Source organism: Bos indicus x Bos taurus, chromosome 7 (assembly GCF_003369695.1).
Source record: "Bos indicus x Bos taurus breed Angus x Brahman F1 hybrid chromosome 7, Bos_hybrid_MaternalHap_v2.0, whole genome shotgun sequence".
NCBI lineage: Eukaryota > Metazoa > Chordata > Mammalia > Artiodactyla > Bovidae > Bos > Bos indicus x Bos taurus.
Genome location: NC_040082.1, coordinates 51,254,469 through 51,326,557, shown reverse-complemented (window position 1 = coordinate 51,326,557; position 72,089 = coordinate 51,254,469). Strand labels below are relative to the sequence as shown.

The window sequence follows — 72,089 nt, the reverse complement described above, 5'->3', positions numbered from 1 at the left end:
TCCTTCAGAAAAAAATCATCGAACCTTAGAATTCATAAACATATGTTATTGGTGAACTAAACAACTCTTGAAGTAGGGGAGTATCTTTGGCCACATTAATGAGCAGCAGTCATATATTCTACCAATTCTGATTATTCAAAGGACAACTGTACTTCAGTCTGATGCCTTTCATCATACCATCATCCATGTGAATGAACAAGGCCACTGCATCTATTTTTTTCTTTCTTTATTATTCTACTCTGTGCCTTTGTAGTGGACAAAATACACACTAGAGTCTCTGGACACAAAACCTAGGTTCATCACATCCACCACTAGCCTGTGTCAACTAAAGAAATAGGTCAGTTCTCTGAGAGAGTCTTTCATTCTTAGAATGCTGGACTTGAGACTGAGTCCTAGGAATCTGCAGATCTGGTGTATCAATTTTCTGTGATAAAAGTAGTTGAATTTGGCTGCTATCAGAGACTGTAGATGCCCAAATGTGTAAAAACAACAGTTTTTCAATGAAATTGAGCAGATGAAGAAGTCATTGTTCACAGGGAGCTGATAATATTTTCATAAGCAAATATATTCAGAATCATAAAAAAAATGAATAAAGGGTTTCTGTAATATTATGAAGTAATTCTGACTAGTAAAGCCAAGTAACTCAAGTAAGTGGATCAGTCGAGTGCTGAAATGGTGTACAAACAGATTTGACTATATTAAAATCTACTTGCAAAGACTGTCTAAATAATTAATAACTTATTTTTTCTTTTTACAAAGGCTAATTGGATCTGGGTGACTAATACAAACAAATACTAATACCAGAACAAGGTCCCTGATAGGCATGATGACATTTGGGAAGGCACAGTGCCCAGGAGCCTTAATGTTGAGACCAAGAGGAATGAATTTCAGTCCTGGTATTTCCATTTTGTAGCTGTGTGACCTTTCTGAGTCTCATTTTCCTCATCTGTAAAATGTGGATATAAAAGGACTAGCCCTGGGGAGTTAAATGAGAAAATGTACATAAAACGTTTAACATAATGGAACATAGTAAGTGTTTGAAAAATGTCTATTAATACTGCCATCACTAAATTTTAAAAATAAAAGTACTAGTTTGGCTCAGTCAGACTTAGCAGCAGCAGCAGCAGCAGCAACTTCCACTTTGACATTTCCTACATGTAAGACGGTGATTTGTACAGTGGAAAAATGGCTGAAAATTTTAACAGTGAGCCCTCCCTGGTCAAAACAATTATTTGGGAGTAGTTAACAAAAACTATAGACTTCCAGACCCTATTTGGTCTCATATAATGGAATTTTTCAAGCGGTTGTCCTGGGAGTCTATATATTTAATAATCAGTCATATCATTTCAACGTGGTTGGTAATCACTACAGTAGTTCATCACTAACTTTCTTTCAAATTTAAAAGCTTTATTCTCTCCTTATCCCCATTAACAGAGAATGTACTTTGAGGTATTTCCAGTTGTCTTCCCATAAATACTGGCCACCCTTCCTGCCTTTGAGGTGGCTGTGGACTTATATGTAAGGGGGTACTGCTAGTATTAGGAGTTCTACAGAAAAGGCCAGAGACCAAAATTCAGCAGCTCATACCAGGACTGAACCTAAGACTTTTATTATTATAGCATTTTTAAACCACTGTGCTAATTAGTCACAACCTAAAATCACATATTTAATCATAAAGATGGAAGGAAAGAGAGAGAAGCAAGATTGTATTTTTGAAATACGATCTTTCAGGAATATAGAGAGATGTAGCAGGAAAAATGAGTCATAGAAAATAAGTTTGTTCTTGCCAGTCTAAATTTGAGCTGAGGTTTTAAAGCTGAACACAGAAGGCATAAGAACAATTTCAGGCTCAAAGAACAGACAGCAAATCCAATCCCTACCCTCAATTTCCCGAGACAAATGCTTTGGGGAGGGACCAGAAGCAATAAACTTGGGAATGGCAGAGTTAGAGTCAACTTTCCAACCCAACTTCTCCAAAGTGAGGCCAGAGATGATAAATCATTTCCACAGTAAATGAGTGATGGAGCCAAGACAGTAAGATGAATCTCCAGATGCTTAAACTATTTTTCTCACTCCACCCCAACCTCCCAGAAATATTACACCATCATGGTCCATATCCACACATCACTTTCCAAGTTTCTACTGTTCCCTAAGAGGACAACAGGTATAAAAATGTAAAGTAACCAAGCCATGACTTATTGAGATAACCAAGAACCCAGTACAAGTATCATTTTAGGCTTTGGGATTACCTAATATTATAAATCCCACTTTTTTGCACATTCAAAAATTACAGTGTTTGGATTTCATGCTTTTTTTCTTTTTTTTCCCCAGGTGTCTTCGGTCAAGGAGCTCAGGTCAGTGTATATAATTTTATTTATTCTTCTGACCTGGGTGGGTGGCTCTTAGCTGGTACTCCCTGACCAATGAGGTCTGTCTATGGGTAAAAGATCAAAGAAATGGACAAGCAGGACAGATGCAGAAAACAACAGAAGTTCTTAGTTTTCTAACTATAATCTCTTTATGAGAATACTGGTTTCAGTTTAAAAGGGCCTAGACACCCACTCTCAGATTTTGTTAAAATTAAATGAATATAAATAAAAAGAGAATGAATTTGTGGTAACACTCATGCTCTTCCACTGATTCCATTGTGTAATCTTGGGCAAGTTACTCAGCTTTTCTGAGCTACAATTTCCACACCTACTGAAAAGGGATATTACCATTTACCTCACAGAATCAGATTTAAATTACATAAACTATGTGGGATCATGTGGTAAACTATGTGTAGTTACATAAACTATGAAAGGATTAGTTATTGATTAATAACGATCTTCTGAAAGAGAAGAGAGATTATTATTTTCTTTTTAGAAGGCAACCAAAAGTAGACAATTTGTGTAGTGTTCTGCATTGAGTAGACACAGACTGGTTCAATCAAATTTAAATACAATTTGGGTTAAAAAGTGGAAAGGGCACAAATTATCTTTATTGTTTGGACTGGTACGTTCCAAATTAATCCACCAACTTTTTACTAGTTTTTTGTCCTAGCTATGAAATAGACAACACAAACAAGAGGTATGTGCCCTGCCAATCACACCCGTATGTCCATACTGAACAGTAATGTCCATACTGAACAAGAATACTTGATCTTGGCACTGGTTGTTGTTTGCCTTGCTGTGCCCAAGAACCCTGGGCATCAAGTTTCCAGACACTACTGCCAACTAATCAGGAGTTGGCAAAGAAGCTGAAAAACATTTTCCAACCTTAATATATCTACTACATCGCGTAAGACATTTTCCTCCCAAATTTTAGTATCTCAGACATTGGGATGTATCTTGCAATGAATGACACCTTACAACTGCCTGCCTGTGTGTGTGTGTGTGTGTGTGTGTGTGTGTGTGCGCGTGCACACTTGTGTGTGCATATGTGTGTTTATACTGATATACATAATTGTACATCTTAAAGTTGACTTCTTCTTATATTTAAATAGTTATGTTAGTACAGTCTATATTATATATCAAAAGAAGCAAATAAGAATAAGACATAAGATCCAGCCAATATATTTTATACCTTATTAGGTAGGTATATGATTAAGACCATTACACATAGGTTTTTACAATATAGACTTTAATCCTGGTTTTCTCATTAACACAAAAGTTACTTCCCTTCTTTGGGCTCTTATTTCCCAGATCTTTAATGTTTCACAGATTTTTAGTGGTTTCTAATGTTCATTTAAAATATTCTACTGATTCTATTCCTTTAGATGAGCCTACGTCTTATATTCTGCTTGCTTTAGGATCCCTGGGGATGCTCACTCAACATGTAGATCCTCAGAGACTAGGCCAGACTTACTGAATAATAATCCCAGATAGGAGGCTTTGGATCTATATTCTAGAAATGCAGCACTGGAATGCACTGATTTTGGAGTGCTCCAGTATGTTGGAGACAATACAGATGAGTCCCAGTTTGAATATTTACTGCCTGTGTAATTTGAAGGATGTCTGTTTCCCTTCTCATTGCCTTTGTTTCCACATCTCTAAAATGAAGACTTGGATTCAGTGATCGCTAAAGCCTTTCTGGCCTGAGGTATCTGAATCAGTGTGAACTAAACATGCCTTACCAAGACTGCTGTCTCTCTTCCATTCAAATATAAATGGCAAAGAAGTTGTCACCTTTTGGATGACATCAAGGCTACACTCTCTTCTGCAAGTCTGGAAAGGGGGGTGACAGTCCCAAAGCCAGGCAGAAGAAGTTGACACTAACCTTAGGAAGTTGTCTGCCTAACTTTGATCCAGCCAAGACAAAGGAAGAACAGTTTTTTTCTGACACCCAAGTCATTCTTTCCTTGCGAAGAAGTCTTTCATTATGAAGCATCTTATGGAAGATTATAGCTAGCAGTCTTAATTATAGATCTGTAAAAGTTTCTCATTCTTTCAAAAATATTATTTGGGCTAAACAAAAAGTATGTTCTAAGACTTTTGGAATTCATGGTCCTGTAAAAATTTCCCCATAAATGTAAATGACTAATATGCTACCAAATCTTTAATTTCCCAAGTAAGAACATTAAAAAACATAAACAGTAAAATAAAAATAACAAAGATAAAGCTATTATTTATCATCACCACCCTTCATTTCAGAAATTGTAGTATAATATTAATAACAAATGCTTGAAAGTCATAATCGCAGAATACAGATAGTCCATTTAACCTGGATAAATTTTTATTAGAATCACTTCCTACACTATCTTTAATTTTTCTTATTTTCTCTATCAGGCTGTGTATTTGGGAACCATATACTTAAAGACATGTTTAAATGAATATTTATGACTGGGATTAACAAATCCCTCAAAAACAATGATAGGCAAATGTTTTCTTTTATGATAGTCTTAGGAATACCTAAATTTAGTTTTGTTGTAGTTTAAGATAAACACATGGCAAATTTTAATACAGTTAGTAAAACAATGCTCTTGACTAGAAAATGGTATTGTTCATGCTTCCTAACAACCTTGAAATCACTTATAACTATTATACTGACAGAATACTTAAACATTAATACAATTTGGAGATGTTAGTCAGCCTCAACAACTTAGCTACAGAGGAAAACCAAGGCCTCAGAAAGAGGACCTCACTGAGTCAAGTTTACCAATTGCAGTAAAGCTGTGTGGTCATCATTTCAGGATATTTCCATAGCGCCATGCTACCTCTAACCAGCAACAGAAAGCAATTATGCACTTTATGGGAAAGTGCTTTGAGCAGTGTAATTATCGAACAAATACAGAATAGTGTTCACCAGCCTTATATCCTAAAGAAGTAATGGAAAGAGTAGTTTCAAGTAAGACAACTTGTCTCTGTGTGTTGAAGGGATTTGGAAACTTGAAGGAAATGGAGGCAAAGAGAGCAGAATTCATTATATAAGCTTCAGGTCAGAAATGTTGAGGATGGCTATAGGTAGTAAATCTGAAATTAGTGAAGAGGCTTAAGATAAAGAAATACATGAAAGGGAACACTTGTTCCCTTTCTATCCCTGAGGGATAGAAATGATGATGTTTTAATCTGAGGGTAGGTTGAGGGATTTGAAGAATGGTGCTCTGATGGAGTGGAGAAGGCAATGGTACCCCACTCCAGTACTCTTGCCTGGAAAATCCCATGGACAGAGGAGCCTGGAAGGCTGCAGTCCGTGGGGTTGCTGAGGGTCAGACACAACTGAGCAACTTCACTTTCACTTTTCACTTTCATGCATTGGAAAAGGAAATGGCAACCCACTCCAGTGTTCTTGCCTGGAGAATCCCAGGGACGGGGGAGCCTGGTGGGCTGCTGTCTATGGGGTTACAAAGAGTGGGACACAACTGAAGTGACTAAGCAGCAGCAGCAGCAGTGATGGAGAGTGGAAAAATTAGAATGCAAAACTAGTTTAGAGGGAAAAATAAAGAGTTCTATTTTGGATATAAATGAATATTAAGTATGAATCAAACTGTTGACTAAAGGTATCTTGTATATTTCTGACAAGTAGAAACTAGACATTGAAATTTTGTTGTTTTTTTTTTATAAAATTTTATTTTATTTAACTTTACAATATTGTATTGGTTTTGCCATATATCAAAATGAATCTGCCACAGGTATACATGTGTTCCCCATCCTGAACCCTCCTCCCTCTTCCCTCCCCATACCATCCCTCTGGGTCGTCCCAGTGCACCAGCCCCAAGCATCTAGTATCATGCATCGAACCTGGACTGGTGACTTGTTTCATACATGATATTATACATGTTTCAATGCCATTCTCCCAAATCATCCCACCCTCTCCCTCTCCTACAGAGTCCAAAAGACTGTTCTATACATCAGTGTCTCTTTTGCTGTCTCGTATACAGGGTTATTGTTACCATCTTTCTAAATTCCATATATATGTGTTAGTATACTGTATTGGTGTTTTTCTTTCTGGCTTACTTCATGCTGTATAATAGGCTCCAGTTTCATCCACCTCATTAGAACTGATTCAAATGTATTCTTTTTAATGGCTGAGTAATACTCCATTATGTATATGTACCACTGCTTTCTTATCCATTCATCTGCTGATGGACATCTAGGTTGCTTCCATGTCCTGGCTATTATAAACAGTGCTGTGATGAACATTGGGGTACACGTGTCTCTTTCCCTTCTGGTTTCCTCAGTGTGTATGCCCAGCAGTGGGATTGCTGGATCATAAGGCAGTTCTATTTCCAGTTTTTTAAGGAATCTGCACACTGTTCTCCATAGTGGCTGTACTAGTTTGCATTCCCACCAACAGTGTAAGAGGGTTCTCTTTTCTCCACACCCTCTCCAGCATTTATTGCTTGTAGACTTTTGGATCGCAGCCATTCTGACTGGTGTGAAATGGTACCTCATAGTGGTTTTGATTTGTATTTCTCTGATAATGAGTGATGTTGAGCATCTTTTCATGTGTTTGTTAGCCATCTGTATGTCTTCTTTGGAGAAATGTCTATTTAGTTCTTTGGCCCATTTTTTGATTGGGTCATTTATATTTTTTGGAATTGAGCTGTAGGAGTTGCTTGTATATTTTTGAGATTAGTTGTTTGTCTGTTGCTTCATTTGCTATTATATTCTCCCTAGACATTGAAATTTTGAAGACAAGAAAAAAAGTCTAGGACTCATTAGTATCATCTGGGGAAATACATGTTCTCAGAGAAAATCAAATATATAAAGTTTTCTTGAAAATGTATATAATTAATACCCAGGAGGAAGCTAGAACAGATAATAAAAAAAGAGAATAAATAGCTGGAAAACTGGGGGTACTGACATATATGAATCAGAAAGGAGTTTTGAAAAGGTGGGGGTAGTCAAGAATAGCACATATAAAGAAATCATGAGCATTTTATAAATATCCAATGGATCCTGAAAGATGTCATTTAGAGAGCAGTTTTGTAGGCTACAGTCCATGGGGTCACAAAGAGTCGGACACGACTGAGTGACTTCACTTTCACTTTCACTTTGGTTGTGTGGAAGCACTATTAAAACAGGGGAAGTAGAAGTCAAGTTAGAGAGGTGTTAGGGAAACTGGTATTAAGGGGGCTAGGAAAGAACGGGGTTAATTTACCCACAAAGGTAGTATTTTTCAGTAAAGAGAAGAAATGAAGTCTTACATCCTAAGGGAGTGTGTGTGTCTACCAATTTTCACTGAATTTTTTTTAGAATTAAAATATTGAAACTCAACATTCCAAAAACTAAGATCATGGCATCCAGTCCCATCAACTTCATGGCAAATAGAAGGGAAAAAAGGGGAACAGTGACAGATTTTATTTTCTTAGACTCCAAAATCACTGCAGATGGTGACTACAGCCATGAAATTAAAAGATGCTTGCTCCTTGGAAAGAAAGCTATGACGAACCTAGATACCATGTTAAAAAGCAGAGGCATCACATTGCTGACAAAGGTTGGTATAGTCAAAACTATAAAGAAGGCAGAGTGCTGAAAAACTGACACTTTTGAATTGTGGTGCTGGAGAAGACTCTTCAGAGTCTCTTGGACTGCAAGGAGATCACAACGTCAATTCAAAAGGAAATAAACCCCGAATACTCATTGGAAGAACTGTTGCTGAAGCTCCAATACTGATGCAAAGAACCGACTCACTTGAAAAGACCCTGAAGTTGGGAAAGATTGAAGGAAAAAGGAAAACAGGAAAGCAGAGGATGAGATGGTTAGATAGTATCATTGACTCAATGGAGATGAATTTTAGCCAACTCCAGGAGATAGTGGAAGACAGAGGAGCCTGGCATGCTATAGTCCATGGGGTCGCAGAGTCAGACATGACAGTGACTGAACAATAACAACAATCAGCCTGGCTCTCTGCCTCAGAGCAGGGATTTCTGGCTGGCTCTGTAAAGGCATTCTGCAAAGACCACAATCTGAGCCTTTGGCCACCTGATGTGAACAGCTGGCTCACTGGAAAAGACCCTAATGCTGGGAAAGATTGAAGGCAGGAGGAGAAGGGGACAACAGAGGACGAGATAGTTGGATGGCATCACCGACTCAATGGACATGAATTTGAGCAAGCTCCAGGAGATGGTGAAGGATAGGGAAGCCTGGTGTGTTGCAGTCCATGGGGTCACAAAGAGGCAGACATGACTGAGTGACTGAAAAAAAAAAAACAAATCTCTGGAATTCTCTGAGGGTGGTTCTTTTCTGTCCCTAGTCACCATGCTACAATTTTTCACAAGTGAGTGAAGAGTATCCTTTAGACATGAAGGAGGAAGCATTTGAACAATAGTTGTTACTTCTCCCACCAAACTGCAGAACTAAGGACCTAGCTTTACTAAGCTATTCCACCATAAGAAGTCATAGCTACAATTTGGATTATCAAAGCTGGAGCATCCTTAGGGATTTTCTAGTTTCATGACACTTAGCATTCTTTATGAGTTAGAGCCTTTCGGAATGTGATGAGATACAGTTAGTGCAGGCCTACAATGAGAGGCTTATTTTCTACACTACTCCTCCAGGACTATTTCAAATATTCCACACTGACTTTCTACAACTCTTAAGGTGACTACATTTGATTGTCATAAAAACCCTGGGAATGAGGCATGGCAACTGTATTTTGGGTTTTTATTTGTTTTTAAAATTTTGGTTAAGAAAATTGAGGCACAGATGTTGAGTACTTTGTCCAAGATAACACAACTGCCCAATGGCAAGTGGCAGAAAAAGTTCTATAACTTGACTCCTGAGCTACCTTCAGGGATCACGGGAAGCCACTGCAATTTACAAGTATGTAGATTCGTGTACCTATGTTAATTTAAGGAGGCTTGGTAATATACCAGTTAGTTGATTTGGTTTTATTCACTGAAATCCTTTGCTGTTCCTAGTCCTATTTCCAGGGGTGATGGAAGGGTCAGGTGGGTTTGGGGAGGGAGGAGGGATCTGGAAATTCTCAAAGCAAAGAATCTCCCCAAGTGCCACTTCCATGTTGCTTTCTGAAGGACAAAGGAGGCTGCAACACAAGATCACAGGGTTGGATGCCAAGGAAAGGTGGCTTAAGGAGGCGTCTCTTTCAAGTAAGAGACTTTTTTTTCTTTTCCTTACCTGACCTGAGAGGCCACATCTGGCATCTTCCCCGTATGCCGCTTTGTTGCAAACATCTTTGCCACAGGGGTTTCAGCCCTTGTGTAACTAGTTAGCTGCAAGGCAATTTTGCCATAAAAGATAAACCGGTTGATGGCTTGGGTTGGTATTTCAGCTTTCTCTGGTCGACCGTTTGGTTTCATTTCTCCATTGATACAGTATTCCCATTTTTATATTATATAAATCTTGGCCCTTATAATGGTCTGGATAGTGAGGCGCACCCTGGCAGTTTTAAAATAATGGCTAATAAAAACTTCACATTTGGGCTTGACAGAAAATATGGTGGTAATACTTATTTAGCACTATACCAGGAAAATGGCACCCCACTCCAGTACTCTTGCCTGGAAAATCCCATGGATGGAGAAGCCTGGTAGGCTGCAGTCCATGGGGTCGCTAAGAGTCAGATACGACTGAGCGACTTCACTTTCACTTTCCACTTTCATGCACTGGAGAAAGAAATGGCAACCCACTCAGTGTTCTTGCCTGGAGAATCCCAGGGACCGGGGAGCCTGGTGGGCTGCCTGCCGTCTATGGGGTCTCACAGAGTCGGACAGGACTGAAGCAACTTAGTAGCAGCAGCAGCAGGAACAAACAACAGTGTAAAAGCTTTACAAAGTAAAACAAATAGTTACAAATGTGTATCCTAGTATTTGGAAAACAATACCGCTCTTAATGAAGGCAGAAATTTTAGTAAAAAACTGTGAAGCCAAATGAGGAAACAAAGTAGCAGAAAAAGGTACAATACTATGAACGAAAGATGTTGAAGGCACCTGCTTAGGTACAACCCATAAAATTAAATTAGGTATTTGTGCAATATGGCCATGAATCTGCACACGTTAAATACATTCAAATATGCTATATTTTGCAATAAAGTTTTTTTAATTTTGCTATGAAAAATAAATTTCATTATATTCTCATTAATGTCTCTCTTTTATTTTTGGTAATTTTATCTTTTATGGAAAAATTGCTTTATAGTCAATTAGCTATCCATGAAAGTGTCTGTGGCAAAGATGTTTACAGCAAAGAAGTTGACCATGAAAACACTTAGAACCTGTAGGGAGACACCTATCTCTGACTGAGATGCCCTTTTTCTCAGTTTCCACATTGCCTGTATTTGTCCCATTGTGGCCTTTATGACACACAGTGCTGTAATTACCTGCCCTTCTCTGATTCCCTAATGCAGATAAGATGGTGAGCTTACTGATATATTTATAACTGCTTCCTTCTTATATCACCAGCACCAAGCCCTGTGTTCTCTAAATACTAGTTACCCATTAGCTCTATGTGAAATAAAAGAAAACATGATGATTCTGTGGTTTAAAGAATTTTCTTGACTCACGCACATAACTGCAAATGTGTACTTTAGTGACATAAATACAAAATACATTGGTTTTTTGTTGTTGTTGTTGTTTTTAACATTCTATGGTTTCCCTGGTGGCTCAGACAGTAAAGAATCAGCCTGCAATGCGGCAGGTTCGATCCCTGGGTCAGGAAGTTCCCCTGGAGAAGGAAATGGCAATCCACTCCAGTATTCTTGCTTGGAAAACCCAATGGACAGAGAAGCCTAGAGGGCTACAGTCCACGTAGTCGCAGAGAGTCAGACATGACTGAGTGAGTAACACACACACATTCTGTGGTTTATAATATCCTAAAGATTTTCCAGCTTTTATTTTCTATTTGGAGACCTAAAGAAAAGATTACTGTCCTGAAAGTGGTATGAGAAGATGGAGTTATCTGTAAGAGCAGAGGAGAAAGTGGGCCTACATGTAGGACAATAAGAAGCCTGGGTATCTTCTATCTGACCCAGCCCTAAGAAAATCACTGGTTAGGATCATACTACCCAATCTTAATAGTACAAGATGCCAAATTTCAACAAAAAGTTATATTCAAGAGTTGGATACCTTAAACCTGATATATGTAATAATATTTTTACAACTCAGTTGTATGGCTTTTTTGCTGGGCACCTCCTCATGCAAAGTTTCAGGGGGCTTTGTCAGTATATAATGGTTTGCTAATACTTTAAACAAATGATTCATCTTACCTGTGCCCATACAGTCCACTAAGAAGTTACTCTAATAAAGTCTACATGGCCTGACTATAAGCAAGGTCAAGGTATATCATGACAGTTGGTCTTTATTTCTCTCAATGAAGATTTGTTGGAAATCAACAACTGTATATTGCCAGAAATTCTGAGTCAGCCATGAAAAGTATGTTCAAGCATTGGTCTCAGTGCTTCTGGTTGTATGGCACTGGTAAGCCACTTAATTTCCTAAGGATCAATATTCATGTCTGTAAATTGGCTAATACATTTTATATTGTTTAATGTGAATCTCTGCGTTACTGTGAGATGATGGAGTTGATCCATGTGGGAACAGTTTGGAGATTATGAAGCAACTGATAAACATAAGATAGTATTATCTTAATAAAACTATGATGGGGTAAAGTATGGTCCCTCTATTCGTGTTTAAATGTCACTTCATTCCACACAGCTGCCATCTGAAGGAGTTCAGTTTTACCTACTGCATATTGCCTGTTCTCTGGAATAAAATGGCTCAAATGTTATCTGCACACCAAATACTGACTCAATTGAGAGTGAATTGAAAAGAATCTTAAAACTCCAGACTAATTCCAAGATATCACTATAACTAAGGAGATACCTTAGTAGCATAATCATTCTGTCTCTAGAGCCCATGATGATAATCATTAATTGGTCACAGTGTGTTTTCTCACCAAGGCTAGATGCAACCTCAGAATCCTTCAAAACAGAACAGTTTAGGGCAGTCATTACTCAGTTATTGTAGTAGGCACAAAAGTTCAAATTCTACAGATTCTGGGACAGAGTAAGTTAATGTAAAGATATTAGAATTTTGTTTTCAAGAGATAATAAACTGATATAGCAGCCAGGGAAAACTGACCAGTTATCAAATAACACCTGGGAGCGTCTTGCAGTGACCATTCATATCTTTAAAGCAATTCAGGAGGAATGCTTTTGTAGTTACACTAATACAAATTTTCTTGTTTTTTCGTCTGCAGCATACAGCATGTAATATCTTAGTTCCCAGACCAGGAATCGAACCTGTGTCTGCTGCAGGGGAAATATAGAGCCCTAACCACTGGACAACCAGGGAATCCCAATACAGTTTTTTTCCCCCCATTTAAAGACCCAAAACTACTCTCAATTGGTACAAATTAGCATTGGAGGATAAAACCATACCCATAGCATTTGTCTCACTCCTCCTGTAAGAAATAAGCATCTGCCTTATATCATTAACATACCCCTGAATACAGTGACTATAGACATGTGTTCTTTAAAGAAAAAATCTTAATTATGTTTAATACATTCTAGTTAGAAAAAGAAAGTGATTTTTACTTAGAAAACTTTACACCACAACTATGTACAATAATATGTATAATTTTAAGTTTACTGTCCACAACTTCTTATCTGAGGGACAGTCCCTTAGACAGAATGCACTAATATCAATGTCACTGCGTTTACTCTGCCAGGTTGACTGTGCTGAGTTCAAGGACCCCAAGGTCTACTGTACTCGGGAATCTAATCCCCACTGTGGTTCTGATGGCCAGACATATGGCAATAAATGTGCCTTCTGTAAGGCAGTGATGTAAGTATCATATTCATCAAATCTACCTTGCAAACACAAACTTCCAGAATAAGATTATGACACTGTCCTTGAGATATTCTAGAGAGTTCTACTCATACCCATCCATAGAAACTGAAGTAATAAGTTTCAGGCAAATGAGTTGAAAACAAATGAAACAAAAACAAGCCCCCGCCAAAGTTATCTGAAGGTTTCTAAATTATCTAAAAAGATAATCTCAGGTATTTCACTTTGTTAGTATTTTTGACTCAGGTAACTTTAAAAAAAATTTTTATGTCTTTAAGCATTTTGATACATTTTCTTAGTTTTTCATTTATTTCTAATTAAAATTTCAATCATTTTCATACAATTATGTTTGTTGTTATTATAATTTTGGAAAAGATGGAAGAAAGTTTTAGAAGCATAGTCAAGTTAAAAATTTCCTCAAAATCAGAATCATGAAAAACTTAGGAGAAATTTTATCGATAAAAATATTATCCAAATTATTTTCTGATATTTATTTTATAAAAAATAATACATTTTGTAGACAATAAGTTCCATTCATTCTGATGAAAACAGCCTTTCAATAAACAACAGAGAGGATTATCCTTTATTATCCAGACTATACAAATTTTACCAATTATATTAGGAAGATTCTACCAAAGAAAAATATTTATTGAGTTTACATGTTTATAAAAAACAGAACAAGTGCTATAGATTTTAGTCTATATTATTTTAGTTGACTATTAGATTCCCAATGAAATGTAATTTATATTTAATAAATATTTATTCCATCAATTAATCAATCTTTTGATTAATTGACTGCTCTAAAAGCCAGGGGATTTAAGCAAGATAAAAATGATCACACTTTCTAGTGTCTTCTACCACTCTCATCATTTTCTTGTATTAGAGTTTCTTCTATGAATTCCTTAACTTTCCTTAATTAACCCATAAAATTCCTAGGCACAGGGAATATATAAATCCCTATCAATAACAGGGCTAAGCATGTAGAATGATATTAATAAATATTGAATCTATAGATAATACACATGTGCCTATATTTCTATATATCTGACATATCAATATCAACATTTTCCCAGGAGAAGGGCAGTAGGGTAAGGTGAGATTTGATTTAATGGGCCCACATTACTCAGAGGGCCTGAAAACATGTCTGCTAAAAAATGTCAAAGGCCTGAATATTTGGTTCAACCTCTTACATCTTCTATCAGGTTAGAACTATGACAGTATAGTCTCTTTGCAATTATATCTCAATTTTTACATCTGTATACATATTTACTCTCAGATAATGAACAGTTAAAACTGAAAGGTCTAAACCTTAGTAAAACTCTGAAGTTTAAGATTCATACTTTCTGCAATGAGGCGAGATGTTACCTCCAAGTGCATTTAACTAACACCTAATCATAGACATGGATACGTGTGAATCAATTGATTCTATGACAGTTAAACCTTTTTCCAACCTCTGTGATGGATAGTAATGATACTGCACTGAGCATATATTTGTCTTTCTTTTTGTAGGAAAAGTGGTGGGAAAATCAACCTAAAGCACCGTGGAAAATGCTGAATCAGAACCAGAATGCTGAAAATGCTGAATCAGAGAGCTGACTTGCCAGCTCTCTCGTATTTCTTTACTTGCCTCTGCTTTTACTTTACTTTTCTCTAGCGAATCCCTTCAATTTATAAAGACACACCTTCTACTCTACCTTGCACTTAGGGTGTTCCATATATATTTTTCTTGATTCGCTTGTCAATAAAGTAAATTCTGTAAAATCACTGTTTTTTTTTTCTTTTTATAATCTGTCACCAAAAAAACAAAACAAAACCTACAGATACAATATAGAATACTGACCTGGCATAAACTTGGATAAAAAGACCTGTTTTTCTGATGGAAATCAACCATGCAGTGGTCACCATGGGAACCTAGGAAAACCCCCTCCCTCCTCTTTTGTTTTTTCCACTTCATTTTTTAATTGAAGGATAATTGCTTTACAGAATTTTGTTGTTTTCTGTCAAACATCAACAAGAATCAGCCATAGGTACCTCCATGTCCTTCTTTCTCTTTATTCTTGGAATATCAGTGTAAATAATGAAGGAATTTTTACTGAGATGATCATATGTCTATAATTATTTTACAGTATCTATGATTTAAGTCTTAGATCACAAATTACATTTTCTTCCTAATTTCAGGAAAATATTTTATATAAAAATAAAACATTTATCCTCTCTGGACCATAGTTTTCTTATCTCTAGGGAATGATGAATTATATTATTACATAATAGATACTTCATAAAGACCTACTTTATTTGGCTTCCCAGCAACATCAAAGGATCTAGAAGAAAGAAGTGAATATATGTTCAATAAATAATGAATAGATGCAAAGTCTCTAAAACTGTGTAAAGGAATGAAATTAACTGATGTTAATCATGGAATGAGAGAGTTGGATGAAATGTGAGAAATCTAAAGGCCCAGAGAAAGCTTACTTATACTGCCAAAGAAAAAAGCTCCAGTTAGTAGAAAAGCCAAGGTTAAAACATAGCTCTTTTGATAACCAGTTCCGTCTCCACATAGCTGGCTCAATCCCAGGAAGACAAGCTAGATATATAAATATCTCATTCTGAGCCATCCAATTGGAAGTGCTGAAAAACTACCCTTTGAGTACTCTAATTCAATATAGCATGTATTTACAGATAACATCGTCCTGGGTGAACTCACACAGAAGACCAATCTAGATATATTTACTAGATGATCATCCCTCTGCCAGCAAATATTTACTGGGTGCCTACTCTGAAGGAGGCTCTTTCTGGTCTCCATACTTGAAATATAGTTATGGATAAGGATAAGAAAGGAAAAAACATACAGACAAACAAACAAAAAACCCCTATCTTGATGAAGCTTATATCACAGGAAGAGGTAACAGACAAAAAATAATCGTAATAAGTAAATAAATAATATAGTAGTACTTAAGCAGAGACAGTAGCCAATTGCAATACTAAGTCAGATGATTAGAAGAGTTCTAACTAGAAGAAATGGAGATGAGGGAGTTGGCCAAACAAGTATCTTGTGGAACAGCAAAAGGAAAAGCTAGAACACAGTCCTTTAGTCTGAAGGACACCTGATTTGTTCGAGGTTCAGCAAGCAAGCAACAGTGACTGAAGAGGGATGAATATGAGGGCAAATTTCTGGTGATACGGTCAGAGAGGCTAAGCCTAAATCATGACTTTATAGTCAATGTTTTCTCTATGTAGTTTTGTAATCAAGATTTTTTTTTTCCTTTGTCATCCCCATTTATAACTGTATTCCAAGCATGGAGAACAGAGCCTGAGTCACAGTAGGTACTCAGGAAATGTTTTCTGGCAGAGGGATTTTTTTCTTTTATTCTTATGTATAAAAGTATGTTAACTAAAAACATTAAGACCATTTTTTTCTGTTTGTAAAATCTCAATTATATCTTATGCACATAGATGTTACTCTTCATGTATATAATTGAAGAGGGTCTAACCAAAATGGGGGATGCATCTGATGTTTAGGTAAAGAGCCTGGTTGTGGGGGGCGAGGCATGAATTAGGTTGAGGAAAAATTAGGAAAAAGAAACACCTTATACTCTTGTCAAATGTGGGATTTGTACTCTTCCATGAATAAAGATGCTGTGCTGTGTGCTTAGTGGCTCAGTTGTGTCAGATGCTTTGAGACCCCATGGACTGTAGCCCGCCAGACTCCTCTGTCCATGGAATTTTCCAGGCAAGAATACAGGAGTGGGTTTCCATTTCCTACTCCAGGAGATCTTCATCTTCCCAACCCAGGCAGTGACCAAAACCATCCCAAAGAAAAAGAAATGCCAGAAGGCAAAGTGATTGTCTGAGGAGGCTTTACAAATAGCTAAGTAAAGAAAAGAGCAAAAGGCAAGGGAGAAAGGGAAAGATATACTCAACTGAACGCAGAGTTCCAGAGAATAGCAAGAAGAAATAAGAACGCCTTCTTAAATGAACAATGCAAAGAAACAGAGGAAAACAATAGAATAGGAAAGACTACAGATCTCTTCAAGAAAATTGGAGATATCAAGGGAATATGTCATGCAAGGATGGGCTTGATGAAGGACAGAAATGGTAAGGACCTAAAAGAAACAGAAGAGATTAAGAAGAGGTGGCAAGAATACACAGAAGAACTATACAAAATCCAACTAAGGTTGTAAGAACTGCATTACTGGATGCTGCCGGAGTGGCCTCTCTCTTAACAGCAGCAGAAGTTGCCGTCACAGAAATTCCTAAAGAAGAGAAGGATCCTGGAATGGGTGGCATGGGTGGAATGGGAGGTGGCATGGGAGGTGGCATGTTCTAACTCCTAGAATAGTGCTTTGCCATTATTAATGAACTGTGAGAGGAAGCTCAAGGCAGTGTTCCTCACCAATAACTTCAGGAGAGGTCAGTTGAAGGAGCTGACTGAAGAAAAGGCTGGCTGATGTTTAAGAAAATAACTATAACCATTAGTTACTGGTTTCAGTTGACAACATAGAATGGTTTACTGCTGTCATTGTCCATGCCTACAGATAATTTATTTTGTATTTTTAAATAAAGACATTTGTACATTCCTGATAAATGAGCTTAAGAGCCATGTACCAATGTACTGCTTTCAACTTAAATCACTGAGGCATTTTTACTACTATTCTGTTAAAATCAGGATTTTAGTGCTTGCTATCACCAGATGAGAAGTTAAGAAACAGCCTTTCTGTGGAGAGTAAGAACAATTGTGTACAGAGTAGAGAAATATCCAATTATGTGACAACCTTTGTGTAATAAAAATTGTTTAAAGTTAAAAAAAAAAAAAGAAGAGGTGGCAAGAATACACAGAAGAACTATACAAAATAGGTCTTAAAGATCTGGATAACCATGGTGGTATGGTCACTCACCTAGAGCTGGACACCCTGGAGTGTGAGGTCAAGTGGGCCTTAGGAAGCATTACTATGAACAAAGCAAATGGAGAGCTATTTAAAATCCTTAAAAATGATGCTATTAAGTGCTGCACTAAATACGTTAGAAAATTTGGAAAACTCTGCAGTGGCCACAGGAATAGAAAAGGTCAGTTTTCATTCCAATCCCAAAGAAGGGCAATCCCAAAGAATGTTCAAACTACTGTACAATTGTGCTTATCTCCCACATTAGTAAGGTTATGTTCAAAACTTTCAAGTTAGGCTTCAACAGTACATGAACCAAGAACTTTCAGATGTACACACTGGGTTTAGAAGAGCCAGAGGAACCAGAGATCAAATTGCCAACATTCGTTGGATCATGGGAAAAGCAAGGAAATTACAGAAAAAATATCTACTTTTGTTTCACTGACTACAATAAAGCCTTTGACTGTGTGGATCACAACAAACTGTGGAAAATTCTGGAAGATATGGAGTATCAGACCAGCTTACCTGTTTCCTGAGAAACCTGCAAGTGAGTCAAGAAGCAACAATTGAACAACTGACTGGTTCAAAATTGGGAAAGGGGTATGACAAGGCTGTATATTGCCACCCAGCTTATATAACTTCTATGCAGAGTCCATCATGTGAAATACCAGTTTGGATGAATCACAAGCTGGAATCAAGATTGCCAGGAGAAGTATCAACAATCTCAGATGATACTACTCTAATGGCAGGAAGTGAAGAAGATTTAAAGGACCTCTTGATGAGGGTTATAGAGGAAAAAGCTAGCTTGAAACTCAATATTCAAAAAGCTATGGCCAAGGCATCTAGTTCCATCACTTCACAGCAAAGACAAAGGGAAAAAGTGAAAACAATGACAACTTTTATTTTCTTGGGCTCCAAAATCATTGTGAACTATAGCCATGAAAATAAAAGATGTTTGCTCTTTGGAAGAAAAGCTATGACAAACCTAGAGAGCATATTCAAAAGCAGAGACATTACTTTCCTGACAAAGGTTAGTACAACCAAAGCTATGGTTTTTCCAGTAGTTACATATGGATGTGAGAGTTGGACCTTACAGAAGGCTGAGTGCCGAAGAATTGGAGCTTTTGAATTGTGATGCTGGGGAAGATTCTTGAGAGTTGCTGGGACAGAGGAGATCAGTCAATTCTAAAGGAAATCAACACTGAAAATTCACTGGAAAGACAGATGCTGAAGCTCCAATACTTTAGCCAGCTGATGCAATGAGCCAACTCATTAGAAAAGACCCTGATGCTAGGAAAGATTGAAGGCGGGAGAAGGGGATGGCAGAAGATGAGAAGGCATCATCGCCTCAATGGACATGAGTTTGACAAACTCTGGGAGACAGTGGAGGATAGGGGAGGCTGGTGTTCTGCAGTCCAGGGAGTTGCAAAGATTTGGACACAACTTAGGGATTAAACAATAATGGGTAAAGATTATTCCCCTTGCGAAAGGGGAAAAACCCACATAATACAAAATTAGAGTAAGGCCATTGTAAGAGGCGGACTCTTTTAATCATACGGACCACAATATGAGTCATGACTCTGACATAAGCTATGTGCTTTTGAACAAGTCATCTGGCTTATTTGCATTGTGGTTTCAGTTCAGTGCAGTTGCTCAGTCGTGTCCAACCCTTTGTGACCTCATGGACCACAGCACAACAGGCCTCCTTGTCCATCACCAATTCCCAGTGTTTACTCAAACTCATGTCCATTGAGTTGGTGATGCCATCCAACCATCTCATTCTCTGTCATCCCCTTTTCCTCCTGCCTTCAATCTTTCCCAGCATCAGGGTCTTTTCCAATGAGGTTGTGGTTTACTCATCTGTAAAATGATGATACTAGTCCTTACCTCCTAAATGTACTGTGAAGACTGACAGCAGTAGCTTCTACTTTGATGTTCTGTCATCAATTTCAGCATTATACTAACTTTATAAACCATGGTCAGGGCATCTTTGCTCTTTTTCTCAGTATTTACACAGTTTTAAAAATGCCTATAGAGGTTCCCTAAAAAACACTAGGAATAAAACTATCATATGACCCAGCAATCCCACTCCTGGGCATATACTCTGAGGAAACCATAACTGCAAAAGACACCTGCAAATGTACCTCAGGGTTCACTGCTGCAGTATTTACAATAACTAAAACGTGGAAGCAACCTAGATGTCCACTGGCAGATGAATGGATAAAGAAGTTGTGGTATATATCCACAAGTGAATATTACTCAGCTATAAAAAGGAACACATTTGAGGCAGTTCTAATGAGGTGGATGAACCTAGGGCCTATTATACAGAGTGAAGAAAGTCAGAAAGAGAAAGAAAATACCATATATTAACACACATATGGAATCTAGAAAGATGGTACAATGATCCTATGTGCAGGGCCACAAAGGAGACACGGACGTAAAGAACAGACTGGACTCAGTGGAAGGAGAGGGTGGGATGATTTGAGAGAATAGCATTGAAACATATACATTATCATATGTAAAACAGATAAACAGTGCGAGTTTGATGTACAAAGTAGGGCACCCAAAGCCCATGCTCTGTGACAACCTGGAAGGATAGGGTGGGGTGGGAGGTGGGAGGGAGGTTCAGGATGCAGGGGACACATGAATTCCTGTGGCGGATTCATATTGATGTAAGGCAAAACCCATCACAATAAAGTAATTATCCTCCAATTAAAATAAATAAATTTTTAAAAATGCCTATCTTCAATTCATTTACCATCTTTGAAAATACACACGGTTTTCTTTTCTGTCACTTTTATCCATATACTAAATTCCCTGCTCATTACAGAAATTAAGCCCTCTTTGGTTTCTAATCCCTGAAGTTATTTAGCTATTCTAATGTCAACATGTAGAGTGCTATCTGTATTTTGATAACTGAATCAGTGCACATTTTTGGGAAGTACTACCTTTCCACATAGCTCACTCCTTCTTTCCCCTGTTAGAACCGTTCCCTCCAGCCAGGTGAGACTCCTGTTGGCTGTCCACATAAAAATTACATTTCCACCACTTCACCGTCTCCTGCCTAAAAAGCCTCTTGTGCCTTCTTCTGTCACTCTGCCTGCCCTTTATTCCTCATACAAAATCCTTATCTACATCTTAAGGCTATTATTTATTTCCAGGCTTATTTCCAGTGCCATAAGTGAATAAGTGAGCAAAATACCGTATCTCGTCTAGTTCTGAGCTATTCTTTGGGTATGAAAGGGAAGCATGTAAAAAGGCAGAACCAATACAATATTGTAAAGTAATTAGCCTCCAATTAAAATAAATAAATTTAGATTAAAAAAATAAAAAGCAAACCAGAGGAGACCAGTCAATAATGTTTCTTAGAAGAAGGAAGTCACATATATAAAAACAAACACTCTATAGGAGTCTGGGTTCGGTGATGCATATATTTTTTAAAGCCTAGTGAATACACACTAAAGATTTATGCATATCACAGTTTGCAAATTGTATATCAAAACAAAAAGTATAAACATGCACTGCAGTCTTAGCTATAATATACATAGTGAAGTTCTTAGAGCAAAGGGTACGGATATCTGCAATTTACTTTGAATTCCATTAAAGGTGGATTAATGAATAAACGGATCCATATAGGATGAAACAAGTGTAGTGAATACTGACGGTTCAATCTAGAAGGTGGGTTCATTGTAAAATTATTTTAATATTGCTGTTATGTTTAAAACTTTTCTGTTTTTTTTTTTTTTTTTTAGTGATCTTTTAAAACACAGACATTCTGCCAACAGGAGCAAATACTGATAATAATTCTGTTTATGTTCCTCATTGTTGTGATCCAGGAAAGAACACAATGTTTCAAGTATAGTTTGTACTCTTCAAAGCATAAAAAACCAATTCACTTGATCTGAACAACCATATCTATCATTATACTTTCAAATAAAAATGGAAACTTTGTCAAAACTGGATCATAATAAACATAACCACTAACTGTCCTAAGGCAAGTTTTTTTTTTTCTTTTTCCATGCCAACTGTTGCCAAGTCACGTCCTCAGCTTTTCTCTTGTTACTGGTTTTTTGAAGTGAAATTCCCTGCAAATATGACATTCTTTGTCAACAATTAGGCTTAAGTGAAGGAGGCAGGTATAGGGGCTTTTCTGTGCCAATGTAAAGGTTTCTTGACGTAGACACACAAACTCAGAAACATGAACTCTAAGATAAAAAGAGGAATAAAAGGGAAGAAAAGGCCAGAGAAAAAAGTAACTAAGATAAAGACTGAAATAATTCACCACTAATAAGGGTAATCAACTACTTACTATTAACCATCTTCACTGTGATAAGCACACAATCATTATCACATTTAAAGTTAGTAACAGCTGTGAAGTTATAGTCCCATTTTATAAAAGAGAAGCCTTTAGTAGAGAGAGATGATTAGGCCATGATCCTACAGCCAGTGAGTTTCAAAATCTGGATTTACTCAATATGGTTGTGCCAACCTCATGCTCATAAACTACCCTTCACGTAAGCATAGTAATTTGAGTGACTTGGATATATGTGTTAAATTAGAGGTGTTGTCAAATGTACTTGGAGACATCAAAAATAGAAATATTCATAATTCAAAAGGCTTACGTAAAGAGGGTGACATGCATCTACCATAATTCATAACATGTGAACGTGTCCAACTCTTTGCGACCCCATGGACTGTGGCCCTCCAGTCTCCTCCATCTATGGGATTCTCTAGGCAAGAATACTGGAGTGGGTTGCCATCCTTCTTCAGGGGATCTTCCCAACCCAGGATTGAACCTGGGTCTCCCGCATTGCAGGCAGATTTTTTAACATCTGAGCCAGCAGGGAAGCCCAATATGTGAACAATTATGTTAAATTTGTGATGGTCTACAGCTCTGCCTGAGAAGCCCCAGTTCAAAGAAGCTACTAACCATAAAACAGGCATTTAGTGAAATATTTTCTGTGTCTCTATAACTTTCGTTTTTACTTTCTCAGTGCTGGTATCTGCGACTTTACAGAATTTTTGTTCATTACAGTTTGGCAGTTTGACATAAAGGAAAATAAGCTGAAAAAACTTTTTTCTTTCTTTAGTTTGAAAAGATTGTCACCCTGCTTTTTTAACTTATATGCAGGGTACATCATAAGAAACACTGGGCTGGATGAAGCACAAGCTGGAATCAAGATTGCTGGGAGAAATACCAATAACCTCAGATATGCAGATGATGCCACCCTTATGGCAGAAAGTGAAAAAGAACTAAAGAACCTCTTGATAAAAGTGAAAGAGGAGAGTGAAAATGTTAGCTTAAAGCTCAACATTCAGAAAACTAAGATCATGGCATCCAGTCCCATTACTTCATGGCAAATAGATGGGGAAACAATGGAAACAGTGGCAGACTTTATTTGGGTGGGCTCCAAAATCACTGTAGATGGTGACTACAGCCATGAAATTAAAAGATGCTGACTCCTTGGAAGGAAAGTCATGACCAACCTAGACAGCATATCAAAAAGCAGAGACATTACTTTGCCAACAAAGGTCTGTCTAGTAAAGGCTATGGTTTTTCTAGTAGCCGTGTATGGATGTGAGAGTTGGACTATAAAGAAAGCTGAGCACAGAAGAATTGATGCTTTTGAACTGTGGTGTTGGTGAAGACTCTTGAGAGTCCCTTGGACTGCAAGGAGATCCAACCAGTCCATCCTAAAGGAAATCAGTCCTGAATTTTCATTGGAAGGACTGATATTGAAGCTGAAACTCCAATACTCTGGTCACCTGATGCAAAGAGCTGACTCATTTGAAAAGACCCTGATGCTGGGAAAGATTGAAGGCAGGAGGAGAAGGAGACGACAGAGGATGAGATGGTTGGATGGCATCACCGACTCAATGGAAATGAGTTTGAGTAAGCTCTGGGAGTTGGTGATGGACAGGGAGGCCTGGCATGCTGCAGTCCATGGGTTACAAAGAGTCGGACATGACTGAGTGACTGAACTGAACTGAACAAGAAAAAAGGCAGGTCCAGTTTGTCTCACTACAGCTACACTTTAGATTTGATAAGACATGCATACTAAAGGAATGTACATAATAGATCAACTCTATAAGTTTGGGTATATTGTTTCCGTTTCCATTTGACTCAGGCTTTCCCCCTCTTTTGATCTTTCCTTTGACCCACTGGTTTTGTTTTTAGAAAAGCGTTATTTAACTTCCACATGTTTGTGAATTTTTCAGTCTTTTTCCTACTGATTTCCAGTTCAGTGCTATTGTGATTAGAAACGATGTTTGATATGATTTCAACTTTTATAAGTTTGTTAAGACTTGTCTTGTGGCCTATGATCTAAGCTGGAGAATGTTCTGTGTGTACTTGAGAAGAATTCATATGCTTCTGCTATTGGATGGAACATTCTGTTTCATCCGCTCTATCTCTTAGGTCGATCTGATCTACAGTTTAATTCAAATCAAATGTTTCCTTACTGATTTTCTATCTGGATGACATTTTGCTGAAAAGAGGATAATGAAGTCCTCTCCTATTATTGCACTATTTCTCCTTCCAGTTCTGTTAATATTTGCTTTATATATTTAGATGTTCCCATGTTGAGTGCATATATGTTTAGAATTGCTATATCCTGTTGATGAATCGACACTTTTATCACTGAATAATAACCCTCTTTACCTCTTATTAAAACCTAATGAAAGAAATTGAAGAAGACACAAATAACTGGAAAGATATCCTGTATTCACGGATTGGAAGAATTAATATTGTTAAAAAGTCCATACTACCCAAATTATTCTACAGATTCAATGCAATCTCTATAAAAATTCCAATGACATTTTTTTACAGAAATAGAAAACTCCTTAGATTTATATGGACCCACAAAAGACCCTGAAGGGTTAAATCAATCTTTAGAAAAAATAAAGCTATAGACAACACACTACCTGATTTCAAGTTTTATTAAGCTATAGTAGTCAGACCAACAGAACAGAACTCACATATATACAGTAAACTGACCTTCAACAAAGACACCAAGAATACACAATGATAAAGAATAGTCTCTTCAATAGAAGTTACTGAAAAAACTGTATATACTCATGCAAAAAATGAAATTGGACACCATTCTAATACCATAAACAAAATCAAGCTGACATGAACTAAAGATTTAAAAACAGTACCCAAAGTTTTAAAACTCCTTAAAAAGAAAGAGAGAGAGAGACAAATATCTTTGACACTGGCCTTGACAATGATATTTTGGATATGACACCATAAGCACAAGCAACAAAGGCAAAACTAAACAAGTAGGACTACATCACAGAAAAAAAGAAAAAGGTTAACAAAAATGAAAAAGCAATCTATAGAATGGGAGAAAATATTTGTAAACTTTGCATCTGATATGAGGTTAATATCTAAAATACATAAGGAACTCATATAGCTTAAAACAAATCAGATTAAATAATGGGTAGAGCATATGCAAAATAAAGAGCCAGTGGAAATTTGCTTTAAGATGCAGGACGCTCATCCTGGTGCTGTGTGACAACTTAGAGAGGCAGGAGGGAGGTTTAAGAGGGAAGAGACACATGTATATCTATGATTGATTCATACTGATACATGGCAGAAATCAATACAATATTGTAAAGCAATTAGTCTCCATTTAAAATAAATTTTAAAAATAACGGGTAGAGGAATGAACAGACATTTCACCAAGGAAGACATACAAATGGCCAACAGGTACACAAAAAGGTGCTCAACATTACTATCTTCAAAACGCAAATCAAAACCACAGTAAGCTATCACTTCACATCTTTAGGGTGGCCATTATGAAAAATTCAACAGGGAATAACACTCTTTGACATAAATCACAGCAGTATCTTTTTTGACCCATCTCCTAAAGCAATGGAAATAAAACAAAAATAAGCAAATGGAGTACAGAAGGAAGCAGGGCAAAGGCTAAGAGAGTTTTGCCAAGAGAATGTGCTGGTCATAGCAAACACCCTCTTCCAACAACACAAGAGAAGACTGTACACATGGATATCACCAGATGGCCAACACCGAAATCAGACTGATCATATTCTTTGCAGCCAAAGATGAAGAAACTCTATACAGTCAGCAAAAACAAGACTGGGAGCTGACTGTGGCTCAGATCATGAACTCCTTGTTGCCAAATTCAGACTTAAACTGAAGAAAATAGGGAAAACCACTACACAATTCAGATATGACCTAAATCAAATCCCTTATGATTATACAGTGGAAGTGAGAAATAGATTTAAGGCACTAGATCTGATAGAGTGCCTGATGAACTATGGATGGAGGTTTGTGACACTGTACAGGAGGCAGGGATCAAGACCATCTCCAAGAGAAGAAATGCAAAAAATCAAAATGGCTGTCTGAGGAGGCCTTACAAATAGCTGTGAAAAGAAGAGAAGTGAAAAGCAAAGGAGAAAAGGAAAGATATACCCATTTGAATGCAGAGTTCCAAAGAATAGCAAGGAGAGATAAGAGAGCCTTCCTCAGCAATCAGTGCAAAGCAATAGAGGAAAACAATAGAATGGGAAAGACTAGAGATCTCTTCAAGAATTAGAGATACCAAGGGAACATTTCATGCAAAGATGGGCTCGATAAAGGACAGAAATGGTATGGACCTAACAGAAGCAGAAGATATTAAGAAGAGGTGGCAAGAATACACAGAATAACAGTACAAAAAAGATCTTCACGACCCAGAGAATCATGATGGTGTGATCATTCACCTAGACTCAGACATCCTGGAATGTAAAGTCAAGTGGGCCTTAGGAAGCATCACTGCGAACAAAGCTAGTGGAGGTGATGGAATTCCAGTTGAGCTATTTCAAATCCTGAAAGATGATGCTGTTAAAGTGCTGCACTCAATATGCCAGCCAATTTGGAAAACTCAGCAGTGGCCACAGGACTGGAAAAAGTCAGTTTTAATTCCAATCCCAAGGAAAGGCAATGTCAAAGAATGTTCAAACTACCACACAATTGCACTCATCTCACATGCTAGTAAAGTAATCCTCAAAATTCTCCAAGCCAGGCTTCAGCAATACATGAACCATGAACTTCCAGATGTTCAAGCTCGTTTTAGAAAAGGTAGAGGAACCAGAGATCAAATTGCCAACATCCACTGGATCATCGAAAAAGCAAGAGAGTTCCAGAAAAACATCTATTTCTGCTTTACTGACTATACCAAAGCCTTTGACTGTGCGGATCACAATAAACTGTGGAAAATTCTGAAAGAGATAGGAATACCAGACCACGTTACTTGCCTCTTGAGGAACCTGTATGCAGGTCAGGAAGCAACAGGTAGAACCGGACATGGAACAACAGACTGGTTCCAAATAGGAAAAGGAGTACGTCAAGGCTGTATATTGTCACCCTGCTTATTTAACTTATATGCAGAGTACATCATGAGAAACACTGGGCTGGAGGAAGAACAAGCTGGAATCAAGATTGCCGGAAGAAATATCAATAACCTCAGATACACAGATGACACCACCCTTATGCCAGAAAGTGAAGAGGAACTAAAGAGATTCTTGATGAAAGTGAAAGAGGAGAGTGAAAAAGTTGGCTTAAAGCTCAACATTCAGAAAACTAAGATCATGGCATCTGGTCCCATCACTTCATGACAAATAGATGGGGAAACAGTGGAAACTATTAAAATATAGTGGCTGACTTTGTTTTTTGGGGTTCCAAAATCACTGCAGATGGTGATTGCAGCCATGAAATTAAAAGATGCTTACTCCTTGGAAGAAAAGTTATGAGCAACCTAGACAGCATATTAAAAAGCAGAGACAATTCTTTGCCAACAAAGATCAGTCCTCGGTGTCCACTGGAAGGACTGATGTTGAAGCTGAAACTCCAATACTTAGGCCACCTGATGCGAAGAGCTGACTCATTGGAAAAGACCCTGATGCCGGGAAAGATTGAGGGCAGGAGGAGAAGGGGATGACACAGGATGAGATGGTTGGATGGCATCACCAACTCAGTGGACATTAGTTTGAGTAAACTCTGGGAGTTGGTGTTGGACAAGGAGGCCTGTCGTGCTGTGGTTCATGGGGTCACAAAGAGTTGGAAAGGACTGAGCTACTGAACTGAACTGAAGCAAATGGAACCTAATTAAACTCAGACACTTCTGCACAACAAAGGAAACCATAAACAAAACAAAAATACAACCCACATAATGGGAGTAAATATTAGCAAATGATTCCACCAAAGGGGATTAATCTCCAAAATTTAGAAACAGGTCACATGGCTCAATATTTAAAAAAATAAAATTAAATTAAAAAAAGTGGGCAAAAGACCTAAATCAACATTTCTCCAAAGAAGACATACAGATGGCCATGAAGCACAGGACAACATGTTCAATATTGCGATTATTAGAGAAATGAAAATCACAATAGCCAAAACATAGAAACAACTTAAAGGTCCATCAACAGATGAATGGATAAAGAAGATGTGGTATACATATATACAGTAGAATATTACTCAGCCATTAAAAACAATGAAATAATCCATTTACAGCAACATGGATGGACCTGGAGATTATCATAATTGAAGTAAATTGGAGAGAGTAAGATAAATATCATATAGTATCATTCATATGGGGACTCTAAAGAAAAAAGATAGAAATGAACTTATTTACAAGATAGAAACAGACTCACAGCCTTAGACAAATATATGGTTACCAAAGGGGAAGGGTAGGGGGGAAGCGATAAATTGGGAATTTAGGATTGACACATACATACATAAATATATATACATACATATAGATATATTGAATAAATTGAGATTTGAGGATTGATACATATAAATACATATCTGTATTTAAAATAGATAATCAACAGACCTACTGTATAGCACAGGGAACTATGCTCAATATTCTGTAATAACCTAAATGGGAAAAGAACTTGAAAAAGACCATCTGTATATGTATAACTGAATAACTTTGCTATACACCTGAAACTAACACAAACTGTAAATCAACTATAGTCCAATATAAAGTTAAAAAATTTAATAAAGAAACAAGTACTGGCAAAAATAGAAACTTGCGTACATTGTCAGTGAGATTATAAATTGGTACAACCATTATGGAAAATAGCAAGGAAATTCATCAAAAAATTTAAAATAGAACTACCATGTTGTTCAGCCACCCCACTTCTGTGTATATATTCTAAGGAAATGAATTAGGATCTCAGGAGCTATCTGTATTCCCATGTTCACTGCAGCTTTTCACAATAGCCAAGTTATGGAAGCAATCTAAGTGGCCATAGATAGATGAACGGATAAAGAAATTTTGGTATATAGTGTCAAAAAATAAACTGAGACACATTAAAATCTACAAGAGTTTATTTAGGCAAACATCCATTCAACTCAGCAGATACCAAACTGAAAGTGTTTAGGAGTACTCTGCTGACAAGCTAGGGGAAAGGTAAAGAGATGATGTGGAAGTAAAAACAAAGAAATTATTTGATTAGCCATGGATTAAGTGGTTGTCTTATTTGAGAAAGCCAAGCTGACAGTTAGTGATTAGTTGTTCTTAAGTTTTGTTTTCTTGGATTCGAGTGCATTGATTCTGGCTTAGTTTGGGTTTGCTTACTAGGTAGCTACCAAGGCATTAGAGCCACCTCAGTCTAATGGCTTCCTTGTTTAATTACTCCAACAATATATGCAATTGAATATTATTCATCCAAAAAAATAAAGAAAAAAATTCTGCCATTTGTGACAAGATGAATGAACATTATGCTTAACTATAGTGCATAAATAAATATTGCACAATCTCACTTAAACTCAAGGAATCTAAAAGGTTGATAAATATTGCACAATCTCACTTAAACTCAAGGAATCTAAAAGGTCAAACTCACAGAACCAGAGAGAAGAGTGGTGGTTGCCTAGGGTTGGGTGGGTGGAGAATGGGTACAAGCTTTCAATTATAAGATGAATCAGTGGTGGAGCCCTATTGTACAGCATGGTGACTAAAGTTAATAATACAGTACTGAAAAAGGATGTAAGAAAGAAGTGTGTAAGATGACCTCCTGAGAAAGGAAAGCAGTAGTGGGAGAAGGGAACCATGCCATTGTCAGGTCAGCACAACAATGGCAGTTACCTGTATTATTTTAATTTTCATAAGAATAATTTGACTTAATAAATATCCTTAAGTTCCCATTACACAAAAAACTATTTGCTCATCCAATAAAATCTCACTCATGTTGTGGTAATAATCTTGCTAGATGTGCAATGCTTTGAAAACTGTTTTATAGACAGTGTAAGCAGACATCATTAAATACTTTCTTACTGAGTCTAAAGAGGCACTGAGTCCCTCCTACAGATGTCATAACTATAAGCTAATTTGTGGGACTTCCTGAAAACCATCATACTCTTTTATGTAACTGAAACTGGCACAATTTCATAAACATGTCCCCATGTACCATTTCATCTCCATCGCTCTCAGGAACCCAAGTTTTTTGTTCCCCAAATTATAGAATCTGGGAAGAGATTGTGTCTACCTGCTAATTAGCTCTTTATATACCTGGTATGAAGGAAACTGTAGAACGATGCTGCCTGGGTCAGAAATATCATACTGCAGAGACACACTACAAGGGAAATTCTGTTTGATAGAAATGTGTAAGCCAGAAGACCATGTATTACAAAAAGATGGCAAAAGGGAATAAACATTCTTTTTCATGAATTTCTATCTTTGGTTCTCTAGCTCAAAGGTTATCTCTTCACTGGGGGCCTTGACAACCATAGTCCTCACCATCAACCCTATCTGTATTAGATACAGATATCTGTGATTTTGGTACATACGTGTTTTCATTGGTTTGTCAGTACATTTTCTGGAAAAGTATCAATCATAATAAAGAGATCCAGCAATGACACATATTATATAATTGATAGATGATCATTAAATTAGTTATCCCTTATGTTCAAGAAGGTAGGAGAAAAATAGAGCACATGAAGTAAACAGATGGAAGGTGTATCTGGATATATAAATATATAGATATAAAGAAACAGTGTATTGAAAAAGTGAAATGTTTGAGAAGAAAAATAACACTATATGATATTAACAGCAGGTTAGCTACTGCAGAAGAAATTAGTAAACTGAACTTGATCAGTTCAGTCGCTCAGTTACGTCCAACTCTTTGTGACCCCATGGACCGCAGCACACCACGTCTCCCTGTCCATCACCAACTCCCAGAGCTTACTCAAACTCATGTACACCAAGCCAGTGATGCCATCCAACCATTTCATCCTCTGTCATCCCCTTCTCCTCCTGCCTTCAATCTTTCCCAGCGTCAGGGTCTTTTCCAATGAGTCAGGTCTTCACATCAGGTGGCCAGAGGATTAGAGTTTGAGCTTCAGCATCAATCCTTCCAGTGAATATTCAGGACTGATCTCCTTTAGGATGCACTGGTTGGATCTCCTTGCAGTCCAAGGGACTCTCAAGAGTCTTCACCAACACCACAGTTCAAAAGCATCAATTCTTCTGTGCTCAGCTTTCTTTATAATCCAACTCTCACATCCGTACATGACTACTGGAAAAACCATAGCCTTGACTAAACAGACCTTTGTTGGCAAAGTAATGTCTCTGCTTTTTAATATGCTGTCTAGGTTGGTCATAGCTTTTCCTCCAAGGAGTAAGCGTCTTAATTTCATGGCTGCAGTCACCATTTGCAGTGATTTTGGAGCCCCCCAAAATAAAGTCTCTCACTGCTTCCGTTGTTTCCACATTGGATATAGCACTGGAAATGAACAAAAACAAAATACAGAGGGGAAAAAAAAAGTACTGAAGAGAGGATTAATGAGTTTGGGGACAACTTCAAGAAGCTTGGGAGAAGGGTGATGAGGGAATAAAAATGTGTATTTGAATACATAACTTCTAAATTTGATGACACAAGAAGCTCACAGATCCAGAGAGCTGAAAAGACTCCAAGAAATGTGACAATCCTTAGAATAGTCTGTGTGAAATCTGTTATCTTAAGGCCTGCGTTAAGTCTAACCATTGCTCTCATTTCTAAACATATACCTTAGCTCTTGTTTTCTTTTTTCCATATGATTTCTTATTCTTGAAATAATGACTATCACTTTATGTGTCTCTGATTTTCTAATAACTCTAGGAAGCCTGGTCATGACCACCTCCTCTCTGCCATGCCTTCTTCGCCCTACTCAGAGGAATGTGCTCTCTTCTGAGCTCCCCTCGTATCTGTCTGTAACTTTAGTCAGGTTGCTTTCTTCTTATTTTGGTTGTGAACTTCTATTCAGTTCAGTTCAGTTGCTCATACTCATCTTTAAATTTCTAGGATCAAAGTTCCTGGAACCAGTAGGTTTCACCCAGCAAGTGTTTGAGAAAAGAATGATGAATGTAGCTGTATGACTCTTTGTTGTCACTTCATTTTCAGCATTTAGTAATACTTGCAATAATTGGTGTTCAATTATTATGTTACAGTGAAAGAAGCAATTTTTACTATATAGCATTTCTAAAATCAGCAAGATGTTTATATGCTTCTGTGTAGAAGCCATTGTTCTATGTGTGGAGACACTAGAGAGAAAAAAGATCCATGAGTTTATATCCTAGCATGTGTGTGTATTTGTCAATATGATTGTATATATATGGTAGTTGGGAAATATACAAGTAAATAATTATGTAAGAAAGATAATTTTAGATGTTGAAAAGCATTATGAAAGCAATAAAGCACACTGATCTGAGTTTGGGTGGAGATATTTTGAATTGACAGGGAAATCTTCACTGAGCAGGTAGTATTTGAACTGATATTTCTTAAAAACAAAAAAACAAAGAAACTAGCTATTTAAGGCTCTTGGCCAGGAGTCTTCCATTTGGAGGAAATAATGTGTAATAAGAGCAGGAGCCATAAGGTGAAGAGTACTTGGTGTATTTGAGAGAAGCAAGAGAATTGTGAATGGTATTTATGCTCAATTACTAAAATCCATCTGTGAAATACTTGTTAAAATAAAAATGTTAAGTAAGAATCATCATGTATGTTTTGCCTAAAAGCAAGGGGTTGAAGAAAATAGCCCCTAATTCGCATTCATAGGGAATATCAAGGGTTTTTAAACTCAATGATCATTAGGAGTATGCTCTCCTAATTCAATAAATTCCTTGACCTTAAAATCCCTCACATTAGCATTTTTATTTTCCTAGTAGTTGTGACACCAAGCGTTATTAACGTTGTGCACAAATTACACAGGTTACTGCTTGATGGAAGCTTTCTTGTTCCAAGGATCTGCTGGGAGCAGGTTGAAATATGTAAATTGCTAGAAAATTACTTGATCACAACTATTACTGAATGCTGATGAGAGCAAATTTTGGGTGTAATACATATAATTCATTTTTATTCTGCCTAAACAACATTTCAGACCATTGTTCCTGTCTGAAAAAGGCAGGAAATAAGCTTTGGTTTCTGATGTCTCTAATCACTGGGGACATAGATTATATAATCAGGGTGGAGAATCTGGCTGGCTGCCAAATGTGTAGGTACTCAGAAGCATGCATATGGATCTACTTATAAATACAGCCTGTAGAACATCCACAGCGGTGAACTCTTGTTAACACAGTCCCTGCAGACTTGGCAGATTCATTGATCATGAAGTCATCAGGCACCCTTATGCTTCTGATCAGCGTGGCCTATTTGTTCATCTTGGCAGGTGAGTAATATATATATATATATATTCACACACAAAATGGAATTCTGGTCAATGTTAGCAGTCACGATGTGACGTCATTGTTTATGGTGATGATGATGATGGTGATAAGGATGGTTAATGATGGTGACCGCCCATAATACTATTTAGAGGAAACTTACAAAATTAGCAACTTGAATTATCACTATAATACTATGTAAGAGATAGTGGCATCTACTCGCAAAAACAGTGTTATAATTCATAGGATGAGATGGCCTGTCCTAGACCAAATGCCCCTTAAATGCCTAATCTATAAGTTCCCGTCCAGGAATTCCTGGAAGGCCAGTGGTTAGGGTTCTGTGCTCTCACTGCCAAGGGCCTGGGTGTAATCCCTGGTCAGGGAACTAATATCCCACAAGCCAAGCGGTGAGGTCAAGGGGGAAAAAAAGAAAAAATAGAAGTTACAGGCCAGTTACAAACTGCTGCTGCTAAGTCGCTTCAGTCGTGTCCGACTCTGTGCGACCCCATGGACTGCAGCCCACCAGGCTTCTCCATCCATGGGATTCTCCAGGCAAGAACACTGGAGTGGGTTGCCATTTCCTTCTTCAATGCATGAAAGTGGAAAGTGAAAGTGAAGTCGCTCAGTCATGTCTGACTCTTAGCAACCCCATGGACTGCAGCCTACCAGGCTCCTCCATCCATGGGATTTTCCGGGCAACAGTACTAGAGTGGGATGCCATTGCCTTCTCCGAGTTACAAACTAGCAAATCATAATTAAGAGCATAAGATTATAAATAAGTTTCATTCTTCAATGAAACAGCTTATTTTGAAATTATAATAGAAATTCTCACATAAAGTCACCTTCAAGAAATTCTTACCTAAAGAGCTTCAACTACTGAAATGTTCCTGAGATGCTTCCATCTTACTGAAAACTGAGGCATTCTTAATTAGCCTCCAGGTAAGCAAAGAAAAGAGAGAGGGAATGAGTGGAAGAGCCCAAGTGTAGGATTTTTATATTTGGCCTCTAATCTTCATTGTTCTACTATCTTCTTCTTTAATATTGAGCAACCTACTCCTTTTCTCTGGCTACTGCTCATCATGTGAAAATAGAGTTGTGACCCTTATGTGCTCTAAGACTTGTTTCAATAAAAGGTTGTGGTTATGTACATTGTCTTTAGAATCTAAGACCTGGGCTTGCTTTCTGGCTCTGCCATTTACAAGGTACATGCCCTCAGACGAGTTATTTGCCCCAGGTTTCAATTTCCTTAGATTTAAAACAGAACTATTAGTATGACTTAATATATGTAAGATTTAATACAGTGCTTGAAATATAGAAATCCCTTAGTTCATGGTAGATACTGTAGGGGAAATAGGGGTAAATTATATGATTTTTTTCAATGCTCTCCAAATTATTTTGTATTTTATTGTTATATTAGCTCTTTGTTGGCCAATTATCTTGATTATCCTTTAATGGCTTCTAGATTTTGGAATTTTCAACTTCTTTCTGGTTAAATATATGCCACTTTGACATATATTTTTGCCTTCCTTTCTTAAGTTAAAGCCTGGTTTTAAGGTAGACATTAAAGAAGTGAATATAATCAATAAAAGCCACACAGATCATAAATAGCAAATGTAGCGAAAAGAGCTTTGTATTGGTCGTTTGTAACCTGGCCTCTGGCCTCTAGTTCAGCTGAGTAGTTAAGAAGCTGTGTGTCCTAGAGAAGCTTTCTGCCCTTCTCTGGGCCTTAGTTCTTCATCCTAAATAAGGCAGTTATAATATTAGAAGGTCTCTGAGGATCATTTAACTCTAAGATTCTGATTCTGGAATCTGCCTGTCCTATTGTGACTTATCATTGTTTGTTCTGTCCTTGCAGAGGCTGTGAGCCAAAGAGGCTCCCAGGTATGTATTTCTCACTCTCACTGGCCCTCTACTATCACAAGAGGTTGTCTTACAACAACGGTGATTTGGAGTTGGGAAGTACTGTGACTATTTCATTAAGGTCTTCTGAGTTCATTTGGTTGCTCTGGTGAGAAGGTGGGATGGCATGCATGATATCCTTATTTAGGAAAAAATGTCATTTTTAGTGCAGATGCCTTTTCCTTAACAGTACAAAAGCACTTAAAAATTACTTCCCATTTTCTTTAGATGAGCCAGATGTCACATTTCCAGAGAAAACAGTATGTACACAGTTAAAAGCTCTAAAACAGTACATTGCTTATAAAAATATAGGATGTATAGATCAGTCTTATGGACTCTGTGGGAGAGGGAGAGGGTGGGGAGATTTGGGAGAATAGCATTGAAACATGTATAATATCATGTATGAAACGAGTCGCCAGTCCAGGTTCGATGCACGGTACTGGATGCTTGGGGCTGGTGCACTGGGACGACCCAGAGGGAGGGTAGGGGAGGGAGGTGGGAGGAGGGTTCACGATGGGGAACGTGGGTATACCTGTGGCGGATTCATTTCGATATTTCGCAAAACTAATACAATATTGTAAAATTAAAAATAAAATTAAAAAAATATGGGATGAATATAATTTATTTTCTAAATAAGGATAATTTTGAGAGTGGAAGTAGTATTTACAGTTTTATAGAGAAGACATAAACTGAGACTATTCAGCCAACTCAAAACATACAGTCACTCTAGATCTGAGTACCTTGTTCACAAGTCTCTACGAATGCTTCATAAAATGTATTCCGGTTTCCTACACATACATGTTAGATCTTCTAATTGAACCAGGATGTCTAGGGAGGGATGCTGAGGCCTAGGAATCTACATTTTAAGAAGCCCCTGACATTAAAATTGGAGAATTGCAGCTCTGTATTTTAATAAACACACTTAGGTATAGAGAGAGAGTACATGAGTCTGGCATGTACTCTATATACCTAAGTGTGTTTATTAAAATACACACTTAAAATACATCCTTTGGTATCTGTCATATCCCACTCTTTGCGACCCCATGGACTGTAGCCTGCCAGGCTCCTCCGTCCATGGATTCTCCAGGCAAGAGTACTGGACTGCATTGCCATTTCCTTCTCCATTACCTTCTCTTCTTTGTGGACATATGGACAGGTAGCTTGGTTGGCAACTAGTAATCACAGAATCTATACTACTGAGAGAGTAATTTGTAATAATAGGGTCTATAATCATAATAAAAAAAAGAAATAGTTATATACCTTAAAATTTTTTAAAATGTAGTCAGAGTTTCCTTTCTGAAATATGGGTTTTGAGAAAGAATATTCAGGTTTATAATCAAGCCCTATTACTCAGTAAATGTCTGATTATTGGTAACTTATTTCACCTTTCTGTGCCTCAGTGTCTTTATCTATAAAATTCAGCTAATGAAGTACTCAGTTCAATACTACATGGGCTAATTTATATACAGCCCATAAAACTGTTCAGTGCAGAGTAAATACTAAATAAAAATTAACTATTATTAATTTTTTATTTTAATGATTTAATCCTAATAACTAAGTCACATTTATCCAATTTTAGTTTTCTAATTAAAGAGTAAATGTTTTAAACAAAATATTTATAAAGAGATATAGAGAGAAACAACTCTAGAACTTTAAAAAAAAATTAATTCATTCAACAAATATCCTCCATGCTAATTCCAAAAAATTCTAACATTTTAACTTTATTCACATGGCTCTCTTAATTCAAAGTCATAGATAATTTTCAAATGCCAAGATGATAATATCCAAATTCTTTAGCCTGGCTTTCAAGTCCCTTATCAATCTATTGGCTGTCTCCTTGTTCAGCCTCATTCATTCTCTACCAGCCTGTGACCCAATTCTTCGACCACAGCATACCAAGACCTCTCACATGCCTTGGTTAAGGCTGTTCTTACATTCTGAAAGACAATTACCAGTCACACCATTGTGAAAAGTGTGCTCAGGCTCTCATTTAGAAGGACCTTCATATCCTCCATCATGCAGAAATCTCCTAAGAACAAAATCAATTTTGCTCTATCATCCCTATGAATGATTTACTAAGATCCCATCTCTATTTATCCTGGATTTTACTGATATACTAAATTCAACATTTATCATATTATGCTACCCATCACAGATAGCCTTCTCTCTTATAAAGTAAGCTCCTTAAGGCCAGAGGAAGTGTTTTCTCTCTTGTTCGGATCTTAGGTCTTTAAATGTGGCACAGCTTCAATAAAAATCTTACCTAATAAATGGATAGATGGTTGAATGGATAAATCAATGGATTGATAGCTGAAGAGATGGATTTATGAATGAGTGAAAGATTCAACAAATGTTAGAATGTACAAGATAATATCAGATGTGATATATAGTATTTCTACTTTCTGAAAACTAGCCACCTACAAGAATTTTGAGATAAGGTTTTATAATCTATACATCTTACCTAAAAATTTAGTTGAAGATGGAGGTCAACTTCCATCTTCATTTTGCATTTTTTTATGTTTTTAAAAAATATTTTCATTTTGAAAAGTAGCCCAAAGAAATATTATATACTATGTATCTTTTATCCAGCTCACGTTACATAACTTCGGTACAGTCATCAAAGTCAGGAAATGAACATTGATACAGAACTGTTACCTAACTTGTTAACCTGAAATCCTGTTCAAAGTTCATTAGCTGTCCCAGAAATATTATCTCATTCTCTTGTTGTAGGATCTAATCTGAGACCACATATAGTTTTTCGTCTGCTCAGTCTCTCTTCAACTCTTTCTAAGCAACAGCTACTTTCTTGAAGCAAAATTCAGTTGTAAGATTTTAATTAGAAATTTGATAAGACTGCTTTGGAATTTCAAGTTACTGGCACAAAGTAGGTATTCAATATTTGTTGAGTAAAAAGTAAAGAAATAAAATTGATTTCTTCATGGAACCATACAAAAGGGAATTATAAAGGAAGCTAAGCAACAAAAAAGGGAAAAAATTAAAGTATGAAAATTAAATCATGCTGAACAAGAGAAAATACAGAAGAGAATGTACTATCTTTAGAAATTAACTTCTGGTAGAGCATATCCCCTCTTTCACGCCAAAATAAACTTCCTGGGGCTTCCCAGGTGGCTCAGTGGTAAAGAATCTGCCTGCCAATACAGGAGACATGAGTTTGCTCCTTAGGTCAGGAAGATCCCCTGGAAGAGGAAATCACAACACATTCCAGTATTCTTGCCTAGAAAATCCCATGGAAAGAGGAGCCTAGAGGGCTACAGTCCATAGGGTCACAAAGAGTTGGACATGAGCGAGTGACTGAGCACACACACATGTAAACTTTTCAAATCAGAAATTGTTTTTGAAAAGAAAATGTTTGAAAAAGACAAATTTTGTCTTGCTTAAACTGTACTATATGAAATATATAGTTTTTAAAAAATATCTTACCAATTCACAGACTAAATATTTCACTTAATCTTTAATCTACTGTGTTTTAATACAACCAAGAAGTTGATTGTTAATGCCTTCTATTCCATGTGGTGACTGTAGAAAGCATAAAAGTAACAAGTCAGATCCTTAATCCAAGACAATTAGAAAGTCATGCTATTAGAGTTGATGAGACTCTTCTTAACTTTGATTCTTCTGATGTTTAGGGTGATAAAACTAACAGTTACATTTTGTTCTCTTTACCATATGAGGAAAATTATGTTCTGGGAGGCAGGTGGAGTTACATATTTTCATGTTGAATCTTTAAGTCTAGAAATATATTTTAAAGATTACTGAGATTAAATAATAACTTTATAAACTGCATTACTGTCATGTTCTTAATGCGAACTAATTTGCAATCAGATATATAACTATGAACAGGAACTTCTTGAGAGGAGGGACTTAGTATGCAAAATTAGATTCTTGGAAAAATGGGTTCATGATAGATAAAGAAACAAACTGGAAAATCACAATGTAATGGTATGAAAGTGAAGTCAAAGTGAAATTTGCTCAGTCGTGTCTGACTCTTTGTGACCCCATGGACTATGCTGCTGCTACTGCTGCTAAGTCACTTTAGTCGTGTCCGACTCTGTGCGACCCCATAGACGGCAGTGCACCAGGCTCGCCCGTCCCCGGGATTCTCCAGGCAAGAACACTGGAGTGGGTTGCCATTTCCTTCTCCAATGCATGAAAGAAAAGTGAAAGTGAAGTCGCTCAATCGTGTCCGACTCTTCGCGACCCCATGGACTGCAGCCCACCAGGCTCCTCTGTCCATGGGATTTTCCAGGCAAGAGTATTGGAGTGGGGTGCCATTGCCTTCTCCGCCATGGACTATACAGTCCATGGAATTTTCCAGGCCAGAATACCGGAGTGCGTAGCCTTTCCCTTCTCCAGGGGATCTTCCCAACCCAGGGATCAAACCCAGGGTTCCTGCTTTGCAGGTGGATTCTTTACCAGCTGAGCCACAAATCTAGGTTCTAATTCTGTCCCCATGTCATGTGAAATGTTGGAAGAATGTCTTCCAAAAGGAAGTGAGCCTTAATGTCCCCACATGTAAAATTAGAGCATAGGAAATACTGCTTTTCAAAGAAATGCCCTTCGGCTAAACCGAAAGCAAAATCTCAACAGGTAAAAGACCAGATAAACACTGACTTTCTTTGCTTGAAGTAAGGGTAATGAAAGCAGAATAAAAAAGATGGCTACTAAAGTCTGTCTATTCCCGTGAGGAAAATCTGTGAGCAGATTTTCTTTCATTCTACCTATGAAGTTGTGTAATTATATAAAAACACTTTCACACTATTCAACAAAGTTCCATAAATTTCCTATTATGGTCAAAGCCTACAGGAAATAGAAATATGAAAAAAATAATTCCTGAAGTTTTACTTGATAAATGCATCAAAAGTCTTTAAAAAGGCAAATTAAAAACAGAGGATCTTTTTACTTCCAGAAATGGAGCCTAAAGAAAGAATTGAAAATGCATTTATACAGATATTCCTAGCAATATAGATTGTATTAGCAAACAATATGGAAACAAACAAACAAAAAAAGGAAAAAACAGGGAAACAAACCAAATGTTTCCAAATAGGGAACTGAATGATAATTAATACAATATATAGTAACTATTCAAATGGGTAATATAGAATGTATATTGATGCAGAAAGATACTGAAAGAATATTTCAAGTTTAAATCATTTTATAAAATGCTATCAATGGTAAAGAGACTTGGGAAAAATATATAAACAGAGAAGATGTCAGGAAAGGTACTATCAATAGTGCAAATTTCTGGATATTGTTTTACACATGATTTAAATCTATCCCTTTTGTGCTGCTCTGTATTTTTAACGGTTCTATTATAACATGCATTGTTTGTATGACAGGTAGTTACAGAGATAGCTAATGAAGCAATCAATTATAGAACTATGATTATATGCACATATATCTTGTTATGCCTTACTCCTAGGAGTTTGCATTGAACCCAGGTCTCCTACATTGCAGGCAGATTCTTAACTGTCTGAGCCACCATAGAAGTCCAAAGTAAAACAAAAATAAGTAAACAAAAGCAAATATAAATAAAAATATTAATAACATTTGTGTACTACTGAAGGTTGATGTCAGATAATAAACTTGTAGGCATTTGGAAACGGAAGCAATCTTTTTTCACCTGAGGATTTTCAGGAAAATTTCAGAGTATGAGATGGTATTTGAGAGGTGTTATTTCATATCATTAAAGAATGACATAAAAGAGAAGATTTATTATAGGAAGAAAGAGTAGTATAGTGCTGGAAAAAAAAAAAAACAAGCAAAATGTTTTCAAAGGTTATTAAAGGCCAATTTGGCTAGATTCGTGGGTTTCCATATGGTCAGAATGATATAATGGCTAAGAATATATGCTCTAGAGTTAAACTGTCCTTGTTTGAATCCTGGGTTTACAAGGATGTAATAATAAGATAATGATAATAAGAGTTTAGTAATAATAACTTTTTAAATGGATTTATAAGCATAAATTGAATATTTTTATTATCACTTGAGAGAGGTAATGATGTCAATGCCATTATTCATGGAATTAAAAAAGAACTCTTTAATCACAGGCTTTTTGCAGCAATTATGAGAAAACAGCTACAAATGGAAAACCCTGTCCCAAGACTGACAAACCAGTATGTGGCACTGACGGACAAACTTACCACAACCTCTGTGAATTCTGCAAAGCAGCTAAGTAAGCACCCGAAAGCTGTCTTGGAAGAGCATCTTTGGTTTAGGTCAATGGGGTATAAGTCAGGGAAGTTATTTATTAAGCCTTTTACTATGCTAAGTATTTTACACATAGTTCTTTTTTAAAATAAGGCAGTATTATTAGCCTCAGACCTAGAAAGCTTTAGTATCATTTCCCAGTTCATTTATACTGGGCTTAACCCACATCCACTGCACTTCACTGAGAGCAGTATCTCTGTTCTTTCAGGGAAAGAAATTGGAAGCTCAATTTCAAACATGAAGGAAAATGTTGATTCGCCTGATGCTGCAATGCTGAAAGTGCCTACAATTCACCTTTTGCATCAGAAGAGTCTCTGTTTATCCAGTCTCCATTGCTATGTATTTCCCATCAGTTATTTTGCATAAAGAAAGCACTTTCAATAAAGTTATCTTGGCAGACTGACTACATTGATGTTCTTTTCAGCTAACAAGGGAGCCACCTTTATTTGATTTAGAGTAACTGCTAGACTGCTTTAGTACAAAATGATACAATTTGAAAACAAACCACAGGACATAAATTATTATCACACTTTTCAAATCCAGAATTCTCCAACCAGTACTCTGAGTCTCAATTCTTCAGAATTTATGCAGATGAAGTCAAGGACAAGAAAGCTCAATCCAAGAAAATATAGATCATCTGATACAAATTAGCATTCTTTAGTATATGATATATTTGTGAAGTGTTTTTCCTTAGGGACATATTGAGTTAGTTTTAGAGCTTCTCAACTTGTACCCTGAGACAAGAAATAAGTAACAAGTGAGACAAAATGTTGGTCACGTCAGTCATTTCGGGCAGCTGAATAGGTTCTGCAACAACTGAAGCCTTTCGGCTAGTTGTCTCTGGCTTTATCAGTTTACTACATAAAATAATTTTCTATGTATGATAAATTGTGAAAAAGCTTGAAAGTATAGGTTTACTGGCATATAGTATGTCCTCAGAAATCTAAAGATGTAGACAAGATTGTATCTTCAAACTGTTTGGAGGGAAAATTTTACAGCAACCAACAAACATATGGCTCAAACCATAAAAAATTTGCATGCAATGCAGCAAACCCAGGTTCAATCCCTGGGTTGGGAAGTTCCCCTGGAAAAGGGAATGGCTACCCACTCCAGGAGTCTTGCCTGGAGAATTCCACAGACAGAGGAGCCTGGCAGACTACAGTCTAGGGAGTTACAGAGTTGGACATGACTGAGCAACTAACATTTTCACTTTCACTTTCAAAGTATAGTTTGGTACACTCTTATTTTATAAAATCCCTGTGCATGAATTATTTCATTCATTAATCACAAATAATTATTCAATGCTTATGATAGATACCAGGAGTCCCTGGTAGCTCAGACGGTAAAGAGTCAGCCTGCAATGCAGGAGACCCAGGTTTGATCCCTAGGTTGGGAAGATTCCCTGGAGAAGGAAATGGCAACCCACTCTAGTATTCTTGTCTGGAGAATCCCATGGACAGAACCACCTAGCAGGCTACAGTCCATGGGGTCACAAAGAGTTGAACACGACTGACCGACTTCACTTTATGCTAGATACCATTCCCAGGATAGGGCAAACAAGACAAGATCCTTGGGGCCATAAGAATAAATATTTTAAAAATATTTTTCAGTTATTAATCGATTAATAAAGGAAGCAAAGTTGAGACATATGACAGAGAAAACGGGGTACATTTTGGAGAGAATAATTATTTGAATTAGGTTACTTTGAATTGAGTCCTGAAAGCTGAAAAGCATTTCAGTTCAGTTTAGTTGCTCAGTCATGTCCGACTCTTTGTGACACCATGAACTGCAGCACACCAGGCCTCCCTGTCCATCACCATCTCCCGGAGTTCATTCAAACTCATGTCCATTGAGTCGGTGATGCCATCCAGCCATCTCATCCTCTGTCGTCCCCTTCTCCTCCTGCCCCCAATCCCTCCCAGCATCAGAGTTTTTTCCAATGAGTCAACTCTTCGCATGAGGTGGCCAAAGTACTGGAGTTTCAGCTTTAGCATCATTCCTTCCAAAGAACACCCAGGACTGATCTCCTTTAGAATGGGCACATGCAAATTTAGAGGAAGGGTGTTCTGAGCAAAGAGAACAACAAACATAAAAACAACAAAATACCAAAAACAAAACCCTGAAATGTAAATAAGGTTGCCATGATCAAGGGTGAGAGAAGTCAGTTTATAGACAGCTCCTTCTATAGGAGCCAAGGCACAGCATTGGGGTTACTTCGACAGATATGCTAAAATATCTTTCCTAGGGTTGCTGCTGCTGCTGCTGCTGCTGCTGCTACTGCTGCTAAGTCGCTTCAGTTGTGTCCGACTCTGTGTGACCCCATAGACAGCGAAAACAGCTATTTAATGACACTGTGCTTGAGTTTCCTCAACGTATAGTTAAGGGTGTGACCAAATACTGTTTGAAGAAGTTAATGAGATAATGTACATAAAGCTTCTCATACATGGTACCTATTTTGGTTATCATGGGGTCTTGATTCAATGTGAAAAAGTAATCACTATCTTGTCAACAGTATTATAACAATTATCTCTCTCTGCATAACAGATCATCTCCAACTTATGGGCTTTAAACAAAAATAGTAAGTTATAGTATATGCCCACAATTCTGCAATCTGTGGACTTCCCTGGTGGCTCAGACGGTAAAGCGTCTACCTACAATGCGGGAGGCCCAGGTTTGATCCCTGGGTCGGGAAGATCCCCTGGAGAAGGAAATAGCAACCCACTCCAGTACTCTTGCCTGGAAAATCCCATGGATGGAGGAGCCTGGTAGGCTGCAGTCCATGGGGTCGCCAAGAGTCGAACACGACTGAGCAACTTCACTTTCTGCAATCTGTGCAGGATCAGCGCAAATGGTCTGCCTTTGCTCCACATGGTGCTGGCTGTGTGGCTCCCTTGGGATCCACGGAGAATTCAGCCACATTTCTGATGTTTCAGTGGCGGTGCTAGAGAGGTTTCTCTTTGTCTCCCTGTCTCTGTCTCTATGTAGTTTCTCACTCAACTCTGCCAGGCTCTTAAGGCTTAGACCTAAAAATGACATGTTGTCATATTCACTACATTCTATTGGTCAAAGGAAGTCACTGGCCCAGCTCGGATTCAAAGGGAGTGGAATGGATTCTTCTGTAGGAGAGGAGTAACTTGCATGAAGAGGATTTGTTAATGCTGATCTTAATAACAACATTCTGAAAATATACTCTTTCCTTTAATATATATTTGTAAGACTAATTATCAGTGGACATTACACAGAGGATGACTAGAAATATGGGTTTAAGAAACAAGTAACAGAAAACTTGGACTCAAATGGTTAAGTAAATCTGATGATCAACATAGGACCAAACTATGTAATTTATTGTATTTATGGTGGTGAAGAGGAAGTTAATTTGGGTGTGAGAAACAGATTATGCTTCAGATTTTATCCCTAGAATTTGCACCCTTGCACATTAATGAGTCTAGGCAATAAGTCAGTAAACACCTTAATTATAACAAATTTAGTTAATGATTATCATAATTATGTTCTGCCTTATATTTTATTGTTCTCCAGTCACATCATGTGTATTCAACTAAAGTAAAGATGGGAGTGGTCATGTTTCTAATCTCAAATATTCACCTAAGTATACTAACAATAGCCAACATTAATGTGTGTCAGATATCTGCATCATCTCAAATAATGATGAAATTGAATATATTTGAATTTCAGTTTACATGAAGACATTATGTGTTAAATAAGGAAATGGACAACCAAAGCAGAGAAGAAGATGCCCAAGATTCTATTTCAATCATCAGCCACTCTCCAGGACTTTAGTGTTCTGGAATTAATGCCTCCAATGGGTAAAGACCGGGTGAAATGATCAAATAAACTGAGAAATGGTGAAGAGCCATAGGTAGAGATTACCTAAGCGCTTGATTTTTGGCTTCTTTCTTAATATTGTGAAGTATTCAATGAAACTTAGTAACCAACTGGAAAGTCTCCCCCTGACAATTTTGGCAAAGTGATTGGAATTTAAGATGTAATATGTCTTCTACTCCAAAAACCAAACCAAAACATCAGTTTGCCTTCTGGATTCAGTTTAACTTATTTGCATCTATATATGAATAACCTATGGAGAAGGGAACGGCAACCCACCCCAGTATTCTTGCCTGGACAGTCCCATGAACGGAGGAACCTAGTGGGCTACAATCCATGGGATCGCAGAGTCGGACACGACTGAGCAACTAACACACAGCATGAATAACCCAATGAATGCCATGTAACTGATGTCTTCTGCCCTTTATTGTGCTCAATCTTTACATATCTTCTTGGATTCAAAGAACAGTACTTGACACATGTGAGTCCCCACAGTTCCAGAAAGGATTAAAAGGAAACATATTCACCAGGAAAAACTAATAGAGAGTTCAAAGTCTCCTTCCCTTTAGCTGCATGACAAATGTTCAGTTGAGATTAAATCAAGTAACTGGACAGAGTGCTGTAACAGCCCACAGTCAGAAACCAAAATTACTATAGTATGAATTTTCTAAACCACAAAAACACTTAGCAAAATTTGACTCTTTCAGTGGAATATTATTGTCATGATTTTAGAAATAAGGAAGATGGAAAAAGGCAGATGGAGAGAGAAAGATAAATTTGTGTAAGATCACATAGCTAAATGAGAGGAGAGACAGAACCTCAGGTCATCTGACTTCACTGCTATTATTGTTATTTCCAGCCAGATATGATGACTACTGAAAGGATACCTTCTATTTAGAATCTCACTCCCAAACACATGAAATACCCTCTTCCCTTCTGTAACAAGTGACTGTGGGGAGCATTTTCTGAGCCTACTCTAACATAGAATTTTGACCTTATTCCAAAGTGTAAAGGAAGATACTAATGGAAGATAATTCTAAAGGTTGGAAAGTTCTCACAATTAAAGGAGAAATTAGATTTCCCATTTAGGAAAATTGGAAGATTAAAAGCAATTATTCAAAAAGCTCTTTGGAATGGTTTGGAGAAGAGATATGTTAAAGAGAGAAAAAGGGCTACCTTACTCAGCACAATCAATGATACCTTCAACTAATCCACAGAGGCAGTCGCTGAGACCTCAGAGCACAGGCTTCCAGGAGATTTTACCTTCTAACTGCAGTATCCTCACATATAAGGCGCTCATCATATTTGTTTTCTTTACATAGGCTATTTTCAAGTATGACAAAGCTGAAGTTGGAAAAAAAACATGGGTAAGATAGATGATGGCATTGTGTAAGAAGCATTTGTTTAAAGCAAAATGCAGATGCAGCTCTTGTGGTCCATTTGCTGGTATTTGAGAATTTACTGCATTTGAATCTACACATGAGTATCCGGGTGGAAAAGTAATTTGCATAAAGTTTACCCATATTTATCAATACACATGGTAGAGCAAATGATGAACTAAAGAATCTTGGAGGCATGAATATGGGCTTTCACTGCAAATTTTTTTAACTTGTTGGTATTTTGAAATCTTGTAATAAAATTTTAGCAAAAATTATAGGATGTTTAAAAATATACATATATTATATGGGGTATTATATATATATTTATTGGTAAATAAAATATATGTATATATAAACATATGGGGGCTTCCCTGGTGGCTCAGCAGTAGAGACTCCACTTGCCAATGCAGGAGACTCAAGTTCGATCCCTGGGTTGGGAAGATCCCCTAGAGAGGGAAATGGCAACCTACTCCAGTATTCTTGCCTGGGAAATCCCATGGAAAGAGCCTAGTGGACTATACAGTCCATGGGGTCCCAAGAGCCAGACACGACTTAGTGACTAAACCACTGCCACCTAAACATATATGTGTGTGTGTGTGTGTGTGTCTATACACACACACACGTACAATTCAAGGTCTTCTGGTTCAATACAACCTCTTCTGACATTCATATGAAGCCCAGTCAAAACAAAGAAAAATTAGCTAGGGGTAAAAGTTGGTGATGGACAGGGAGGCCTGGCGTGCTGTGATTCACAGGGTCACAAAGAGTCGGACACGACTGAGCAACTGAACTGAAAAGTTACCTTATTACTGAGAATTTAAAATTTTCCTTTTTGATGCCTTAAAATTGTTAGCTTGGTTCAAATAAATCATTTATCATTTCCAAAATTTCCCTTCTAAATAAGCTAAAGTGAAAATCAAACACAATCCATCTTAGTATCTTAGTATTGGAAGGGATTATAAGAATCACTTACTTCACCACCCTTCCCAAAGCAGAAATTTTCTTTAGGATTTAAAACAGTTTGTCTTGCACTTTCTTATATTGGAACTAGTTCTGCCATCTGGAACTATGCAGATCAAATAATATCTTGTTTCTCCATACTAACACTCTTCAAATGGTGACTCCAATGGCAATATTAATCCTAAGTCTGTTTTTACTCAAGCTTATGTTTCCTAGCACCATCAGTCAACCTTATTATGCTATATGGTCTCTAGGCCTCACATTATAAAGGTCTCTTTTGGCCATGCTTAACTTTCTCTTGTATAAGGCAGCCAATCTCGAACACAATACTTTAGTGTTTCATAATAATGAGTTAATTACTGACTAAAAGTCCCAAGGTGATATTCACATGAACTTGTTTGGTGTAATAGCTTAAGGCAAAAGGGTCGATAGTGTAATGTTATTCTCAAACATGAGATCCTTTGTCTTCTTGTTACCTCATAAAAATACATTACCTATTACCATTCCCCACTGGGTGTACTCATCACTTGCTAGTCACCAATATCAATGCATTTTCACTTGCTTATAAAATATAATTTGAGGTAAATATTTTTCATATAACTTATTTGTAGAAAAATTTTGTGGGAATCTCTACAGTGTCTCTACTATGACACTCTAAACTTGCTGTATCAATAACAGTACTGACTGAAGATCAGTCATCTCTTAACAAAAAAAATGAACAGTGAATTCATCACTTTCTCAGATGGGTTATACCTTTTAAATTTTTTCTGTGAGGAAGATATCTGATAGGAGCATATTAAAGTTTGGATATTTATGAGAGTCAGGGCGTGAAGCTAATTTAAACATGATAATCTACTTAATTTAAGAAGGAACACCTTTCAGATTTCAAAAATTACTGTAATTTTTTTTTAAACACAGTGACTGTGTTTAGCAATAAGGGTGGAGAATTGTCCAAATATATAACATGGTGGCAATCAGCATGGTTTATTCAGAAAGTATCTACTGAACACCCAACAACCAACTGGTTCTAACATGGAGGCTTTCATTTTCCTCCCCTTCATGTTCTTGGCCTTGTTCTCAGGTAAGAAAAGTTACATTCAATGGCTTTCTTTCCAATCTAAAAGTTAAGAATTAGAAATGTTGAGTGATCTAGTAATGTTTTGTGAGAAACTTTAAAACGGGAAATGTTTGTCAGAGGAATAAAAGAAGGTAATTACAAGCCACTTAAATATAGACCAAAGGCACAAAGATAGTGACCAGGTAAGAGAACAGTGAATAGTCTGGTGTGGCTTAAGAGCAGCAGAGGCAAAGAAAAAAAAATTAGAAAAGCAAGACATTAGGAAACAGTGTCAGACTTTATTTTTGGGGGCTCCAAAATCACTGCAGATGGTGACTGCAGCCATGAAATTGAAAGACACTTACTCCTTGGAAGGAAAGTTATGTCCAACCTAGATAGCATATTCAAAAGCAGAGACATCACTTTGCCAACAAAGGTCTGTCTAGTCGAGGCTATGTTTTTTCCTGTGGTCATGTATGGATGTGAGAGTTGGACTGTGAAGAAGGCTGAGCACCGAAGAATTGATGCTTTTGAACTGTGGTGTTGGAGAAGACTCTTGAGAGTCCCTTGGACTGCAAGGACATCCAACCAGTCCATTCTGAAGGAGATCAGCCCTGGGATTTCTTTGGAAGGAATGATGCTAAAGCTGAAACTCCAGTACTTTGGCCACCTCATGCAAAGAGTTGACTTGTTGGAAAAGACTCTGATGCTGGCAGGGATTGGGGGCAGGAGGAGAAGGGGACAACAGAGGATGAGATGGCTGGATGGCATCACTGACTCGATGGACGTGAGTCTGGGTGAACTCCAGGAGTTGGTGATGGACAGGGAGTCCTAGTGTGCTGTGATTCATGGGGTCGCAAAGAGTCAGACACGACTGAGCGACTGAACTGAGGCTGGAGAGAAAATTCAGTGTGACAGGATCATGAGAATTTGTGTATGTTCAAGTTCATGTTCCAAAAAGGATACAGTTTTGTGTGATGATCCAGGGTAGTGTGGTCAAATAGAAATGGGTTCAAATCCTGGCAGTTCAATTTTCTATTTATGCGCTTTTGGGGCAATCTAACTTTTTCTAGCCTCAGCTTTCTCATTTGCAAAAATGGAAATAATTATACATTTCTACAGGTTATCATAGGAATCATGATAACATTAGCTATCATTACTTGAGATCTTCACAAGTAACTGCTTCAACAATGCTTCTCTCTATTCCTTACCTCAACACAGTCAGGTTGTCTGTTTTCAGAGATATAAATTCCTAGCTAGAAATAAATTTGTCAAGATAATAAATGATACAGATAATACATTTCTTGAGATAATAAAAGTATGATAAATGAAACCAATTCCACTGTACTAATATCTCCAAATTATGACCTCCTACTTGACCATTTTTTCCCTACATCTAGTAAAATGAAATAATTGAAGTAAAGTGCCTATGACCTTCAACTGCTTAGAACAGGAACACAAGAAATAATGATTCTCTTCTCAATGAAAACACTGCAGTTATTTCAGACTGTTGAGTACAGGGGTGATCAGACCCATTCTGTTATGGAGTATCAGTCTACAGTGATACTTAAAATGAATTACATGTGAGAATAGTTGTACAGAAGTAACATTTAGGGATCTGCCGAAGTAGTAGAGTCAAGAAATAATAGAGAGTGAAGTGATGGAATGGGAGAAGGGAGGAGAAAAGAGTATACATTTCAGAAGGAAAAAAAAAAAAACATACAGCTGCAACTGGTCACTAGAACAGATATGTTTCACTATGACAGGTACCATATTGCCTGTGTACTTCAGCATCTTGCTGAATGACATTTAGTATGTATTCAATAATCATTTGTTAATGAAAGAACATATATTAGTATTAGATATGGAGGGTGAAGAAGAGAGAGGACTCAGGAATGCCTAGTACAATACAAAAGCTGTGCCAATCACGTATTTAGAATTTGGGTAAATCAGAAGAGAAAACTACAAAACCAAAACTAAAAATACTTATTTTACAAAATTTCAGCTTAAAAAGTAAGTGGATAAAACACATTCTTATATCTTAGTTATCTTCTTTAAAAATTCCACTCCTAGTTTCTATTCTACAAATTTATATTATCCATGTAAGAAATGATACATTTATTAGGGTTTTCATCAAATCAGTGTTTGTAATATTAAGAGAGGAAAATAAACCAACTACTCATTGCTAAGAGACTGGTTAAATAAATTACGGTAAATGTGACAAATGAGAAAGTGCAGTCACTAAGGAGAAATAAAGAAGTCGCTTTGTAAGCACTGATACCGAGATTGCCTCACTGTGCTGTCAGGGAGAAAACGAGTAGAACAGCATATGTGGTATGCTACCAACTGTGTGGGAAAATATATTCAACTACGATGTAAACATACACGGTATCTCTGGAATGATACAGAAAACCCTGGGAAATGTAACTGTGTCCTAGGTAAGGATATGAGGGGACTGGAACAAGAAAGGAAGGAAAAGTTACTCTAAACTGTTTGCACTTTTGAATTTTTAGAATTTGATGCAATTTGCTTGTGTGACCTACTAAAAAACTAAACATAATTAACAAAAAAAAACCCCAGATTGACCAATTAATTTTTTCCATTTCATCCACATCTCTATTCTCGATTTCTACTTGAAGTTAGTGCCTGTTAATGAACAACATTTCTTAGAATTCATGCGTAAACCCATCTCTCTGTCAAAAATATTTCTTTTCTTATCCATTTTTCATGCTATGGCCTATACTTCTTATATGTCACCTCCTCCAGGAAGGAGATATGATACTCTACTCCTTGCTATATTTCCTCTGGGAAAGATATCTTTCCTCTGGCTAATTACTTCTTACATTATAGTATTGATCATTCTACTATAAATTCCTATTTGCTTAGTTGTACCCACTATTATGCAGACCCCTGTCAGCCTCTTGAGGGCAGAATCATACATGCATTGTTCAGAGTTCTTATCTCTAGAAATTTACTATAGTTCTGGCATAGTAATGGACTCTCAATATATTTTTTGGTACATTGAATGAACAGCTAGATTATACCCACAGACCTCACCTCAGGTTACACCACAGTTGAATAAACCATGTTACTAACTGCTAAACTCCTATGCCTGAGTTAGGACCTTAACCACTATCAATGTAGAATACCACAGCATACTCAATAAAAAACAATTTATTAGGCATTTGATTTTTAGTTAAATCTAAAGACACACTTAAAGACATGCTTATGGTGTATACTCATGGAAATACAAAGCAGGACCAGTTGCAAATGCAAGTGAAATCCTACTGTACTTTCCAAAGGTTTGGAAGTTCCCTGAAGAAGGGAAATGACTGCCTTTGAGATGGTAACAAGGGGGAAAGAAGATGACTACAGAAAACATGTAGGGAGATGGGAAAAAGGATGTGGAAAGAGGGCTCCTGCCTGATAGCTTTTGTCTGGAAAGTTGATGATGGCATCTTCTGTACAGTGAGGTTCAGTATGTGTGTTCCGTGATGTGCTGAAAGCTTTCAGTTCAGTTGCTCAGTCGTATCCAACTCTTTGTGACTCCATGAACCACAGCACACCAGCCTCCCTGTCCATCACCAGCTCCCAGAGTCCACCAAAACCCATGTCCATTGAGTTGGTGATGCCATCCAACCACCTCATCCTCTGTTGTCCCCTTCTCCTCCTGCCCTCAATCTTTCCCAGCATCAGGGTCTTTTCAAATGAGTCAGCTCTCCGCATCAGGTGGCCAGAGTATTGTAGTTTCAGCTTCAGCATCAGTCCTTCCAATGAACACTCAGGACTGATCTCCTTTAGGATGGACTGGTTGGATCTCCTTGCAGTCAAAGGGATTCTCAAGAGTCTTCTCCAGCAATATAGTTCAAAAGCATCAATTCTTCGGCACTCAGTTTTCTTTATAGTCCAACTCTCACATCCTTACAACACGCATTAAGTAGAGGCTGTCTGATTAATTGAAAGTGAAAGTCGCTCGGTTGGGTCCAACTCTTTGTGACCCCTCTTGGAATTCTCCAGGCTAGAATACTGGAATGGGTAGCCTTTCTATTCTCCAGGGATCCTCACAACCCAGGGATAGAACCCAGGTCTTCCACATTGTAGGTAGATTCTTTACCAGCTTAGCCACCAGGGAAGCATTTGATTAATTATTAATCCATTAAATCAGGACTTTGGGGTAATCTGAAAAGCGTTAGTCCCTCAGTCATGTCCAACTCCTTGTGATCCTATGGACTGTAGCCCACCAGGCTCCTCTGTCCATGGGATTCTCGTGGCAAGAATACTGGTGTAGACTGCCATTCCTTTCTCCGGGGATATTTTCAACCCAGGGATTGAACCTGGGTCTCCTGCATTGCAGGCAGGTTCACCATCTGAGCAACCAGGGAAGGTCAGGATAATCTGAAGGCCCAGTTCAAATAATTCAGACTCTGATTTCGAAAAGGGGCAAGATGGCTTGACACCATTATTTTTGGAAACCATGTAATACAGTCAAGAAAAAAATAATCGAATAATCAGGTTATTAGACATAGTGGAAAGACTCCAGCTTGGGGTTTGGTTTTAAAAGAGCAAAGAGGCATTAAATGCATGCTATATCTTGGGATGAATACTATTGATTTTATATTCTTAAATATAAACAACTTTGTTTTTGTGCTTATGGTTATCATTCCAGTATCTTCAACCCAGCCTTTGAAGACTGGAAGTGTTTTTAAACTAGGAGACAGTCCAGAACCTGCACTTATTCTAGAGAGAGAAAATGAAGCTAATCAGCAAGGAGGACAAAAAGAATTTAAAAGGGAAACAGGAAGCAACACCCAAGGAAAACCAGGGCCACTCATTCTGCAAGGACAACCAAAGTATTCTAATCAGCCAGGAAAACCAGAAAATTTTAAACAGAAAGAGAGGCCAGGAGTCTTCAATCAGCCTGGGAGTCTGCAAGCGAATTCAGGACAATCTAACCAAAAAGGGAATCCAGAAGCTTCTAATGAGCAAGGAAAACCAGGATCTTTTAGCCAGCAAGGGAAGCCAGGGTCATCTAACCACCAAGGGAAGCCAGGGTCAACTAGCCAGCAAGGAGAGCCAGGGTCATCTAGCCAGCAAGGGAAGCCAGGGTCAACTAGCCAGCCAGGGAAGCCAGGGTCATCTAGCCAGCCAGGGAAGCCAGGGTCAAATAGCCAGCAAGGAGAGCCAGGGTCAAATAGCCAGCCAGGGAAGCCAGGGTCATCTAGCCAGCAAGGAGAGCCAGGGTCATCTATCCAGCCAGGGAAGCCAGGGTCATCTATCCAGCCAGGGAAGCCAGGGTCATCTATCCAGCCAGGGAAGCCAGGGTCATCTATCCAGCCAGGGAAGCCAGGGTCATCTATCCAGCCAGGGAAGCCAGGGTCATCTAGCCAGCAAGGAGAGCCAGGGTCAAATAGCCAGCCAGGGAAGCCAGGGTCATCTAGCCAGCAAGGAGAGCCAGGGTCATCTATCCAGCCAGGGAAGCCAGGGTCATCTATCCAGCCAGGGAAGCCAGGGTCATCTATCCAGCCAGGGAAGCCAGGGAAGCCAGGGTCATCTATCCAGCCAGGGAAGCCAGGGTCATCTATCCAGCCAGGGAAGCCAGGGTCATCTATCCAGCCAGGGAAGCCAGGGTCATCTATCCAGCCAGGGAAGCCAGGGTCATCTATCCAGCCAGGGAAGCCAGGGTCATCTATCCAGCAAGGAGAGCCAGGGTCAAATAGCCAGCCAGGGAAGCCAGGGTCATCTAGCCAGCAAGGAGAGCCAGGGTCAAATAGCCAGCCAGGGAAGCCAGGGTCATCTAGCCAGCAAGGAGAGCCAGGGTCATCTATCCAGCCAGGGAAGCCAGGGTCATCTATCCAGCCAGGGAAGCCAGGGTCATCTATCCAGCCAGGGAAGCCAGGGAAGCCAGGGTCATCTATCCAGCCAGGGAAGCCAGGGTCATCTGGCCAGCAAGGGAAGCCAGGGTCATCTGGCCAGCAAGGGAAGCCAGGGTCATCTAGCCAGCCAGGGAAGCCAGGGTCATCTAGCCAGCAAGGGAGTCCAGGATCATCTAGCCAAAAAGGAAACCCAAGATTGTCTAGACAACAGAGAAAATCAAAGTCTTTTTATAATCAAGAAGAAGGAAAAACTGGAGTCAACCCTTGGAATGACAATACAATAGAGATTCAGGTTAGTGTTAATTTGTCTTTTTTTTCCTCAGTCAATTCACTTCAGTCATTCTATTTTCCAGTTAAAAGAATACACTGTACTAATGACAAACAGTTGGTGACAACACTGATTTAACAAAATGAGAGGAACTGGAGGTGGTTGCTGTCCTATACACCTACAATCAGTAGTGAGTGGCATGCTCTTCCATTCTGTCTCATTGTCTTCTACTGTTTCCACTCAAGCCTTTCCACCTATATTGAACTAGCTCAGACCCTCAATAACTGAGTCCCTATCCCCACCAGAATTAACTTTCATGTCTATTTTCATCTCACCCATAATATACAAACCACTTAAACAGTATTTCTGAGTCACAAGTCTAATCTATCACTTTCCTACTAAAAATTCTTCAGTGACACACCACACTACCTAGACAATAAAACCCAAACGCCTGAGCACGGCATGTAAGATTTTCTCATGATTAGACCCCAAGCCCAAGATGAAACATGACTGAATATTTCACGTCACTCTTGCTCACACACCAGCCACATTGTACAGAATCCTGTAATTTTCCAAAAATGTATTCTTGATACTAATGATATCTTCTATCACAGAATGGACATTGTTCTTTACAATTGGTTGTTATTCAATTAGAGCATTAACTTCTTAAACAAAGTGCCATTTTAATTTCATTTATTTATTTGGTCATGTGGCTTGCAGGATTTTAGTTACCCAACCAGGGATCAAACCCATGCCCCCGTCAGTGGGAGCCCGGAGTCCTAACCACTGGACTGCCAAGAATTTCCAGACAAAGTGCCATTTCTCTTCAAACTTGTATTCCCAGATCCTAAAACAGGATAGACATATAATAATTTATCTTGAACTATTTGTCAGATGAGGAAATAAGTGGCTTGTATTAGAGAGGCATCATCGCAAACAGGTACATAGCCATGTCTCCCATATTTCCTTCTAAGTCCTACTATGCTCTGCCTTTCCTTGTCAGTCTCTTTCCCAACAGCCAGCTTTCTAATTCCATTCAGCAATTACTTTGGACACTCCACTTAGTAGATTCAAAACTGTCTTCTAGAACACTTCCTCCACCTTGTTATCTTAATGGAAACCATTTTTTACCTCATAACGTGTCATTCATCAATACCCTCTCAAGTAAAAGCAGCCTAATGCGTCTTGTCCTTATGCCTCTTCTAGCATGTAGTACTAATCTCCCAGGGACATCCCTGCTGTCCAGACCTTAATGCCATCACCTGCAGGTTTCTGAATCATCACTTAGTCTTTCTCAATTTTATATTCTTTTCTAAAATGGGGGAGATAACCCTGTCTAATTCACAGAGTAGGTGTGAATGAAAATAACAGATGTTACATAACATGAGTAGCAAACCTCTGTCATTTCCAGTGGTTTAGAGTTATCTGTCATCTTCCTCAGCTCTAGGAAGTCTAAGCTCCCTATTGGAGGCACTCACCATTCCATTTGGTGCCTCTGCTCTCATCTACTAGTCGTCATCTTTATGTTCATAGCCTTCCACCATCCTGTAACTGGATTCTGAGCTATGCTTCAGGTACTACTATAGTTAACTGAACCCTCATAATCCTACCTCCTGACTCATTTTCTTTTTTGAAACAAGAAAAAAGAAAGATTCAATAAGTAATGACCATATGTGTTTCGTATTTGCCAGTTTGTGTGCAAAGCATTCAAGTGAGGCAGTCTGAGATACACAGTAAGAGCAGAGGTTTTGGAATTGGATAACTCAGAGTTTTCAATCCCAGATTGGGTAGTTGGTCCAGATACGATTTTGTGCTTGTCACTTAAATGCACTGTCCTCCCGGAAAAAAATAAACTCTTCTTTCATACTGTTGCACAGATTACATTAAAATGTAAAGGGTCAACAAAATAATTGATTGAGTACAATGCTTAATCAGTAGTTCATGAGTAATAAATACATGTTTTATTACAATAACATAATTAGAGTGTATTTTTACCTAATGGTCTTTCACATTACTGAAGACTGGCCATACTAGCAACAAGAACCCAACCAGAAAAACAAAATGTCAGCCTAACTATGAACCAGTCTGTGGTTCTGATGGGAAAACGTATGGCAACCACTGTGCATTTAATGAAGCAAAAAGGTAAGAGGACTTTAGGTTTGTTTGTAGTAGGAAGTACTATTCTGATCCAAAGGGACTAAACAGATATTTTTCATTACATCTCCCATAGTTATCTCTCAATAGCATTTTGGATGTCTGTCCAAAGGAAACATAAAAAGGACACTTACCCTTGAACAGTAAAGTCAGTCGTTTCCTGAGAGAATGTGATACATTCAGCTTTGTAAATAGGTTCAAGCTTATTACTGAGTCATTCATTTACCAAATATTCATTAAACATCTGCTATGTACCAGGCATTGTTCGAAGCACTAAGATGGTGAGCAAAATACAGAATCTCTTGCTTCCATGGAGCCTTCATTTTTGCAAGGAAAGGCAGCAGAAAAAATATATTAGGGGGCAAAGAGGATAATGAATCTCATAGACTAAGTGATGACTACTAAAATATACTTTAAATTTAAATAATATTAAATGTTGCATTTGGTAAGCCAAGCCAAATTTTAAGAGTTACAATGTATAAGAAATAAGATGACAAGGCCATTTAAAATTAGAATGTGTGGCTAAAAGATAGTTCAGCTTTCAAAATTAATAAATATATCTCTGAATGAAAGGAATAAAGTAAAAATTATACTTCCTCTGTTTTGGACAGTTTCAGAATTTATTAAGGTTAATATTAATGTAAATATTAAAGGTAAGTGTCCTCTACAGCTATAAAATATAAATTGGAAGGCAGCCTGGACACCTTCTCATTTTATAGATAAGGCACCTGGCCCAGGGACAGGAAAAGACTGCCACAGAGTGTACAAATTCTCAGAATGTTCCATGTGAAACAGGCTAGCCACAGCCTAGGCCTGCCTTTCCCATTTGTCTCTGTATGGTGATGCCACAATTACTTGGTCCTTGATTGCTCTCATTATCTTGTTTTCAGGTTGAGTAATGGAAAACTGAGTCTGAACCATGAGGGGAAATGTTAAGCATTTGTTACAACCAATTACATGGGACTTCAAAATCCACTTTGAATTCTCTTTAAAAAATGGATTTCCCTGGGAGTTCTACTGAGGCCAGCAGGAGTCTTATATATACAATGGATCTTACATTATTCTCTAGATCTTTCCACTGCAAATAAAGTCGGTTCCACAGATGCTTCCAATTTCAGGGATTGTTTATTTTCTAGACTTTCCCAAACCTTGCATCTATGATCCACCTGTTCCCAAAGTGCCAAAATGGCTAAGACTTTAGGACCAGCAACTTCAGCAGCAATTTGCAAATCCTAATTAGTATAAAAATCTCAGGATTGCATGTAAAAAATAAAGATTTCCCAGTTGAGAAATACTGGTGCTGTAGGTCTCTGCTGCTGCTGCTGCTGCTGCTGCTGTTAAGTTGCTTCAGTCGTGTCCGACTCTGTGCGACCCCATAGACGGCAGCCCACCAGGCTCCCCCATCCCTGGGATTCTCCAGGCAAGAACACTGGAGTGGGTTGCCATTTCCTTCTCCAATGCATGAAAGTGAAAAAATAAAGTGAAGTTGCTCAGTCGTGTCCGACTCCTAGTGACCCCATGGACTGCAGCCAATCAGGCCCTTCCGTCCATGGGATTTTCCAGGCAAGAGTACTGGAGTGGGGTGCCATTGCCTTCTCCGAGGTCTCTGCTAGAGCTCAAGAAAGTGAAGGCTGAAACCACATTCCAGGTGTTTCTAATAAAGGTGGTCTCTGGATACTTGATGTAAAACTGACTCAAGATTTCTTAAGGATGCAATGATTGGCTTCAGAGGGTCTATGGAAATTATATGCAAAATAAATTCTCTGGAAACTTTTTTTGTAAGAAAGTATCCAAACCTTTTGTTAATTTTTTTTTTTTTTTTTTTTTTTGCCACTCCTTGTGGCTTCTGGGATCTTAGTTCCCGAACGACCAGGGATCAAACCTGGACCTGGGGCAGTGGAAGCACTTAGTCCTAACCACTGGACTGCCAGGGAATTCCCGCATTAGATTCTTAAAGGGATATGTGAGCACAACTAGAGTTTAAAACCACTGATCTACAGACCTGAAACATAGAAATTTATTGTATTTATCTGAAGTTGTGTTTGACGTCTGGCATCATCCCCAAACAGAATGCTTAGAAGGAATTTCACCAGGATGTTAATCATATTGGTTAGCAAGATGGGGCCCAAGAAAGGGAATAAGACCCAACAAGATGTTGGGATCAGAGCTGGTGAAAAGAATAGTTTAATGAAAATGAAGTCAGAGAGCTTGCACAAGATCTGTAGGTCAGTGATAACTACAGGTTCTTTTATATCCACAGGAGCCCTATTCAACAGTAAGGACTTCAGATGGCAATCTATATCTGGAATACATGGGTAGAACCCAACAAACATAGCAGGATACAGACAATGGAATAAGGCACATGGTCCAGATGAAAATGTAGAGGGAAGCTGTGGTATCAGACAGGATAAGTGTCTAAGGACTTAAATCTAAGGAGAGAGAAACATAATGTGTCATGGTCTGGGAAAGTGAGGGGAAAGAAAAAAAGATGCAGAAAGCTATCACTGAGGGATATGTGAGTCATTAAGAGGCATACCAAGGGCACTCAATTCTTCGTATCTAATTGGCAATGAACAAACTTCAGAGATCAACTATGGAATCCCCTCATACATGATTCAACTAGAAACTCAATCCCAAATTCAAATGGATAGAATCTAAGCAAACTCTTATCTTGGAGTTTTCCTAGTACTCCAGGACGTTTCCTTGTGATTCTGTTTAATGAAAGATTAAACAGAGGGGATGATTGAGCCCAGCACAAAATGCCTCATATTGTGGAACTAAATAAATAATTTTGAAATTAATATACACTTATATACAGAATAGAATTTAATGCTGGAAAATACCTCAGGACTTAATTACCATTAAGGTTAAATAAGTTAGTTTAGGTTTATTTGCCTCTGCCTCACAAACAATTCATACTGAACACAGACCTCAGACTTCAGACACAATGATGCCACTGCATAGAGAGAACTTGTAACTTTTTCGTAAATACTTAAGGATAAAAGATATAATGAAGTTCTATAGCTACCCAGATTTGTTTTGCACACACGCACAAATAAATTATTTCTGTATTTTTACTATCAGAATTATCTCAGGAAAATGCTCTGTGGCAGAAGCTACAACTGAGTATGCTCACAACAATTAGTCTGTAATATTAAAGAGGCATTTAATAATCACATGAAAAGACATTAATGCAATCTTTTAAATATACAGTGAGCATCTTGAGGGAGAAATTTTTAGACATTTTTTGTACACAGAGGGACTTAGGAAATTTGTTTTAATGAATGAATCATTGAACAATCAATGCAGGAGAAGACCAGTGAAACAGGTGCTGTTCACTTCTCTCCTTAATTGCCTACATCTTAGTGCAAGCTACTATTCATTGTCTCCTCCTGAAACACTGCAAGATCTCCTTAAATGGTTTGTGTCTTTTACTTTCCGTCTTTTTAATTCATTCCTCATAGAGCAGCAAGAGTGACCTGTTTGAAATATGCATTTTAAGATATACTACTGCTATCCTAGCTTACAACGCTTGGGTCCCTAATATTTAGGACAACCTTCATATTCTACCCCTGATCCACAGGATAATCATCGTCCTGATAGCTAGTTTGACTACAGCCACTTTTGATCATTCAAAAGAGTTTAGAAATCCTTTTCTAAAAATACTGCACATTCTTTTCCTTATCATCAATACCCTTAATCCTTATCAGCTCATGAGACTAGCAAGTCCCTGGCTCCTTCCTGTCTGTTCAAAGTCACTGTCTGCCTGGACTCCTCTAACTTTTTCTGTCCTAGCCACAGAGATCTTCCCACTATTGGAATCCACTAATTCCTTACAAATCAGGACCTGTGAATTTTCTTAGTCCTTCTGCAACACTGGAGATAAGAACTTCTTGAAATCTATTCTCCTACCATCAGTCAGTTCAGTCGCTCAGTCATGTCCGAATCTTTGTGACTCCATGGACTGCATCATGCCAGGACTCCCTGTCCATCACTAACTCCCAGAGTTTACTTAAACTCATGTCCATTGAGTCGATGATGCCATCCAACCATCTCATCCTCTGTCATCCCCTTCTCCTCCTGCCTTCAATCCTTCCCAGCATCAGGGTCTTTTCAAATGAGTCAGTTCTTCACATGAGGTGGCCAAAGTATTGGAGTTTCAGCTTTAGCATCAGTCCTTCCAATGAACACCCAGGACTGATCTCCTTTAGGATGGACTGGTTGGATGTCCTTGCAGTCCAAGGGACTCTCAAGAGTCTTCTCCAACACCACAGTTCAAAAGCATCAATTCTTTGGCACTCAGCTTTCTTTATAGTCCAACTCTCACACCCACACATGGCTACTGGAAAAACCATAGCCTTGACTAGATGGATCTTTGTTGGCAAAGTAATGTCTCTACTTTTTAACATGCTATCTAGGTTGGTCATAACTTTTTTTCCAAGGAGCAAGCATCTTTTTATTTCATGGCTGCAGTCACCATCTGCAGTGATTTTGGAGCCCAAGAAAATGAAATCTGCCACTGTTTCCCCATCTGTTTGCCATGAAGCGATGGGACCAGATGCCATGATGTTAGTTTTCTGAATGTTGAGCTTTAAGCCAACTTTTTCACTCTCCTCTTTCACTTTCATCAAGAGGCTCTGTAGTTCTTCATTTTCTGCCAAAAGGGTGGTGTCATCCTGCATACATGAGGTTATTGATATTTCTTCCAGCAATCTTAATTTCCCAAATTGAGAAAGGAGTACGTCAAGACTGTATATTGTCACCCTGCTTATTTAACTTATATGCAGAGTACATCATGAGAAACACTGGGCTGGATGAAGCAAAAGCTGGAATAAAGATTTCTTCCAACAGGCAATGGAAAAATTAAATCTTTCTGAGCATGAGTGAAATGAGATTTCCATTAATATGGATGCTTAAACTAATTAACACATAGCACTAAAGGCATCTCCTTAATATTTCCAAAGAATAATTTTCTTTTTGGATTGAAAAAGCCCAGCTTATCTTAGGTAAATAAAGCAAGCTGCAGAAAAGTTTATGCTTCTATTAAATATAAAACCTCTGGTTCACAGTAGTAAAAACTGGCTGAAATGGGGTTCCAGAGATATTTCTACCTCTCATTCTGTTACCCCCAACTGTAGCCACATATTTAGCTTGGATATGTTTAAAGATCAATGCCCAAGATCTAAGGCAGAGCACCTGAATCACGATCTGAGGAGGAGACCAGGTGCTGTTTATTAAACTCCTCAGGTGATCATCATATCTATCAACTGTTTTTACTACCAAGGTTCTAGACTTTCCTTATTTTGAAGGCCTTGATAGTCTTATATAGCACGGGTCAGCTATTTTGTAGAATGTTTCTCATTTGAGATTTGTGTGGTAATTTTCTCATGGATAGATTGCGATTATAAATTATTTGAGAAAATGTACAAAAACTTTGAGCTGACTTTACAATGCTGACCAGGTAATTCACTACCCTTGAGTCCTAATTTACTTATCTGTGAAATAGAACCAGCTGTCCCATAAGTGTCTTAATTTTTTGCTTTATGGAACACTTTTTTTTCTTAACTGAAGTATGGTTGATGTATAATATATATATGTTACAAGTGTGAATATGGTGTTTCACAATTTTTAAAGTTTATACTTCATTTATTATAAAATAATGACTGTACTATCTGTGTTTTACAGTATATCCTTAACACGTGTACACCTGTGGCAGATTCATGTTGCTATATGGCAAAACCAATACAATATTGTAAAGTTAAGAAATAAGATAAAATAAAAATAAGTAAATAAATAATAAATAAAATGTTAAAAAAAGAAAAATTTTCATATATTTTAATAGGAGGTAGATTATTTTATACATAATAGGTTATATTAATACCTCTTAATCTTCTACCTCTATCTTGCCCCCCTTCTTTCTCCCCACTGGTAACCATCAGTTTGTTCTCTATATCTGTGAGTCTGATTTTTTTCTTGCTATATTCACTAGTTTGTTGTAGTTTTCAGATTCCACATACAAGTGCTATCATACAATATTTGACTTTCTCTGTCTGACATTTCATTTAGCATAATACCATCCAAGTCCACCCATGTTCTTGCAAATGGCAACATTATATTCTTTTAATGGCTGAATACTACTCTGTTAGGTATATAAACAGGACTGGGGTTCATAGACTTCACTGGAAAAGGGAGTACACAAGATTACACAGGCTCTGGCTCAGGGCGAAAGTAGTGACTTGACCAGGAGCCTGGCCTGAACCTACCTGCTGGTCTTGGAGAGTCTCCTGGAGAGGCGGACGGAGAGAGTAGGGAGCTGCAGCTCAGCCTGGGGATGGAGACAGTGGCAGCAGCCATTCTTGGGAGCTCCAGCGCTGGTAGGAGCCATTGCAGAATCCTCCCTTCACTTTTATTACTGCCAAGACCTGGCCCCACCCAACAGCCCGCAGGCACCAGTGCTGAGATGTCTCAGGCCAAGCAACTAACTGGATGTGAATACAGTCCCACCCTTCAGCAGACCCACTGAAGAAAGAATCTCTGAGCCCACAGAGCCCTCTGGACACAGCACCCTGCCCACCTGAGAGCCAGGACTCAGCTCTATTTACCAGTGCGCAGGAGCAGTCCCAGAATCCCCTGGGCCCTGGCCCTGCCCTCCAGGAAGCCGGCCCATGCCTCTGGAGCAGCCTCACCCTCCAGGGGGCAGATACCACCACAATCCTATAACCTGCAGACCGGCCTGCCCATAGAAAGTCAGACCCTGCTCTGGAACCAGCTGGGCCCTGGTCCTGCCCAACTGCAGTTCAACACAAGCTTCAGGATACCCCAGACCCCAAGTCCAACTATGTCAGGAACCACCCCTCTACTACCAGGCACTGACACTGGCTCTGGGACCCCTGGGTCCTGCAACCAGACTCTAGGGCTCAGCTCTGCCTGCCAATCATCCAGCATTAACCCCAGGACCTGGCTTCACCCACCAGTAGGCGAGCAACAGTCCCGGAGTCTTCAGGACCCTAAGACTGCACTAGTCCCAGAGCCCTCTTGTGACCCGGCTCCTGCACAAGGCTGGGCCTGGGGCCAGCCCCGCCTACAGCCCCGCCCACACAGTCAGCTTGCTGTAACAGAAGGCCCACCCCGCCCTCAGAGGGAAGCCCTAGAGCACACAGCCTGGGTGAGGAGAGCGGTGTGTGCTGCTGGGATACCTAGGACTTCTCCTGCACAAGGCCAATTCTCCAAGGTCAGGAAGCCTATAAGATACATAAAAATACAAACAAAATGAGCGATCGAGGAGCATTTTCATAAGTGATTTTTTAGACCGTTGTGCTTTTGTGGTCCTTTAAATATAAAGTAAGTATGAGAAACATGATTTCAACGCAAGAGTGAGGTTGTTTTGTTGTTTCTTGGTCACCGTGTGCAGCTTGTGGGATCTTAGTTCCCTGGCCAGGGATTGATTCCCGCAGGAAAAACACCAACCCCTAACCAATGGACCACCGGGGAGTTCTGGGTTTTCTTTTTTAAATCACCCCTTTCCTGGCCCCCAGAAGGTAAACAAAATATACGTTTTCTTAACTTTTTCAGTCCAAAGCTATTTCCTTTTTTTAATAGAGAAATTTATTTTTATTTGGGATTATTATCTCTCCTGTATTAGTGTATGTATATATACATATAATTTTTTTCCTTATACTTAAACTGTTTTTAACCTTTATTTTTCCAGCCTTAATGTCCTCTATCAGCCAGTGATTCTGAATTTCCACAGATCTCTGTCTTAGCATGTAATTATATATATATATATATATATAATGTACATACACTACACTCTATTGATAATGATCTCATCAACAATAGCAGACAATTCAATTACAACTTGTATCCATAAAGAATACTCATACACTAAAAAAAAATGTTTTTTCACTCATATATTTTTATCTGTGTCCAGAATTCTTGCCTGGAAAATCCCATGGATGGAGGAGCCTGGTGGGCTGCAGTCCATGGGGTTGCTAAGAGTCGGACACGACTGAGCGACTTCACTTTCACTTTTCACCTTCATGCATTGGAGAAGGAAATGGCAACCCACTCCAGTATTCTTGCCTGGAGAATCCCAGGGACGGGGGAGCCTGGTGGGCTGCCGTCTCTGGGGTCGCACAGAGTCAGACACGACTGAAGCGACTTAGCAGCAGCAGCAGCAGCAGCAGAATTTTTAAAACACATATTCACTGACCTATGATATTTGCACGTGGCTGTCTCAACTTCAAAACATTATTTTGAATCTTTTAAACTCAGAATGTCAAAACTTAACTAATATCCTTCTCCTGCTCCACTGCAATGTGCTTCACTTACAAGGTTTAAAAATCATCGGGTGGTACAACCACACAGCTGATTACACAAGTCAGAAATTCTGAATCTCCTTGATGCAGCCTCTTGTCCACCTCACCAACAGTGTTGTCTCTCAAAGTCAATTATTATGTCTCTTTCAGTTCAGTTCAGTTCAGTCGCTCAGTCGTGTCTGACTCTTTGCGACCCCATGAATCGCAGCACACCAGGCCTCCCTGTCCATCACCAACTCCCGGAGTTCACTCAAACTCACGTCCATCGAGTCAGTGATGCCATCCAGCCATCTCATCCTCTGTCGTCCCCTTCTCCTCCTGCCCCTAATCCCTCCCAGCATCAGAGTCTTTTCCAATGAGTCAACTTTTCACATGAGGTGGCCAAAGTACTGGAGTTTCAGTTTTAGCATCATTCCTTCCAAAGAACACCCAGGACTGATCTCCTTTAGAATGGACTGGTTGGATCTCTATGCAGTCCAAGGGACTCTCAAGAGTCTTCTCCAACATCACAGTTCAAAAGCATCAATTCTTTGGTGCTCAGCTTTCTTCACAGTCCAACTCTCACATCCATATATGACTACTGGAAAAACCATAGCCTTTACTAGATGGACCTTTGTTGGCAAAGTAATGTCTCTTTTTTTCAATATGCTATCTAGGTTGGTCATAACTTTTTTTCCAAGGAGTAAGCGTCTTTTAATTTCATGGCTGTAATCACCATCTGCAGTGATTTTGGAGCCCCCAAAAATCAAGTCTGACACTGTTTCCACTGTTTCCCCATCTATTTGCCATGAAGTGATGAGACCAGATGCAATGATCTTTAGTATCAACCAAATAAGTGTAAGGTACTGTGTTCTGTTACTCAAGACTATTGCAATGATTTCCTAAGTATTTTATCTATATCCATCCAGCCATTTTTTTTTATTCTACTGTTATAACCAGAGGAATATTTTTTAGGGGTCAATCTTATCATATCTTTCATAAAGTACTTCTAATACATCTAGGGTCCATGGCAATCCTATGAAGGATTGTGACCACAATCTTTATCGTAGCCTTCAAATTCTGTATGTTTTGCCCTTCTTTACTGATCCTCTGTACCTTTTATTATGAGTCTTTTTTTTTTCCTTCCTGCTCTTGACCTTGGCATTTCATTATTTACATGGCATACTGTTATACTTACTGACCCTAGGCAAAGAACCCTACTGACTGCTGAACTCAAATCCATCACAGTGGGCCCATCCATACTAGAAAAGGACTCTCTGGATGGTTAACTTGTCTCATGAGCTCCATGAAAACTTTCCAAATCTTTCTTACCATTCAGGGTGGTCTAGGACTCCAACCACTCATCCCTCACTCCTTCACCCTGAAGGAGTTTGTGATCTCAAACTCTGACACCCTTTCTGTCTCTCTCCCCATTCCACCCCTCCCCTCCATCCTATATAGGGATTTCCTCTTGCAAAATTTTTGCACTTTTAATCTGTAAATTGCATCTGTTTCTTGGACTTAGAATAATACGGTATGTAAAGCCTTCCCTTTCTTAGGTCAGGTCTGAGTCCTGAGTCAGGACTGAGCATATAGGAAGTATCAAGAGATACTCCACCCCAAAGGGGAGAGGATGTGTGCAGGGACAGGGAGCCAGTAAGGATCAGCTGCTGGAGGAAATGGAGCACAACCTCTTCACTGTGTCTAAGTTCAAATCCTCCTTATTGAGAAACACTTTGTAGATGTCCTGGGAGTTTGTGTTCTTTTATTTCTTTTGCTTTTTCTGTAACTCATCTTTCTCTGAAGGAAAAGTGTGCAGAACTCTATGAAGATGGAAATTTTTGATGGAGCTACATAATAGTATGTCTTTTATTTTTACTCCATTTTGCAGCAGATTCTATAAGTACTCTTCATAATTCAGGCTCTTATATTCCTAAACCAGGTGAATGAATCCTTCTAGAGAAAACAGGAATGTAGATATTCAAAGTCCTGATCAGTTCTAAGATCTTATGACTTGAGGATTTTGATCTCTATCTTCAGTCAATGACAGTTAGTGAAGCATATCTTAATTAGTTTACAAACTGTCTTGAGGAAATTTAATGAACATACTTAGCAGGCATGTTTTCACCAAATGGTGTTAGAAGTATTAAACGTGAGCAGTCAAATAATGAATCTGAAAATACCCCACAACTTTACTAAAAGAGTAAACCAAAATGAAACAAATTTAAGTGTTTAAATGTAAAAATGAAATTATTTTCTTATAAAAACCTTTTATAAGAGAACATAGAAGAAACTATTACTGATCTACAGTTAAATTAAGAGTTCTTAGAGGTTAAACAAAAACATAATTTATTTTAAAAAACGTATCATAAATTGACTTCATTAAATTTAAAAACTCTGCTCTGGGAAAGACTCTGTTACAAAGATGAAAAGTCCAGTAACAGAGCTGGAGGGAAAGGGTGAAAATCAAGTATCTGAAAGAGATGTGTACCCAGAATATAGGCCTCTGTAAACTCAACAGTAAGAACACAACCAGCCCTGTGTGTGTGTGTCAATGTGCATGCATTTGAAAGGAAAAGAAACACATGGAAAAGATATTAACCATGAGAAAAATGCAAAGTAAAGCCACAGTGAGATACCTCTGCATGCCTATTAGATTGGCAAGAATAAACAATACTAGCAGTAGGTAATCCTGTCAAGGATATGGAAGAATTGTTTTATCATGTATTGCCAGGTGCAGTGTATACATACTTCAAAAATCAGCTTGGCAGATTCTAAAAAATTAAGCATACACTTGCCATATGACTCAAGAATGGTACTCCTAGACATTTACCCTGTACAAAGCAAAACTTAGATTTATACAAAATCCTGAGCCTGAATCTTCCTAAAAGCATTTTAAAAATAATATCCCCAAATGGGAAACAACTCAAATGTCCTTCAATGGGAGAACAGATAAATTATGGTACATCTGTACAATACAATACTGCCCAGAGAGGGGAGTTTGGAGGAGAATGGCTACAAGTATATGTACAGTTGAGTCCCTTCACTGTTCATCTGAAACTATCACAACACTGTTTGTTAATTGACTATACTCCAATATAAAATAAAAAGTTAAAAAAATTATCCAGAAATAAAGAGGAACAGACTAAAGATGTATACACCAATCCAAGTGGACACATTATGATCAGCTACATTATAATCAGGAGTTAAAAATTCAACCTCAAAATCTTTTTTATTTTATGGCTCTATTCATATATTACTAAACAAATTGCAAAATTATAATGATGAAGAAAAGAGGAATGAATGGCAGTGGTTATGGTTGGTGAGAGAGTATCAAGGGGAAGCAAGAGGGAGCTTATTTGTGATGACTGAATTCTACATCCTGAATATGGTAGTAGTTATATTAATCTGTACATGAAACACTTTCCATAGAACTATGCATCAAATAATTAAGAGTTCCTTTATCAAATGTTGAAATCCAAATAAGGTACATAATTCAGTTAACAGTAGTATACCATGTCAATTTGCTCATTTCCTCTGTATTGTGAGTATGTAAGACTTTATCACTGAGGAAGATCAGTAAGACAAAATAGGACCTGACTATATTGCTTCTACATCTTTTATGAATCTACATCTATTCTGACATAAAATTGGTCAAATATAGTAAACAGAAATTAGATTAGTGGTCCCCAAATGCTAGGAGAAGGGGAACGAATTGATTACAAAACAGCAGAAGGGAAATTGGGGGAGTTAAAGAGATATCCTATATTTTTATTGTGGTGGTGCTTACACAATTACAATAAGCTTGTCTAAATTTATAGAACTATACAACTATGAAAGTTGAGTTATACTGTATACAAATGATAATTTAATAAGTGTAAGAAATAATTTCAAAATTCAGTCACCCTTTTTAATAGTTGTATTATCTAAACCCAGTTCTGTTCTGTTATCTACCCCTGGTTTAAAAAAAAAAAAAGCAGGTTTTTTGTTTTTTTTTTCAATTTAGAACAATAGGATTGATAAGCTCTAGATCTGAATTTCACTGAATAACTTTTAGTGGATGTAACAACCCAGAGTTGTGACTCTATACAATTAAAAAGATATGCAGGCATTTCTGAATCCCTAAAGGAAAATTATCTCCCAAATTTATTTAAAGTAAAAATGTTATTTTACGGTCTTTTTGGTCTTTTGATAATTAATAATTCAGCTATTGGATTAGATATTCCTATAACTGAGTATAAATTGTTCATCAGGCAAATACTTTCGTCACCTCTGTTTGAAAGTTCTGGCTTGCTATTGAAGTCATATCTGACATAATTTAAGTATAATCTTGAACATAAAATGGTGGCATACTATGTTTAGTAAAATGATTCTTGCATTTAGAATGCTATTCCTTAAAGGAGACCTGCGCTCGATCCCTGGGTTGGGAAGATCCCCCCGGAGAAGGGAAAGGTCACCCACTCCAGTCTTCTGGCCTGGAGAATTCCACAGATTGCGCAGTGCATGGGGTCGCAAAGAGTCGGACACAACTGAGTGACTTGCACTTTCACTTTGCTTAGAAGAAACTGCAATGTCTTGATGTAGAACAAATATTCTCATAATATTCTGGGTTTTCTTGTCCTGGACAAGTGAGGTAAGAGTTGCTCTTGTCCAGACATTTGTATTGATCACAGCCTGAGGTGTCTTTTAAAGCATGCTATATGGCACCCAGTAAGTTGAATCAAAAAAAGGACAACAAGCAGACTAGAAGACTTCAGCGTCCTTTGAAATACTGGCAAATGGAGACTTTTATAATTCCCTCTCTAACAGAATAAAGTTTCCAAAAAAACAAAAGATCCCCCAAACAAAAAACACTTTGTTCAGTGACCAGTGGAAGTTCACACGTGGGTCTTAGTTGCTGTTTTACATGTAAATTCAGTAGCTCTTTCTTGTTATTGCCCAAATGCTGGGTTACTTTGCCCAGAACATATGGGGCAGTGACACCAGAAAGACTAGAGACTGCTTTTACTTCCTATTTTTCTTCTCTCTTTTAATACCCCTATTATGTTAAATACAGAGTATTTTTCTTACCTCTGGTTCAAGTTGAGTAATATGTTCTTTTTAATCTTTATGGAACTTTTAATTCACATCTAACATTCCCTTTACTGGCTAGGTAAAAAATGAAAATATTGTAGCCTGCTGTGATTCATAGGCAGTCTCTTCTGCTTTTAATCTCTGCTGACACACATATATAAAAGGAGAGATCTAGTGTGTGCAACACGAAGACATTTCAATTCTAAACTTCAATTTACTTTTCCTCAAATGTCCTGCACCAGAAGGACTGGTGCACTGCAGACACCTCTGGTTGTAGTTATGTAAATAATTCAGAGCTACTGCAAGAGTAATATTCACTGTCATGTAATGATAGAGCACTTTCTGCACTCATCAGAGTTTGTATTCTCCGATTCAGTTGGAACGGAGCACTGCTACATTCAAAGTTTCCTTTCTAAATCCTACCTTTCTCCACAGCTATAAAAGGCAAGTTAGATTAGGGTGGCAAATGTAAGTCTATTCCAAACCTGAAGGCAGATTATCTTAATATTTTATCCCTGACATCTAAGAGGCAGGAAGTGTCAGTTCCCTATTTAAAATAAAGAATTTTTATATTAGAAATTCTAAATAGTGTGTCATGGTTACTCAGTGGTAGTATTTGAATTTGAATTCAAGTCTTTCAACTGACAGAACTTTTTCTAGAAATCAGTGAAGGAGATTCATTAATTAGGGAGACAATAGCTGATTAAATATTACCCTACTTCAAAGCCTCCAATGTCACCCACTTACCTTATTTAATATAGAATTTAAGGCATTGCTCCACATGGACTCAACCTCACTCCAATGAGCCTTCTTTTATTTTCTTTAGTTTTATTGAGATATAGTTGACATATAACATTATGTAAGTTCGGGGTTCCAAAACTGTCCCAATACTCATCTGGGAGCTTTGCAAACATACCATTGCCCAGATCTCATATATTTAACAATTGATTCACAGTCTTGGTGTTGATAACCAACACTGATAAAAGGTCTCCAGCTGATGTCAATTCCTGGTGGGGACTTTGTACTGTAATCCTGTAAGACATTCCCACTGGGAGAAACTTGTTAAAAGATACAGGAGAATCTCTCTTATTTCTGACAACTCTATGTAATAAATCTACAATTATCAACATAAAACGTTTAAATTTAAACTTTAAGGAGAGTTTGAATTTATAATAAATCTTAAGTCTACAGTGCTCTGTCACGAAATAGAGGCTCTCAGCATGTGTTTGATTATAGTTCACAAGACTCTTCTGACTTTGATTCTCTTGTTCTCTGCAACTCAATAGCCTGAAAAGTTTCCACATCTCTT

The 72,089-nt window shown here is 38.0% G+C and overlaps 3 protein-coding genes across 3 annotated transcripts in view; all 3 read left to right on the top strand.

Moving 5' to 3' along the window:
• Positions 1-14,952, top strand: part of LOC113896567 (serine protease inhibitor Kazal-type 6) — a 15,742-nt gene extending 790 nt beyond the window's left edge. The window contains exons 2-4 of the mRNA XM_027548800.1: positions 2,332-2,354; positions 13,104-13,219; positions 14,732-14,952. Coding sequence (XP_027404601.1) covers positions 2,332-2,354; positions 13,104-13,219; positions 14,732-14,777 — 185 coding nt within the window. The 3' untranslated portion in view covers positions 14,778-14,952. The remainder of the gene's footprint in view (positions 1-2,331; positions 2,355-13,103; positions 13,220-14,731) is intronic.
• An 18,744-nt stretch (positions 14,953-33,696) lies between these two features.
• LOC113896566 (serine protease inhibitor Kazal-type 12-like) lies at positions 33,697-42,282 on the top strand. The gene is made up of 4 exons (XM_027548799.1): positions 33,697-33,757; positions 35,608-35,633; positions 41,720-41,844; positions 42,088-42,282. Exons 1-4 carry the CDS (start codon positions 33,697-33,699, stop codon positions 42,131-42,133), a joined length of 258 nt encoding a protein of 85 aa, XP_027404600.1. The 3' UTR covers positions 42,134-42,282.
• A 6,808-nt stretch (positions 42,283-49,090) lies between these two features.
• MARCOL (MARCO like) lies at positions 49,091-58,346 on the top strand. The gene is made up of 4 exons (XM_027548496.1): positions 49,091-49,139; positions 53,782-55,280; positions 57,277-57,398; positions 58,301-58,346. Exons 1-4 carry the CDS (start codon positions 49,091-49,093, stop codon positions 58,344-58,346), a joined length of 1,716 nt encoding a protein of 571 aa, XP_027404297.1.
• Positions 58,347-72,089: the final 13,743 nt, after the last annotated feature.

What these genes read in the sequence shown, in the direction of transcription:
- LOC113896566 (XM_027548799.1), top strand. Translation starts at nt 33,697, where the DNA reads ATGAAGTCATCAGGCACCCTTATGCTTCTGATCAGCGTGGCCTATTTG. An exon ending in CTATTTGTTCATCTTGGCAG is followed by an intron (nt 33,758 to 35,607) that starts GTGAGTAATATA and finishes CTGTCCTTGCAG; the next exon opens with AGGCTGTGAGCCAAAGAGGC. An exon ending in GAATTCTGCAAAGCAGCTAA is followed by an intron (nt 41,845 to 42,087) that starts GTAAGCACCCGA and finishes CTGTTCTTTCAG; the next exon opens with GGAAAGAAATTGGAAGCTCA.
- MARCOL (XM_027548496.1), top strand. Translation starts at nt 49,091, where the DNA reads ATGGAGGCTTTCATTTTCCTCCCCTTCATGTTCTTGGCCTTGTTCTCA. An exon ending in GTTCTTGGCCTTGTTCTCAG is followed by an intron (nt 49,140 to 53,781) that starts GTAAGAAAAGTT and finishes TTATCATTCCAG; the next exon opens with TATCTTCAACCCAGCCTTTG. An exon ending in GCATTTAATGAAGCAAAAAG is followed by an intron (nt 57,399 to 58,300) that starts GTAAGAGGACTT and finishes TCTTGTTTTCAG; the next exon opens with GTTGAGTAATGGAAAACTGA.